Source organism: Tachyglossus aculeatus, chromosome 12 (genome assembly GCF_015852505.1).
Source record: "Tachyglossus aculeatus isolate mTacAcu1 chromosome 12, mTacAcu1.pri, whole genome shotgun sequence".
NCBI classification, from domain to species: Eukaryota; Metazoa; Chordata; class Mammalia; order Monotremata; family Tachyglossidae; genus Tachyglossus; species Tachyglossus aculeatus.
Window position 1 is genome coordinate 41,066,029 of NC_052077.1, and position 72,089 is coordinate 41,138,117.

Here is a 72,089-nt window from a genome sequence, read left to right on the forward strand (position 1 = left end):
TAGAGACAGTCCCTACCCAACAGTGGGCTCACAGTCTAGACGGGGGTGACAGAGAACAAAACAAAACGTATTAACAAAATAAGATAAGTAGAATATGTACAAATAAATAATAAATAAATAGAGTATATTTTATAGAAGGAAGTTGAAATGATTTACCCAAGGTCAAGCAGCAGACGAGTGGGAGAGCCGGGATTAGAACCACTGGTGTCTCTGACACTGAGGAACCCTGCCTTCGGCCTCGGGATAGCCCTAATTTTCCCTTTAATCAACCCTAGGTTTGCTCTATGTTTTGGAGAGCACTCACCCTTGAACCTGCCAAGATTTCCTGAAGTAATAAATGTATTGTATGATGATTCATTCATTCAATTCAGTTGCATTTATTGAATGCTTACTGTGTTCAAAACACTGTACTTAGTGCTTGGGAGAGTACAATATAGCATCAGACACATTCCCAGCCCACAGTGAGTTCACAGTCAAGACAAGCTCACAGTATAAAGATGATGTAAATTATTGGAGCCTGACACTTTGAACAAATCCAAAGTTGTCTTAAATAGTCTGCCACCAGTTCTTTCCCCTAGAAGTTGTAGTAGGGGTAATGGTATTTACTGAGCACATATTTTGATGTTAAATTCTTGCTCTGTGGGAAGCACTGTTTTATTTTCTGGACTGGATAGAAATTAATCAGGTTGGAGGCAGTCCCTGCCCCACATGAGACTCAAGTCTCAGTGGGATGGAGAGCAGGTATTTAATCCCTGTTTTACAGATGAGATATGATGTCCAAAGGATTTAACTGATTTACCCAAAGTTAACCAGCAAGCAATTAGCTGAGATTAGAATACAAGTCCTGTGACTCCCAAGCCCAAGCTGTTTTCACTAGGCCATGCATCTGGGGAAAGTCCAACAAGGACACATTCCCTGCCCACAAAACACTTGCGCTCTAATCTCTATGAAGAGGATTCCCAAATCTGCATCTCCAGCCCTGACTTCTCTCCTTCCCTGCAATCTTGCATTTCCTTCTGCCTTCAAGACACATCTCCTCGGATATCCCCCCGACACCTCTAATTAAACATGTCCAAAACTGAACTCCTTACCTTCCCACCCAAATCCTGTCCTCCCTCCCTTTTTTCCATCACTGTAAACACCACCACTACCCTCCATACCCCACAAGCCCATAACCTTGGCATTGTCCTTGACTCATGTCTCACATTCCACCTGCATATTCAATCTGACACCAAATCCTGTCACAGCATTGCTAAAATCTGTCCTTTCCTCTCCATCTAAACTGCAACCATGCTGATCCAAGCACTTATCCTGTCCTGCCGTGACTGCTCCCTCTGGGCCTCCTGTCTCTTCCCCCCTCCAATCCATACTTCACTCAACTGCAGGGATCATTAATTGACAAAAAATGTTCAGTCCATCTCTCCCTACTCCTCAAGAACCTCCAATGGCTGCCTATCCACCTCCACCTCAAACAGAAACTCCTTACCTTTGGCTTCAAAGCTCTCCATCCCCTCGCCCCCTCCTATCTCACCTGGCTACTCTCCTATTCCAGCCCAGCCCACCCACTCGTGCTCCTTTAGCACATGTGCCCCCACCACATCTATGTCACCACCTTCCCCTTTCCCACATCCTCCCCTAGGCTCGAACTCTCTTCCCTTCCATATATGCCAGACCTCCATTCTCTCCACCTTCAAAGCACTTTTAAGGTCACATCTCCTCCAAGAGGCCTTTCCCATTTAAGTCTTCTTTTTCCCTGGCTCACTGTCCCGTTTGCATTGTCTATGAACCTCAATCTGTAACCCCTGGACACTTGACTTCCTCCCACCGCCCCTCAATCCCACAGCACTTCTTCAAATTATATATTGTCAATTATTTATTCATATAAATAGCTGTTTCCCCCTCTAGACTGTAAACTCATTCTGGGCAAGGAACGTGTCTGCTAATTCTGTTGTAAACTTCCAAGTTCTTAGTAAGTGCTCAGCACATAAGTGCTCAATAACTATTATCGATTGGCTGATAATTGAGGAGATCCGGCCTTGGTTCATTCTTGACTGCCCTGTTTTTTGGATATCTGTTCTGATTTCCTGATCACAGTGGACATTTTCTTCCCAGTAATGCCCAGGCTTAAATAAACCGTAAGCACTATTCTTGTGAGAAATGTATCCTTGGTCCGTGGAGTTTTTCATTCACTCAATCGGATTTATTGAGCACTTACTCCTTGCAGAGCACTGTACTAAGCGCTTGGTAAGTACAAGTTGGCAACATATAGAGACGGTCCCTACCCAACAGCGGGCTCACAGTCTAGAAGGGGGAGACAGACAACAAACTAAAGCATATTAACAAAATAAAGTAAATAGAATAAATATGTACAAATAAAATAAATAGAGTAATAAATATGTACAAACATATATACATATATACAGGTGCTATGGGGAGGGGAAGGATGTAAGGTGGGGGAATGGGGAGGGGGAGGAGGGGGCTCAGTCTGGGAAGGCCTCCTGGAGGAGGTGAGCTCTCAGTAGGGCTTTGAAGGGAGGAAGAGAGCTAGCTTGGAAGAGAGCTAGCTAGTTTTCTTCATGACTCAGAGTTAGCAAAGGCGCTCTCAGCCCATTAAATACGGCACCAATTATTTTAGTCTCGCTTTGTCACTAAATCTTCCTTTTTAGCATTTCTTTGCTCAGTTTTATTTGCATGGCTGGTTCCCCGGGCATGGGGCCCAGGCTGGTTTAATTTGTGTTTATGACTCTGTGCAGAGAACAAAGTGCTGGTCCTTAGGTGGATGTTTTATGAATTATTATCTTGGGGAATCTGGTAACAGATGTGAAATGTTTCTACACGGGCCTCAAGTCTGGTTTGGTCACTGCAAGTCAGTCTCTGGCTACTAGATGTGCTTAGTACAGTTCTCCTAACATGTAATAAGCATACAGTAAGCATCACCAAAAAGAAGGTCATGGGTTCTAATCCCAACATCCCTTATCTGATGTGGGACCTTGAGCAAGTCACTTCACTTCTCTGAGCCTCAGTTATCTCATCTGTACAATGGGGATTGAGATTATGAGCCTCACATGGGACAGGGACTGCGTCCAACCCGATTGCATGTATCCACCCCAGCTCTTAGTACAGTGTCTGGCATATAGTAAGCTCTTAGCAAATACCACAATTATCTCTATTATTATTATGATTCCTGATTGATAGATACATTGAGTTTTTCACCATTCAATGGCAATGCTTTTCCACTGTGTTTTGGCTAGTGAACTGGGGAATGCTCATTGAATAACGTGACCCTGTTGATGGCTACAGAAAGCTGTGGCATCAGAAAGTAAAAGTGATGTTGGACACAGTGAGTATCTCACTGCAAGCAATCCCCGACCAGGGCACAGTGGGTACACCAACCTCATGTTTGTGGAAAACTGGGTGTGCATGCTCTTAACTGGAGAAATCAAATCTAATAATAATAATAATAATGATAATAATAATAATTGTGGTATTTGTTGAAGGCTTACTATGTGCCAAGCATTGTTCTAAGCGCTGGGGTAGATGCAAGGTAGGCAGGTTGGACACAGTCCATGTACTTCATGGGCCTCACAATCTTGATCCTCATTTTACTGAAGCACCGGGAAGATAAGTGACTTGCCCAAGGTCACACAGCAGACATGTGACAGAGCTGGGATTAGAACCCATGACCTCTGATTCCCAGGCCCATACTCTTTCCACTAGGCCCTGTTGCTGCAACCTCTTCCAGAAAATCGCTTTATAAACTATCTCTTTATTCCACCTCACGTCTCTTTTTAAATACTGCCTGATTGTAAGCTCCTGCTATGGCAGGAATTCCTTCTGCCAAATCTAGGTATTGTACTCTCCTGCTTAATTAGTATAGTGCTCTGTACCCATTAAGTGCTCAATAAAAACCATCAATGGACTGATTGATTGGAACTGTTGTTAAATAAAGCAGGACAAATGTAGGCAAGAGGGATGGAGGTAAACCTGACTATCAGGAGGATAAAATGTTGAAATTATCTTCCAAAGAAGATTGTGATATCTGCCTGCCTAGTGAGCTTCAGAATAGAATTAACCTCCCTGTAGACTGTAAGATTGTTGTGGAAGGAAAAGTCACTTTATTGTATTGTACTCTCCCAAGTACTTAGTACAGTGCTCTGCAAACAGTAAGTGCACCTTAAATGTGATTGAATGAACGAATGAATGATTGATTGTACTAAAGAACAAATAGTTGCAGGGAACAATAGTAAATCTAAATTCCTTCCTCTTAACCATAAGTCATTTTACTATCTGTTCCCCCTACTAGTTTGTAAAGTCCTTGAAATCAGGGATCATATCTACTAGTGTCCCGCACTTAGAACTGTGCTTGGCACATAGTAAGCACTTAACAAATACCATCATTATTATTATTACTATTTTGTACTTTCGCAAGCAATTAATACAGCACTGTCCACAATGTAGGAGCTCAATACCTGCTATCGATTGATTTATTGAATTATATTTCCCCTCATCTATTTTCAGCACCATAGTATCTAAGTTCTAATTCTAGAAGCAGCATGAAGATAATGATGTAAGAGGTTGAAATATTTCTTTGTTTACATGATTTCAGGCAGTATTTACCATTCTGGCACAGAAACAAATCCAACTTCGAACTTACAAATGAAGTCAATTATACATTAAAACCATTAGGAGAAAAATATCAATTTCATAGTCATTCTTCATGTAACGTTGCATTTAAAATGTTTTAGCAGATGTGAAGCATATTTCATATTCAGCATACTTCTGCATTCAAATGCTTTTTAATCCCCTCAAATTTTCAAACTATCTTTAACAAAGCACATCTTTCTTTACTGCAAATGATACAAATATTTCCAGGGACTCGCGCTCCCTAGTTGAATGTGCAGCTGGCATAAAAATAGGATGACCGGACAGAAAAAATCTTGATTTAAAATTTCAGTTCGAAGGAGGGGATACGTAATCCTGCAATCATTGGCACGATGTTTTGGTACTTGTAGATGTGAGATCTGAACAACATTATTAGCTAGGGGTATATTGAGAATCTATAAATGCAAGATGCCACCTACTTTCAAGGAGTCCGACAAGAAAGTCATGGGAAATCAAAATCAATCAATTGATGGTATTTATGGAGCTTCTATTGCCCGCAGTACAATGCATTTGGGGGAGAAAATAAAGTAAGTAGATGTGGTGAAATCCACACACAAATTTCCCTCATTCTAGCCAACGGTTCTTTAAATATCACCGTACATCTACATTAAGAAGTCTCAATACTGACTGCTTTCCAGGTCTCTCTCTGGCTTATTGCCTGGCGTTGTCTTCATCAATAATTGAAATAGTCAGAAGGTTAGCAGTGAGAGATTAAAGGCAAACTACAGACCTGAATGAACCATGATCTCTAAATCTTTGCTGTCCCAGCTCTGTTAATTAATCACATCTGGTTGACTTCCCAATCAAATCAAGTTAGAAAAGCACCTTCATATTTCATCATAGCATGCCTTCCAGTGATCACAACTAATGCCGTAGCATCTCAAAATTACTGGGTAAAGGGAAGAGGGATATGTGAGAATTATATGAACCAAATTGGTGTTCGCATCTACAGCAGCCAGGATCCCGTATCGGAGTCAGGCAGAGAGGCAAATAGATCCACTACAGAAGGAGTACCCATTAAATCATCAAACTGACAAGTGATTTTTTATTTTAATCAAAGTAACACTTGGGTTCTTTCAAACCATTTTTTTGAAAAACAAAGATTAAATTACCATTGTTCAAAATAATATTCTGATTTCGACTTGGGAAACATTACACTGGTGAATCTTCATAGATTCTTGATGAATACCCCATTAAGAGACCATCTCAGTCAGCTGCAGAATTGTTTATAATCTTAATGCTTTTTAGGCTGCAGTGAAAGAGTTATAATTTCATTCCATTTAAACTAGAGAAGTACAGAAATAACTGAAGGACATTCAAGGAAAAGACAATTCCATTTCTCTCTTGTGTGTGGTGTATTTTATCTCCAAGAGTGGTTTTTGTTAGCTTATTTCTCAAAATGATGTGTTTCATGACATCTCACCATAATGTTAAAGATCCCCCCCCCCAAAAAAAAACCCAAAAACAATTCCTTTACTTAATATATCTGTGTTGATTTATGAGACAGGTAGCCCCTGTGTGCAGAATAATGTATTAAGCAAATTGGGGAGTACAATGGACTTCCCAAAGCCTGCCACTGAAGAGCTTGCAATCTAACAGGGAGACAAATGCAAAGTGATCACAAATAGAAGGATAGAGGCCTTTGGAAAGATGAATGTGTGAGATGGGTAAGTACTTTGTTTTTGATGATGATGATGATGGTGTTTGTTAAGCACTTACTATGTGCCAAGCATTGTTCTAAGAGCTAGGATACATACAAGATTAACAGGTTGTCTCACATGGAGCTCACAGCCTTAATCCCCATTTTATAGATGAGGTAACCGAGGCACAGAAAAGTTAAGTGACTTGCCCAATGTCACACAGTTGACAAGTAGAGGAACCAGAATTATAATCCACAACCTCTAACTCCCAAGCCCATGCTTTTTCCACTAAACAGTGCTGCTCCTCATGTTAAACTTTATGTGTGTGGCACTGTACTAAGCACTGGAATAGATACAAAACCGTGAGCTGGTTCTGTACTAAGCACTGGGGTAGATACAAGACTGTTTTTTCGTTGTGGGCAGGGATCGTCACACCTTATTGCTGTATTTTACTCTCCCAAGTGCTTTGTACAGTGCTCTGCACACAGAAAGCACTTAATAAATATGATTGAATGGATGAATGACTGCGTGCAAATTGGGTTGGACACCGTTCATGTCCCACGTGGGGCTCGCAGTCTTAAGTTAAGTGACTCGCCCAAGATCACAAGTGTCAGAGGCAGGATTAGAACTCCTGTCCTTTGGATTCCCAGGACCGTGTTGGATGCACTAGGTCACACTGCTTCCTCATGTGCTTAAATAGTAGAGTGGGTAATTTTCTCTGTAGTTTCAGATGTACTGCAGTGGTAATGGGGAGGAAGAGCTGGATTTAGCACTGAAAATGATCTCCAATGGGAAAATGGGAAGTCAGCAGCCACTAACAATCGATGGCATTTACTGAGTACTTACTGTGTACAAAGAACTGTACTCAGCACTTGGGAGAGTACAACAGAATTGGTATTCACATTCCCTGCTCTCAAGGAGCTTACAGTCTAGAATATAATAATAATGGTATTTGTTAAGCGCTTACTATGTGCAAAGCACTGTTTTAAGGGTTGGGGGTTACAAGGTAATCAAGTTGTCCCACGTGGGGCTCACAGTCTTAATCCCCATTTTGCAGATGAGGGAACTGAGGCACAGAGAAGTTAAGTGACCTACCCAAAGTCACACAGCTGTCAATTGGCGGAGCCGGGATTTGAACCATGGCGTCTGACTCCAAAGCCCGGGCTCTTTCCACTGAGCCATACTGTAGACTCTAAGTTCCTTTATTTCAATGATACTTGTTAAGCACTTACTATGAACCAGACACCATACTTAGGTATATATAAACTAACCAGGTTGCACACAGTCCATGTCCCACATGGGGTTCATGGTGTGAAAGAGGGAAGATGAATTAATCCCCATTTTACAGGTGAGATAACTGAGGCACAAAGAAGTGAAACGACTTCCTCGAGATCATACCGCAGAGGACTGGCAGATTTCAGATGAGAACGCCAGGTCCTCTCATTCTCATTTCATTTTTTATACATCCATTTCAATCGAACAGTCGTTTGTATTTATTGGGTGCTTATGGTGTGCTGAGAGCTGTTCTGAGCCGTTGGGAGAGTACAATATAATTTCATCCCGGTTCATTTGTACTACTTTCTGCTCTATCCTCCTCCTAATTTCCCTATTTGCAAATACTTATTGTCTGTATTCCCCATTAAATTATAATCTCCTTAAAGGCAGGTATTCTCCCAAGCATTTAATTTCCAGCCTCTTTCTACTAAACTGTGCTGTTTCCCTTTTGGGAAGTTCCCTGTAGGCAGAGATTGTGTCTACCAAATCTGCTGTTTTGAATTTTCCCAAGCACTTAGTAAGTGCTCAATGAATACCCTTTATTAATCAGTGGATTGATTTTAAATATGTGATCTATACTTTCATGTGGCTTGAAATATGGTGGTAGAGATGGACACTAAAATAAATTAGAGACAGGAAGAGGGTAGGATAGGATGTAAATATATGCCACCTGTACTTCTCAAGCGCTTAGTACAGTGCTCTGCACACAGTTAGCGCTCAATAAATACGATTGAATGAATGAATGTCTATAAGGGGAATGGGAGTTGGGTTCTGTGTGTTTGATCTGATTGCCTTGATGATCTGACTTGATTAGCTTGCATTTACCCCAGTGGTTAGTATATGGTGTTTAGCACATAGTAAAGACTTAAGAAATTTATTATTATTATTATTATAAATTCCCCTGTATTCCTAAATGACCTTCTCCCATTACATGATCACTCCACGTTCATCTATGTGTGTATGGTTTGTAAGTATGCTTCATTCATTCATTCATTCAATCGTATTTATTGAGCGCTTACTGTTCATTCATTCATTCAAACTCATTTAGTGAGCGCTTATTGCGTGCAGAGCACTGTACTAAGCACTTGAGAAGTACAAGTTGGCAACATATAGAGACGGTCCCTACCCAACAACGGGCTCACATGTGCAGAGCAATATACTAAGTGCTTGGGAAGTACAAGTCGGCAACATATAGACGGTCCCTACCCAACAACGGGCTCACAATCTAGAAGGGATAGACAGACAACAAAATAAAACAAGTAAGCAGGCATCAATACCATCAGAATAAATAGAATTATAGAAGTATACATATTTTGATTTGTTTATACATTTAATTTTTATACGTCAATTTCATCCTGGTTCATTCATACTTGCTTCCAGCTATATCCTTCTTCCTACTTTCCTTATATGTAAATAGTTCGTGTCTGTGTTTCCCATTAGATGGTAAGTGCCTTGAAGGCAGATATTTCCCCATGCATTTAGTTCAGAGACTCGCTGTCAGGGATACATGATGGATGGGTTTCTTGCTAAGGTGCAAACCAGAAGAGGAAATGATAGAATTTGCCTAACAGCAGGATCATGGCCCAGAAAACCCCATTTACTCCATAAGTTCACTCTCAATAGCTGCTCACTTGAAATCACAGACTGTGTTTTTATCCTTTTTTTATGGTACTTATTAAGGGCTTACTGTGTGTCAGGCACTGTTCTTTTAGACTGTGAGCCCACTGCTGGGTAGGGACCGTCTCTATATGTTGTCAACTTGTACTTCCCAAGCGCTTAGTACAGTGCTCTGCACACAGTAAGCGCTCAATAAATACGATTGATTGATTGATTCTAAGCACTGTGGTGGGTACAAGCTCATCAGGTTGGACACGGACCGTCTCCCATCTGGGGCTCACAGTCTTAATCCCTATTTTACAGATGAAGTAACTGAGGCACAGAGGAGTCAAGTGACTTGCCCAAAAGTCACAGGGCAGACACGTGGTGCTCATACAAGCTTAGAAGAGCAGAGAAGTCTAGATTAGAACCCAGGTCCTTGCAACTCCCAGGCTTGTGCGTTAACCACTAGAGTATGCTGCTTTTCTGATGTGGTGTTCTTTACTGATTCCTCTGAATGTCAGTGGATGTACAGATATTTCAGTTAGCAATAATAATTATAATTATGGTATTTGTTAAGGGCTTACTATGTGCCAGGCACTGTTCTAAGAACTGGGGTACTACAAAGTGTTCAGGTTGTTAATACTACTACTACTACTACTACTACTACTACTACTACTACTACTACTACTACTACTACTCCTAATAATAATAATAATAATAATAATAATAATAATAATAATAATAATAATGGCATTTGTTAAGCGCTTACTATGTGCCAAGCACTGTTCTCAGGACTAGGATAATACAAAGTGATCAGGTTGTTAATACTACTACTACTACTACTACTACTACTACTACTACTACCACTACTACTACTTCTACTACTACTACTACTACTACTACTAATAATAATAATAATAATGGTATTTGTTTAGTGCTTACTATGTGCCAAGCACTGTTCTAAGCACTGGAGTAATACAAAGTGATCAGGTTGTTAATACTAAAACTAATAATAATGGTATTTGTTAACCGCTTACTATGTGCCAAGCACTGTTCTAAGCACTGGAGTAATACAAAGTGATCAGGTTGTTAATACTAAAACTAATAATAATGGTATTTGTTAACCGCTTACTATGTGCCAAGCACTCTTCTAAGCACTGGGTTGGATACAAGGAAATCAGGTTGTTCCATGTGGGGCTCACAGTCTTAATCCCCATTTCACAGATGAGGTCACTGAGGCACAGATAATTTAAGTGACTTGTCCAAGGTCACACAGCTGGACAAGCGGCGGAGCTGGGATTAGAACCCACATCCTCCGACTCCGAAAGCCAGTCTCCTGCCACTAGGCCATGATCTAAGTAGATCATTTCCCCAGAATATATTTTTGGTGTAGGAGGATTAGGGTGGCATTATCAGAAAACAGAACTACGTCTCTCCCTCAAATATGTTCCAATCTCCAGCCTCTGCTCGAAGCATTCATGTGTTCTGCTTAGGTGCTATCACTATTTATAATGTGTGAATCAGCTCTGCTTTTGCAGTATCATTTAATGTAGGTACAATCTGCTTCTCAACATTTCTCCAAAGAAATCCCAGGCAGAGCTGGGAATGAACCAATACCGTACTCCATTTCACTTGGTCTTTTTTCCCTACCTAGCGAGTCTGCCTAATAGTAATTGCAATTATTCCATCTAAGCAGCATAACAAAAAAGGAAATTTTGTCCTACTTGTAAAGTTACAGTTTAGAAAATGTGATAGTTTTTTTGTTTGGTTGGTTGCTCTTCTAGGGTGGATTTTATGGTTTAATTTCAGTCGCATATTATATTAGACGAATAAAATGCAATAATGGGTTTTCTGTGCGTGTATGAAGCAGGAGACAATGTAGAAGTGAGTGAAGAAAAACAATTAAGGAATAGATGCATAATTTTGTTACTTTAAAATTAGGGGAGTTATGAAATAGCATAATGGCCCCAAACTTTAGTTAAATTCAGAAATAATTGAATATTAGCAACTAGAATATTGGCTTTAAAAAAATTCAGGGTGAAAAAGAAAAGGGAAAATTATATGAATTATTTGTAAAAACCGTTAATTAGTTTGACTGAATTTTAACTGCAAAGAAAATTGGTCCTCTTAATGCATTTTACCCAGTCAGATATATGATTTATTGTCCAGCTTTCCATAGCTGTTGAATAGAGACATTTCTGTGACTTTTTAGCTGTGGCAATGGCATTTCGCTTTCTCACCAGGTGTTTTTGTAAAAGATTTCCGACTAACACAATGGCTCTCCATTCTGTTTTAGCTGACACTCTGTGCTCCATGCAGACCTTTGTTCAGATGTGCATTAGGAGAGTGAAGACATTTATTCAGACTTTCTCAGCAGAACAGCCACTATTTCTAGTCTAATTTGGAAACTCGGTTTTCCCATCAAAATTGAGAGTCACTGGTCATATAAATGTTCAAAAGGATGTTGCCGAATTGTACTTTCCAAGAGCTTAGTAAAGTGCTCTGCACACAGTAAGCGCTCAATAAATATGATTGAATAAATGAGTCACGAGCCCTTTATACAAAAAAGATAAAGTATGTGATCTGGTCAGCATGGATAATAATAATAATAATAACACAATGTAATAAATATAATATAATGATGCAATATGTAATATGAAATATAATATAAATATAATATAATATAATTAATATAATATTATTATGGCATTTGTTAAATACTTACTATGTGTGAAGCACTGTTTAAGCACTGAGGGGGAGACAGGGTGATCAGATTGTCCCACGTGGGGCTCACAGTCTTAATCCCCATTTTACAGATGAGATAATTGAGGCTCAGAGAAGTTAAGTGACTTGCCCAAGGTCACACTGCAGACATCAATCAATCAATCAATCACTAGTGTTGGTTGTCATGCTGCTGAGAAGCAGTGGGTCCTAGCAGAGAGCCACGAGACTTGGGTTCTCATCCTGCCTTTATCCCTTGCCTGGAGTGTGACCTTGGGCAAGTCATTTAACTTCTCTGTGCCTCTGTTTCTGCATCTGTAAAATGGGGATGAAATCCTGTTTTCTGGCGTGTGAGTCTCAAGCGGCGTGGAGGGGCTCCTTCCCCTCCCCACAGCACCTGTACATATGTATATATATTTGTAAACATTTATTACTCTATTTATTTTCCTTGTACATATTTATTCTATTTATTTTATTTTGTTAATATATTTTGTTTTGTTGTCTGTCTCCCCCTTCTAGACTGTGAGCCCGCTGTTGGGGAGGGACCGTCTCTATATGTTGCCAACTTGTACTTCCCAAGGGCTTAGTCCAGTGCTCTGGTAAGTGCTCAATAAATACGATTGAATGAATGAATAGTGGCTAGAGAACGGGCCTGGGAGACAGAAGGTCATGGGTTCTAATCCAGCTCTGCCACTTGTCTGCTGTGTGGCCTTGGGCAAGTCATTTCACTTCTCTGGACCTCAGTTACCACATACGTTAAATGGGGATTAAGACTGTGAGCCCCATGTGGGACAACTTGATTATCTTGTATCCCCCCCAGCGCTTAGAACAGTGCTTGGCACATAGTAAGTGCTTAACAAATACCATCATTATTATCATTATTACTAGTATTATTATGACTTATTGAGTGTTTACCCTATACAGAGCACTGTACTGAGTGCTTTGGAGAGAGAGATAACATTGGTAGACAGGTTTTCAGTCCTCAAGAAGAATTATTGGGGGACCGTTACCTCTAAGAGAGCCAGATAGTTAGCCATCCAGACATTTTTTTCATCGTTATGAAGATACTGACTTTGAGAGAGAGCTGACAAACGAAGCAAACTTCAGTAGACTGTGGATTGGCTGAGCACTTAACACTAAACTTTGGAGTTTTATTAAGCACCAGGCAAAGGCTGAATGGAAAAACTGAATGAGCCACTTAAGAGAGTAGGCACACATTGAGATTACAGAGCTCGGTAGAGTACATGATTTCTTCTCGACACTAAATGGGGTCTTGAATCCACACAGACTCCAAAGATGCTTTTCTACTGGGTGAATTGGGCTGGCTATGACAATTCATCTCAGTTAAAATGTTAGTTTTAGCAGTTTCAATGTAGCATCGAGTGTCCTTCCCACTCAGACCCGCACAAGTATCATTTTCATCCGCTGCTCTCTTTTCCAGCAGATGAATTCAAAGTGCTCTTAGATGATGTCATTGAGGGTCTTTCTCTCTATGAACTGTGATCGTGGGGAAATTGCACACCTGACCAGAGAGCAGACAATTTCAGCATGTTGTTCTTGCCTTAAATGCTCAAATCCTTTGAATCGCATCAAAAGAGCTTGTTTAAGGCATTTTTGGAGAATGATTGGCAACTTCGTGTTCTTCTCCTCATTTCTTATCAGTTGAATTCTGTTCAAACATTCTTTAGTGAATGTAAAGCAGAACAAATAACCCCCCCAAAAATCTCAGTTCAGGAAAGGTATTCTTCATTATTAATTATGATGATGATGATGATGATGATGATATTAATAATAATAATAATAATAATGAATTGTGGTATTTGTTAAGTGCTTACTATGTGGCAGGTACTGTACTAAGCATTCATTCATTCATTCAATCATGTTTATTGAGCTCTTACTGTAAGCAGAGCTGTATACTAAGAGCTTGGGAAGTACAAGTTGGCAACATATAGAGATGGTCCCTACCCAACAATGGGCTCACATTATAGAAATCACGTTGGACGTAGTCTCTGTCCCACGTGGCACTCATAATGTTAATCCCCATTTTGCTGATGAGGTAATTTAGGCACAGAGATATGAAATGACTTGTCCAAGGTCACCCAGCAAAAGAATGGTGGAGTAGGGATTAGAAGCCGGGTCCTTTCCCAGGTCCGGGCTATATAACTACACCACACTTCTTCCCATGTGCTGCTATCACCACTTAGAATTATTAGGTTCAGTGAATAATCTTATATTTTTTCCTCAGTGATCGAGGTGGGGAAATTATGCAGTGGAGGGTATTCTGTGAATGAGGGATGTTCTTGGTACTGCTGAAGAGGAATCATATCGGCTACTAGAATATGTAAAATAATGTAGCAAACAGTAACCTCAAAAACCGAATAGGGTTTCCAAAGATGATTGAGCCTCGTGATAGAATCTAGCCAAGAAGATCCCCAAGGATCTCTGTAAATGAACTGAAAATGGCATAGCCCCAGGTGAGTAGTCTGAAATTTAAGGGGAAACATGCACAAACAGAATGCAGTAATCTAGCATCAGAAGAAAAATATCTGCTCTACTCGAAGCAAGGACCATGTGCTCTCCAGTTTTTCCCTTGCTTTTATGATTTCAGTTATTATTTTCATTTCTCTTTAGAATTCACACTTGGATTCTTGTGCCTTGGTTTTGGGGGGACATGCAATTTGTTTTCCCTAATTAAGCCCTCTTTTCCCTGATTCCCTCTCCTTTCTGCATCATCTATGCACTTGGATCTATATCCTTTAAGAACTTGATATTTACCCCAGCTCCACAGCACTTATTCAGTCAATCATATTTATTGAGCGCTTAATGTGTGCAGAGCACTGTACTAAGCACTTGGGAAGTACAAGTCGGCAACATATAGGGATGGTTCCTACTCAACAATGGGCTTACGGTCTAGAAGGGAGAGACAGAGAATAAAATAAAACATGTAGACCGTTGTCCACAGCTTACTCTATTTATATTCCTGTGTGTCTACCCTCCAGATTACAGACTCACTGTGGACAGGGAACGTGTCTACCAACTCTATTCTATTATACCCTTCCAAGGGCTTGGCACAGAGATCAGCACACAGTAAATTCAAAGTAAATACCATTGTTTGATGAATTGATGTGCCCTTTGAGATAATTGCTTGATGTTCCCTGCCATTTAGCAACCCTGCTCTTTAGATTTTTTTTTATTGTATTTGGGTTATTAGAAAGTTTGCTTGGAGGTAATAGCCTGCCCCATAATTGTTTTAGTTACCTGGTATCCAATTTTGACTTTGCTATGTCACTTCCAAGCCCTTGAGGCCTGTTAACATTTTATATTGAGGAGAGTCTGGAAATACCAAGCATGGGAGGGGACACTGGTTGAAGTCTATGTCGATCAAAAAGGGTGTCGGTGGAGTAATCCTGTAGCACAAGAGAATCCAAAGAAGGTGGAGACTGTGGAAGTTCTAAAACAAAGAATGTTGTATGGATTCATCTCTAAACGTCCCCCTTTATAGCCCCCAACTACTGCTCCAGTGGAATACCTAATAATATTAATAGTAAGAAAAAGAATGATTGTGGCATTTGTTAAACACTAAACTGTAAGCCCATTGTTCAGTATGGATTGTCTCTGTTGCCACATTGTACTTCCCAAGCGCTTAGCACAGTGCTCTGCACACAGTAAGCACTCAATAATATGATTGAATAATAATAATAATGATGGCATTTATTAAGTGCTTACTATGTGCCAAGCACTGTTCTGAATACTGGGGTAGTTACAAGGTAATCAGGTTGTCCCACATGGAGCTCACAGTCTTCATCCCCATTTTACAGATGAGGTAACTGAGGCACAGGGAAGTAAAGTGACTTGTGCAAAGTGACACAGCTGACAAGTGGCAGAGGCAGGATTAGAACCCATGGCTTCTGACTCCCAGTCTGCGCTCTTTCCACTCACTGAGCCATGCTTCACTGTACTAATCTCTGGGGTAGATACAAGGTGATCAGGTTCCAGATGGGGCTCACAGTCTAAGTAGAGGGGAGAACAGAATTTTTACCTAAGCAATCAATCTTATTTACTGAGGGCTTACTGTGTGCAGAGCACTGTACTAAGCATTTGTGAGAGTAGCAGAGAAGCAGCAGCATGGCTCAGTGGAAAGAGCACTGGCTTTGGAGTCATAGGTCATGGGTTCAAATCCCGGCTCCACCACTTGTCAGCTGTGTGACTTTGGGTGAGTCACTTAACTTCTCTGGGCCTCAGTTACCTCAACTGTAAAATGGGGATTAAGACTGTGAGCCCCACGTGGGACAACCTGATCACCTTGTAGCCTCCCCATCATCAATCGTCAATCGTATTTATTGAGCGCTTACTATTTGCAGAGCACTGTACTAAGCGCTTAATAATGATGACATTTGTTAAGTGCTTACTATGTGCAAAGCACTGTTCTAAGCGCTGGGGGGATACAGTGTGATCAAGTTGTCCCACGTGGGGCTCACGGTCTTAATCCCCATTTTTACAGATGAGGTAACTGAGGCTCAGAGAAGTTAAGTGACTTGCCCAAGGTCACACAGCAGACGTGTGGTGGAGCTGGGATTCGCTTCGCCCCAGCGTTTAGAACAGTGCTTTGCACGTAGTAAGTGCTTAATAAATGTCATTATTATTATTAAAGTATAACAGAGTTGGTAGACATATTCCCAGCCCGCAATGAGCTAATCACTTAAAGAGACACAATCCCAAACCCCAAAACACGTAGTCGCCTGTCTTATTTAATGATGATGATGATGATGATGGCATTTGTTAAGCGCTTACTATTAATCTATTACTTCCTCTTATCTGCAATTTATTTAATCGTTCATCACTCCTGCTAGCCTGTTAGCTCCTTGAAATCTGGGACTATGTCCATTTACCCTATTGTGCGCTCCTAAATGCTCAGTTCAATGCTCTGTGCTCTGTACTAAGCGCTTAGTACAGTGCTCTGCACACAGTAAGCACTCAATTAATACGATTGAATGATGTGGGTGTTCAATAAATGTGATTGATCGACTGGATTATTTTTCGACTGATTAAAATACTTTTTCATGCAGTGAGTAGAGAGCATATGGAACCTGGAAATTTGTGGCTGAAAATATCAGTAGGTTCAAGAACGGTTTGGTGGAATTGTTTTATGAGCGATCCAGAGGATTACCATCAGAGGGTAATCCTAAATTAATCAATCCTTTAATCAATGGTATTTATTGAGCGCTTACAGTGTAGATCCTCTCTCAGGGTCACACCTGGAGAGTTTCCAGTTCTCTACCAGTCTCAACTATAGGAGGGAGAGTCAAGCGGAGGTATTTCCCCTTCTCCATCCCCCACATCTTACCTCCTTCCCTTCCCCACAGCACCTGTATATATGTATATATGTTTGTACATATTTTTTACTCATTTATTTATTTATTTGTTTTATTTGTACATATCTATTCTACTTATTTTATTTTGTTAGTATGTTTGGTTTTGTTCTCTGTCTCCCCCTTTTAGACTGTGAGCCCACTGTTGGGTAAGGACTGTCTCTATATGTTGCCAATTTGTACTTCCCAAGCGCTTAGTACAGTGCTCTGCACATAGTAAGCGCTCAATAAATACGATTGATGATGATGATGATTTCCATTCTTAGCTTGGGCAGTGGCTAGTGAGTGGTGGGCCATCTGCTACAAGTCAAAACTCCCCTGTGCTGGGCAGTGATGGAATGGGAGAGAGTCGAGGGTGGAGACTCAAGTTTACTGCGTGGAAGGAGGCAATGGTAAATCACTTCTGGGTTTTTCCCAAGAAAACTCTAAGGATAAACTACCAGAACGATTGCAGATGGAGGTGGGGCATTTTGGGAGAGATGCGTCCCTGTCATCGCAATGGGTTGGAGACAACTAAATGACATGTCAGACAGATACAGTGTACAACACTGTACCAAGCATTCAGTACAGCCTTTCATTGATTCATTCATCCATTCAGTAATATTCATTGAGCACTTACCGTGTGCAGAGCACTGTACTAAGAGCTTGGAAAGTATCATTCAGCAATTAAGAGGGAAAATCCCTGCCCACACTGGGCTTACAGTCTAGAAGTGGGGAGACAGACATCAAAACAAGTAAACAGGCAACAATATAAATAGAATTATAGCTATGTACATATGTAGACTGTGAGCCCGTTGTTGGGTAGGGACCCTCTGTATATGTTGCCAACTTGTACTTCCCAAGTGCTTAGTCCAGTGCTCTGCACACAGTAAGCGCTCAATAAATACGACTGAATGAATGAAGTGCTTTGGGGCAGTGAGGTGGGTAGAGAAGAGGGAGGAATTGGGGACAATGGGAAGGAGAGGGGGAGCTGAGGAAAAGGGGGGCTTAGTCTGGGAAGACCTCTTGGAAGAGGTGAGCTTTCGATAGGGCTTTGAAGGGTGGGGAAGTGTGATTGTCTGGAGAATTTGAGGAGGGAGGGCATTCCGAGCCAGAGGTAGGATGTGGGCTAGGGGTCAGCGGCAAGACAGGTGAGATCAGGGCACAATGAGAAGGTTAGGGGCACCAGAGGAGTGGAGTGTGTGGGCTGGGCTGGAGAAGGAGAGAAGGGAGGTGAGGTAAGAAGGGGTAAGGTAATGGAGAGCTTTGAAGCCAATAGTGAGGAATGGTGAGCACTTGAGCGAGTACAATATATTTGAGTTGGTAATAATAATGATGGCATTTGTTAAGTGCTTACTATGTGCAAAGTACTGTTCTAAGTGCTGGGTCCCCACAAGGTGTTCAGGGTGTCCCACGTGGGGCTCACAGTCTTACTCCCCATTTTACAGATGAGGGAACTGAGGCACAGAGAAGTGAAGTGACTTGCCCAAAGTCACACAGCTGACAAGTGGCAGAGTCAGGATTAGAACCCATGACCTCTGGCTCCCAAGCCCTGGCTCTTTTCACTGAGCCATGCTGCTTCTCCATTACCTGACCCCAGGGAGATTACATTTGGACCCAGATCACTGGGTGATGGAGGGGGGGCATAATTTTTCTGATAATTATTGTAAACCTTCTCCAGAATAAGACTGTGCTTTCATTTATGATGATGATGATAGGTGTTAAGCACTTACTATGTGCCAGGGCTCTGTTCTAAGCACTGGGGTAGATAATGAATGAATTGGGTTGGACACAGTCCATTTCCCATGTGGGGCTCACAGCATTAATCCCCATTTTAAAGATGAGGTAATTGAGGCACAGAAAATTTAAATGATTTGCCCAAAGCCACGCAGCCTAAAAGTAGCAGAGTAGGGGTTAGAACTCATGGCCTTATGATAATAATTATGGTATTTGTTAAGCACATTCTGTGTGCCAGGAACTATTCTAAGCTTTGGGGTAAATATAAGGTAATCAGGTTGTCACAAGTGGGGCTTCCATTCTTAATCCCCGTTTTACAGATGAGCTAACTGAGGCCCAGAGAAGTTAAGAGACTTGCCCAAAGTCACACAGCTGACAAGTGGCAGAGCCAGGATTTGAACCCATGATCTCTGACTCCAAAACCCTTGCTCTTTCGAATAAGCCATGCTGTTTACTCATTGCTCTCCAAAATATGCGTGGCACATTACCTCCTTTCTGAAATTTAGGTCTCATTTTTCATAAGAGAATTAAAATATTTTCAGGAGTTTCTGTTTTAGCGCCGTATGTTCCTCTCTGAGTGCCGGGATGTGCTTCTTTCCTTGACCTTCCTGCTCAAGATGCATGGTCATAGCATGATGATGATGATGATAATGATGGTAGTTGTTAAGGACTTACTATTTGTCAAGCTCTGTTCTGATCAGTGGGGGAGATACAAAGTAATCAGGTTGGATACAGCCACTGTCCCACATGGGGCTCACAGTCTTAATCCCCATTTTGCAGATGAGGTAAATGAGGCACAGAGAAGTTAAGGGACTTGCCCAAGGTCACACAGCAAAATGGCAGAGCTGGGATTAGAACCCAGGTCCTTCTGATTCCCAGGCCCAGGGTCTATCCACTAGATCATGCTGTTTCTTTTGAGTGTCAGTAGGGAGGCCATGCGGTCAGGCGGAAAGAGCATCTGAAGACCTAGAGCCAGCCCTGCCACGTACCTGCTGAGCAATCTTGGAGAAGCCACTTGGCCTCTCTGTGCCTCCATTTCCTTATCTATAAAGTGGGAATAGCAAGAGCTGTTCACAGGGCTGTTGTAGTGATAAGCATTTTAAGTGATGTGAAAGAGCCTTGGATAATGAAAATCTCTTTACCAAAAGGAGTTTTAATTTTAATACGTTTTAGTTTGACCATAAAACTTCATGCTTCCCTCAGGTTTTCACCACTCGGTGAATTTTTGTGACTTTCTACTCAGGCGACAAACTGCCGTGAAACGGTAATCCACATCTGGCAAAACCCATGTCTTCTGTCACTAGTTCCTTTTAACTGTCTCTCCCAGGCCCCATTACTGACATTCGATCTGTGTTACCGACCTACTTATTTCTCTTCCTATCTTAGGCAATCCACCCATCATTCTCAATCTTGGCTCTCTTGCACATTTTCTTCCATGATTTTCATTTGGGATTTATCGAACGGCAGTTCAGTAGAATCATTCCTCTTGATTTAGTCTATTCCATATTCCCTTTGCTTTTCTCACACAGCTCCGAGACCATCCATATCGGTGGCTCTCATTTTCGGGATATTTCTTTCTCAATCATGTGCTTCTTCCAGTCTATTCTAGCGCCCGTCCATTCATTCATTCATTCAGTCGTATTTTTTAAGCGCTTACTGTGTCCATCTTCCCCTTTCTCATTACCCAGAATACCGTACAGAAATTATTCCCTGTCAGGGACTCAGCGTATTATCTGTTTCATTTGAACATATGCCCGATTCTACCCTCATTCCTAGAGGACCTTGTTACTCCTATGTCATGGAGGTTGCCTTCAGAGAAGCTAGAAGGGGAGGAATTCCTCAATCAATCAGTCAATCAACCAGTGGAACTTATTCACTGCTTAGTTCATGCAGAGCACTGCACTAAGTGCTCAGAATATAACGGAGTTGGGAGACTGCCCATGACAAGCTTACAGCCTGGAAGGGAAGACAGACGTTAATATGCATAAATAATGTATAGATGTAGATGGGTGTTAATATAAATGCATGATGTATGGATATATAAACCACTTATGGTGTGGCCTACACCTTTTCCAACGTCATTAAGTGGCATCTAGCATCATACTGACCCTCAGTCGTACATGACAACGTTGGTAGAATGGAGGTGTTTGAGAGGGAAGGGTCCTCATTCTTTGTGTCTGGTAGTGGTGGCTTTAGTTGTTCAACCAATGGTATTTTCTGAGGTATTTCTTCTAGATTGTGAGCCCACCGTTGGGTAGAGATCGTCTCTATATGTTGCCAACGTGTACTTCCCAAGTGCTTAATACAGTGCTCTGCAAACAGTAAGCGCTCAATAAATATGTTTGAATGACTGAGAGAACAGTATTAATTATACACATGATTCCTGCTCTCAAGGAGTGAGTAATCTAGTGGGAGAAGCAGGCATGAAAATAAATCACAAAGAGGAGGAAGCAAGAAATGATATATTTACGTAAGGGCTATAGGGTGTTGTGAATATTTAAGTGCCTAGATTGTAAGCTCCTTGGCTAGATGGCTAACTCCTTGAAGGAAGCTGGTATGTCACTATTTCTTTTACATTTTCCCAAGCCGCTAGTGCAGTACTCCACAAAGAGTAGGCGCTCAGTGCATGATAATGATGATAGGTGGTCCAGAGTGAGGGTCTAGGGAGATAGTGTGTGGAATTTAGAAATGAATCTGGGAAAGAATGTGATTTCAGGAGGCCACTGTAGATGGGAAGAGTTGTGGTTGATCAGATAGGATGAGGGAGGAAGTTTCAGGCATTGGGAAGGGGATGAACAAGATGTCTTTGGTGGGAAGGGTTGAAAAAGAGGCAGAGTTAATAGGTTAGCTTGAGAAGATCGAGGAGTAGGAACTGGGATGTATTGGGAGAAAAGAGTAGATAAGAAAGAGAGGTAGAGTGCTGCATTTAATTTCCCATGTGTCTTCTCTTCCAACATTTAGTACAGTGCTCTGCACACAATAAGCCCTTAATGAATATTATTTTTACTTCTACTGGGAGACAGCTGATTGCGTGCTGTAAAACCAGTGATCAGAAAATTCTGCTGGATGTGGAGATAATTTAAGGGTTTTTTTTTAGAAGAGGAGCAACGTGCAGAATGATCAAAGTGACCCCGACAACAGAGTGAGGACTGGAGAGAGAAGAGACTGGAAGCCAAGGGGTCAGAAAAGAGGCAGATACAGTCACTAAACTGTGTGCATGACAAGTTCATGGTGGTTGTTGGATTGGAGAAGAAGAAACAGATCCCAAAAATGCTGTGGATAAAGGATTGACTTGATTTTGTGACAGACCCTGAAAGGAGGAGGAGTGGGAGAAGGCGAGCATCCTACCAATTCATTTATTCATTCAATCGTATTTATTGAGCACTTACCATGTGCAGAGCACTGTACTAAGTGCTTGGAAAGTACAATTCAGCAACAGATAGAGACAATCCCTACCCAACAATGGGCTCACAGTCTAGAAAGGGGGAGACAGACAAAAAAACAAAAGTAGACAGGCATCAATAGGATCAATATAAATAAATAGAAGTACAGCTATGCACACATCATTAATAAAATAAATAGAATAATGAATATGTACATACATACACAAGTGTCGTGGGGCAGGGAGGGAGTAGAGGTGATGGGGAGGAGAGGAAGGGCAGAGGAAAAGGGGGGCTCAGTCTGGGCTCCTGGAGGATGTGAGCTTTCAGTAGGGGTTTGAAGGCAGGGGGTGTGAGCTAGTTTGGCAGATGTGAGGCGGGAAGGCATTCCAGGCCAGATGTAGGACGTGGGCCAGGGGTCGACAGCAGGACAGGTGAGAACAAGGCCCACTGAGGAGGTTAGCGGCAGAGGAGTGGAGTGTGTGGGCTGGGCTGGAGAAGGAGAGAAGGGAGGTGAGGTAGGATGGGGCAAGGGGATGGAGAGCTTTGAAGCCAATAGTGAGGAATTTTTGCTTTATAGTTTCTCTGTCTGTCTGTCTGTCTGTCTGTCTGTCTCTCTGTCTGTCTGTCTCTCTCTCTCTCTTTTCCATCCCTTCAACAGTAAGGGTCAAGTAGCTGTGGACAATATCTGGTCTGCTTATGTGTATCCTCCCCAGCACTTACCAGAGTGTTTGGCACATACTAAGTCCTTTTCAAATACCATCACCAACTAACCGATATATTGAGATCTCACTGAACAGGCAGAAACAAGTCATAGAGCGGAAGGGGAGTGGGGCGGAAAATGAAATACAGCCAAATGGCAGAGAGACTTCATTTTCTTTTACTTTGCCTCCTCACTTGGAAGTTATAGTTTTTCCCAAACTGCTTTTTCCGTTTGTTCCATTTGCGGAGGCAGTTCATTTTATACAAAATAAGAATGGCCATTTTATTTCCTGTCACTGGTAGTTGTTTTCCTGAACAAACAAAGAATATGATCACCTTATGTCTCCTTTTTCCAGCAAGGATTTATTATTTATATAAAACTCATCTCTTTCATCTTCTAATATTTTTGCATGATTTCCTTTGGAGGGTAGCAGGGTGATAAATACATAACTATGCCAACTGGATAGAAAAAAGCATAAATGCTAAAATAAAAAAAAGTTTAAAGTCATTTCTAAGAATAGCTATTGCAGGCTTTCTTCCCACCACTCATATCTGAAAGCACATTACTATCCAGTTATTAGTACATTTATGAGTTTAAATGTGAAGATCATTTCAGGGTATGTTGCTTGATTCCAACTGCTTTGATCCTCAAAATTAAATAGTGGGAGTAAACTTATCACACAAGGGCGCCCACATTTCTGCTAAATGAAATGTCAGCCCAGTCAAAAAGGATCTCCAAATGCTTCTAGTTGAGCCCATTAAAAAGACTGGAAAGGGGGAGGCTTTTTTTTAATGGCATTTGTTAAGTGCTTACTATGTGCCAAGCACTGTTCTAAGTGCTGGGGTAGACATGAGGTAATCAGGCTGTCCCTCGTGGGGCTCACATTCTTAATCCCCATTTTACAGATAACTGAGGCACAGAAATGTTAAGTGACTTGCCTGATGTCACAGCTGATAAGTGGCAGTCAGGATTAGAACCCATGACCTCTGACTCCCAAGCCCGTGCTCTTTCCACTAAGCCATGCTGCTTCCTAATAAAACATTTCTGTTTAAGAGTGACAAAGCCCCCATGAAACACGTAGGGCTGTATTTCCTCTTTGCTTTTTATGGCTTGTATTTCACCTAATCTGATTCTGAAAGAGTGATTTTTAGGAGGCAGTGGAATGAATCAGGTGCGCGTAGGCGAACAAAACCTGAATATATTTCTTTTTGTATGCACAAATATATATAGCATCCAATCATCAGCATTTTGTGAAGGGTTTCCAGACAAAGAGCCCCGTCTTAAACATTTGGGAGAGTCCAAAAGGGTTGTTTTCCAAGATCCCTGCTTCTGAGCCAATCTTAGATTCTGGCAGACATTCTGGGTTATTCAGCATAATAAGCAAGTAGATCCTGGACCGGCCTTGAGACTCTTTCAGGAATCTGGCCAAAAGAGGAGACAACATATAGGTTCAGGATACAGATGAGGACTGGTAATCAACAAATCGAAATGGAATCCAGACGTGAAGCCCACCTGGCTACCCTTTTCAAATTACAGCATCTCCTATAGAGCTTATTCTCGACCTGAACATTTGAGTTTAGCAAATTTCCTCCAACAACTTCGGAAATCGTTACAGCGTCTCCTATAGAACCTATTCTCAACCTGAGCGTTTGAGTTCAGCACATTTTCTCCAACAACTTTGGAAATCGTGTTCATGACTTGCTACATAACAAAGATCTCGGGGAGGATGATAATCCGTGGAAGTCGAAGGGGCGAATCAGTGAACAGACGAGAAATGGTCCAGGGTTGTAAATGAGCTGCTAGGCAGAAAGAAATGTGCAGAGATCAATGGTTCGGAACGAGTGAATTACTAGAGTGAGGAACAAAGAGACAGAGAAAGAAGGCTCCAGGCATCAGCAGCGACAGCAACAGTTAGGGATTTGTGGACAAAGGGATGGGTGCTGAATCACAGCTGATTGACACTTCGAGGGATTGCTGGAGAAAGAGTTACTAAAGTAAAGGCAAAAATTGTTGGAACAAAAAATAAGATTGTTTTACCCCTTCTTCTCGAGGCAGGGAGAAGGTGCACGGCACATTGTTGGGGCAGAAAGTAAAGTTGGAAATATCTGGTCCTGAATGAGATGTGTATGTGAATTGCGCTATACATTGATCAGTCTAGACATTTTATTGAGCAGTGACTGGGCAGAGCACTGTACAAAGCCTTTGGGACTGTATAGTAGACATGGCCCCTGTCCTCAAGGAGCTTACAGCCTGATTCAGAGTAAAATATAGATAAGAGGTAGAAGGAAAGTGGATATTTAGATGAGTGCTTAAAGTAATATGGGAATAATTCATTCATTTATTCAATCATGTTTATTCATTCATTCAATTGTATTTATTGAGCGCTTACTGTGTGTAGAGCACTGTACTAAGTGCTGAGCGCTTACTGTGTGCAGAGCACTGTACTAAGTGCTTGGAAAGTACAATTCAGCAACAGCTAGAGCCAATCCCTACCCAACAACAGGCTCACTGTCTAGAAGGGGATAATAATGTTGATGGTATTTGTTAAGCACTTACTATGTGCCAAGCACTGTTCTAAATGCTGGGGTAGGTACAAAATAGTCAGATTGCCCCACACGGGGCTCACAATTTTAATTTCCATTTAACAGATGTGGTAACTGAGGCTCAGAGAAGTGAAGGTCACACAGCAGACAAGTCGTAGAACCGTAATTAGAACCCAGGTCCTCTGACTCCCAAGGCCGGGCTATTTCCACTAAGCTAAGCTGCTTCCCCATGAATGAGAAGGTTACTTGAATTTATATTGGTGTCCATCTTCTTAGATAGTGACTTGACTTCCGATGGAATTTCTTCTACCACTCAAGGTCTCCCAACAACTCAGCTTCAACCAACCATGACCAACATCTGGTGGGAACGGGAGGGATTGGCAGGGAATTATCCACCACAGGGAGTGAATGGCCCTCAATTTACCAGGGAGGGTCTCTAGCTATCTCTTTGGGGGCACATACAAAGCCGCTGTGGCTCTGCATTTTACCCCAAGGGTTTCTCCTGGCCTGGAATGACTTGCAGACAGAGGAAGATGGCACGGTAACCCTCAAACAACTTTCTTTCACAAGGAAGCAGCAATGCCTAGCAGAAAGAACACGGATTTGGGAGTCAAAGGAGCCGGGTACTAATCAGAGCTCCACTACTTGCCTGTTGGTTGATCTTGGGCAAGTCACTTAACTTCTCTGGGCCTCAGTTTCCTCATCTAGAAATACCTCTTCAACCTCTTATGTAAATGGGAGTTCCATGTGCGACAGGGACTGCGTCCGACCTGATACTTTTGAATATACTCCAGTAGGTAGTACAGTGTTCGACATGTAGTAAGCTCTTAAGAGTTAGCACAACACAGCTCGAATCCCAGCAGATTTGACTTAAAGCCTTGAGGAAATCCAAAGAAGCAGGTAGATCTCTGTGACCTTTGTGCTTTGTGGGGGAGAAGCACATCATGCTCTCTAGCATGTAAATCACACTTCTCCTCAACCCCAATTTGACCCTTTACCTCCAGACTTGAGGTGATCTTCAAATCCTAGTTTTAGTCAGGCGTACTGATCCTGCCCGAATGAATTCCCTTTCACAATCACGGTCGACTCTAGGGGGATGGAGACAGAGAAGAAATCATGTTTGATTTTTTTTTCACAGAAGCTAATGATACCAACTTGCATTCATCATACTCATTTGAAGTACATGCTCACCATAAATATTAATCAAACAAAGGATTATTATTTTAATTGGACTACCGCTAATAAAGAAACATAGACACCCGGCTCTAATTAGGGATGAAATCACATACCCTGTGATCTTACGTTCAAACTCCCTGCTACACCGTGGTAGGTTTGTAGCTTGACTCTCATAGAGTCCATTACGACTACCTCATTAAAACAAACCTCCTTATAGCACTCATAATCTCGGACTCCTACGGTTAATATTATAATGAGGATACGATGCATTTTGATGGAGTCACCACAAGGGAAAAATTTAATTTAATTAAACTGGTCTTCATTAAAGTATTACATTCAAGTAAAGTAATTATATGGCACGTACAGTATGGGAGAAATCCTGCTGTTTAAGAGAGCATACGCTCACATTACGGCAGTTGTGATTTTGAGCGTCTTTCCCCCCAATAATTAACTTGTGGCTTTAGGATGACAAAATTGCAGTGAGATTAACACTCTCTCTTGTTCATGATTTCGAAATGAACTAATCCCTTCCTTCTTGTATCTATTCTTCTTTGAGAGGTGAATATCAGACCTGTGGGATGTTGTGTTCCACACATATTCTTTGCATTCTGTTTTGCTAAATTAATTACTATAGAACGTCTGTATTGGGCATAATGAGTTCATGAACTTGAACTCCCCTAACACACTCAGAAGAAATGTGGAGAAAGCAGTTTCTTTGTTAAATAACAGGGAAATTTCAGTAAAGACTTGAAGATCCTTGCACCGATTGCAAGCACTTTTTTTTAAATAATCCCAAACGTTCTACATGCAGTGAATGATAAAAGTCCCTTATGTGAAGTGGTTGCTGACTAGTGTAATAGAAAATAGGGAACATAGTGATTACCTATTATTCAAAAGAAATCGTTCAACTGGGTAAAAATTAAGAAATCCATCTGAAGAGCCCCTCAACACAACTTTTTTTTTCACTGAGTTGGAAACCCTTCATTCATATTATGCTATTGATGCCTGCCTACTTATTTTGTTTTGTTGTCTGTCTCCCCTTCCTATACTGTGAGCCCGCTTTTGCATAGGGATTGTCTCTATCCATTGCCGAATTGTACTTTCCAAGCCCTGAATGCAGTGCTCTGCACACAGAAAGCGCTCAATAAGTACAGTTGAATGAATGAATAAATTAGAAGTCAGCATTATAGAAAATGAAATGTTCCCATAAGTGTCCACACCAAATACACACTCCTATTGTGCTGCATGTTTGAGATTTGGACCCGAGTACAGTTTTGACAAAAATACCAACAATAACAATAATTGTAATAATATTTTAAACACTTATATGCCAAGCATTCTACTAATTCTACTTAAAGAACTTAAGCTGTAATTGGGGAAACCAGTGCCAAATAATTTGCAGAGAAGAGGCAGAAGAGAAGAGATGGGAAGACGGGACTGTGAATGGAAGAGTACTTAAATAACGGAACAGATTAGTCAGTGTTTCCAAAGTGCCTCTGATGCCCATGATTGCACAAATTTTGAAGTTTGAGTTGGAAGGACAGGACGTGGGAAAAAGAAATTGTAGGGGAATGTCACTGGGATTTCAGAAGGACTTTGAAGTTGGAAGAGTTGTCGTCTGGAGGATTTGCAGGGGGACTGAGTTCCAGGCAAGAAGAAGAGCATGAGGAAAGTTGTTGGAGATGAGAGAGACAAGAAAGAACTGAGAGAGGATTGAGATCTAGGGGCATTGAAACCTTTTTCTTTTTTCTTTTCCTTTTTTTATGGCATTTGTTAACCACTTATTATGTGCCAGACACTGCACTAAGCACTGGGGTAGATACAAGGTAAAAACAGGTTGGACACGTTTCCTGTCCCACATGGGGCTCACAGTCTTTATCCCCATTTTATAGATGAGTAACTGAGGTACAGAGGAAGTTAAGTGACTTACCCAAGGTCACACAGCAGATATGTTGTTTTGCTCATATTAGAACTCAAGTTCTTCTGTCTACAGTTGAATCCTTCAGCACAGGAACAGAGAATAGGTTGGGCAGAACCAATTTGATGACTTCCTCCTCTTTACTGCTTTAGATCTGGGCAGTGTGTCAGACAAATCACTCTTGACTCTATCACAAGCAGATGTTCTCTTGTCCAATTGAATTACCACTCTGTTTCTATAACAGTGTTAGCAAAAGTCAGAGGAGAGTAGTTGTTGCTTTGATTCTAGAAGGAAATTGTTGGAATTTGCATAGAATTTGCACAGTAACAAGAAGAAATGGGATTAGCGTTTATGTATGTGGCCAAATGGTGAGCAGGGGATTATAAATAATGTGTATGGGTGATTTATTTTCTTCAGGATTTGGGGGAATGTGTCACAGTCAATCTCTCAGGAAGTGTAGATGCAGTTTCTAAAAAAGAAAAAAAGCTGGCAACGGAAAGCTCTGGGAGGCAGAGATGCATTCTTCAATTATTTAAAATATACTGAAACATAATTGCTCAGCCTATAACCTTGAACCTATTCATTCATTCAATCATATTTATTGAGTGCTTACTGTGTGCAGAGCACTGTACTAAGCGCTTGGGAAGTACATGTTGGGAACATATAGAGACGGTCCCTACCCAACAGTGGGCTCACAGTCTAGAAGGGGGAGACAGAGAAAAAAACATATTAACAAAATAAAATAAATAGAATGAATATGTACAAATAAAATAAATAAATAGAGTAATAAATACGTACAAACATATATACATATATACAGGTGCTGTGGGGAGGGGAAGGAGGTAAGGCATAGGGGGATGGGGAGGGGGAGGAGGGATTATCCCTTGTCCTTATCATGCCTTATTTCCTCAACTCAGAGTTTCTAACAGAAATCAATTGATCGGTGATATGTATCAAGCGCTTACTGTGTGTACAGAAAATGCATTCCGGTTTTGGGAGGGTACTTATTATTATCATTTTATCAAATACCTTCATAATTATTATCAAACATTACCCACATGAGTTTTCAGTCTAAAGGAAAAGCTAAATGTCGTCCATAATTCATTCATTCAATTGTATTTACTGAGCACTTACTGTGAGCAGAGCACTGTACTAAGCACTTGGGAAGTACAATTCAGCAACAAAGAATAATAATAATGGCATTTGTTAAGCACTTACTATATGCAAAGCACTGTTCTAAGCGCTGGAGGGGATACAAGGTAATCAGGTTGTCCCACATGGGGCTGACAGTCTTTATCCCCATTTTACAGATGAGGTAACTGAGGCCCAGAGAAGTGAAGTGACTTGCCCAAAGTCACACAGCTGACAACTGGTGGAGCCGGGATTTGAACCCATGACCTCTGACTCCAAAGCTCGTGTTCTTTCTGCTTAGCCACACTGCCTCTAAAACCAGCCCACTCTCCATACTTCACTCTGCACTATCTTGCCACCGTCCCCTTGGCCACATCCCTCCTCTGGCCTGGAATTCCCTCCACCATCACAGCCAACAAACTACCACATCCCTAACCTTCAATGCCCTCATCATTACGTCATCCAATCATCATCATCAATTGTATTTATTGAGCACTTACTATGTGCAGAGCACTGTACTAAGCGCTTGGGAAGTACAAATTGGCAACATATAGAGACAGTCCCTACCCAACAGTGGGCTCACAGTCTAAAAGGGGGAGACAGAGAACAAAACCAAACATACTAACAAAATAAAATAAATGGAATAGATATGTACAAATAAAATAAATAAAAAAATAAATAGAGTAATAAATCCAATCGCATTTACTAAGCACATACTGTATGCAGAGCACTGTACTAAGCCCTCGGGAGAGTATACAAACTCACATTACCTCCAGAAGGCCTTCGCTGACCTAGTCCCAATTTTCCCTACTTACTCTACCTTCTATTTCAACTATTTATTGGAGTCTGTACCCCTTAAGCACCTGATATTTACCCCCCAGCCCTTTTGCATACATTTGTATGCTCTGCCTTTCCCCTGCCTGTAATTTATTTTAATATCTATCTCAACCACTAGCCTATTAGCTCTTTATGATCAGGGATCAGGTCTACCAATTCTATTGTATTTTACTCACCCAAGCACTTAGTACAGTGTTGTACACTCAGTAACTGCTCAAGTATTACCACTGATTAATTGAAAAAAAAAGAAAGAAAAATAAAAAGAAGAATTTACATGCGTGTATATAGAGAAGTAGTGTGGCTCAGTGGAAAGAGCCTGGGCTTTGGAGTCAGAGTCATGGGTTCAAATCCTGGCTCCACCAATTGTCAGCTGTGTGACTTGCGGCAAGTCTTCAAGACTGTGAGCCCGCTGTTGGGTAGGGACCGTCTCTATATGTTGCCAACTTGTGCTTCCCAAGCGCTTAGTACAGTTCTCTGCACACAGTAAGCACTCAATAAATATGATTGAATGAATGAATGAAAAGTCACTTAACTTCTCTGTGCCTCAGTTCCCTCATCTGTAAAATGGGCATGAAGACTGTGAGCCCCCCATGGGGCAACCTGATCACCTTGTAACCTCCCCAGCGCTTAGTACAGTGCTTTGCACATAGTAAGCACTTAATAAATGTCATTATTATTATTATCATAATTATTATTAGAAGCTCTTCATGATCGGGGATCAGGTGTACCAACTCTATTGTATTTTACTCTCCCAAACTCTTAGTATAGTGTTGTACACTCAGTAACTGCTCAAGTATTACCACTGATTAATTGAAAAAAAAAAAGAAAGTAAAAGAAAAAGTTGAATTTACAACTTTACAAAGTTGAATTTACATGTGTGTGTATATACACAATCAGATCACCTCGCAAAATTAACATGAATTGCAGAAATCAATCAGTGAATTAATATTCACTCTAGGCAGAGTACTGTACTAAGCATTTGGGAGACTACATCATAATAAGCACAATCACTGTCCTCCAGTTGTTTGGAATCCAGGAGTAGAAGCAGACATTCAGATAAATTACAGGTAGCGGGAGGAACTTACATAGGTGTTATGGGAAGAAGGGGTCTTGTCTTGTCTAATGTCGTTGAGTCGTCTTCAACCCATAGCGACGCCATGGAAACATCTCTCCCAGGACGCCCCACCTCCATCTGCCATCGTTCTGGTAGTGGATCCAGAGAGTTTTCTTGGTAAAAATCCAGAAGTGACTTACCATTGCCTTCTTCTATGCAGTAAACTTGAGTCTTCGCCCTCGATTCTCTCTCTCCTGTGCTGCTGCTGCACAGCATGGGCGAGTTTTGACGTGTAGCAGATTACCTTCCACTCGCTAGTCACTTGCCAAGCTAGGAATGGAATGGCAGGCCTCTGTTCCACTCTCCCTCCTGTAGTCGAGAGTGCTAGAGGAGTGGAAACTCTCATTCATTCATTCAGTCATATTTATTGAGCGCTTACTGTGTGCAAAGAACTGTACTAAGTGCTTGGGAAGTACAAGTTGGCAACATATAGAGATGGTCCCTACCCAACAGTGGGCTCACAGCCTAGAAGGGGGAGACACAGAACAAAACAAAACATATTAACAAAATAAAATGAATAGAATAAAATATGTACAAATAAAATAGAGTAATACATACATACAAACATATATACATATATACAGGTATATATGTCGCATCTCCAGATGCGACACTGAGAGGGGGAAGAAGGGGTGGGATTTATTTATTCAATCATATTTATTGAGCACTTAGTGTGCGCAGAGCACTGTACTAAGTGCTTGTAAAGTACAATTCAGCAACACAGACAGTCCCTGATGACTATAATGATAATGATAGCACCAGTAATGATAACGATATTAATTGTCCAGTAGTAACTATGTGCCAAACACTGCGCTAAGCACCGAGGGTGATAAAAAATAATCAGGTTCCACATGGGGCACCCAGTTGATGTGGGAAGTGCTAGAAGTGCTCCCCCTCATCCCCCTCTCCATCCCCCCCGTCTTACCTCCTTCCCTTCCCCACAGCATATGTATATATGTATATATGTTTGTACGGATTTATTACTCTATTTATTTATTTATTTATTTATTTTGCTTGTACCTTCCCTTCCCCACAGCATATGTATATATGAATATATGTTTGTACGGATTTATTACTCCATTTATTTATTTATTTATTTATTTATTTATTTATTTATTTTACTTGTACATATCTATTCTATTTATTTTATTTTGTTAATATGTTTGGTTTTGTTCTCTGTCTCCCCCTTCTAGACTGTGAGCCCACTCTTGGGTAGGGACTGTCTCTATATGTTGCCAACTTGTACTTCCCAAGCACTTAGTACAGTGTTCTGCACACAGGAAGCGCTCAATAAATATGATTGATTGATTGATTGGTAGAAGTATCATTAATCATCATCATCCTTGATGGTATTGATTTAAGTATTTATTTATTGAGTGCTTATTGTATGTGTTCAGCAGCTGGCAGTGTACAATAATAACAAGATAACAGACATATTTCCTGCTCACAATGTGCTTACAATCTAGAGGTGGAGATGAATATTAATGTACAAAAATGATCATCTATAATTTGTAGATATGTACATAAGTGCTGCAGAGCTGAGAGTGGGGTGAAATGCAAATGATCAGAGTTCACAGATCCTAGTACAACTAAGCGGTTAGTAGGGGAGGGCTCAAGTGTATTAGTTATACGGTGGCAGTTGGGGAATGAGAAATTCGTTGGGGAAGACTTCCAGAAGGAAGTGTGATATTGGGACAATTAGTGGTCTGTTAGATAATAATAATAATAATAATAATAATAATAATAATAATAATAATAATAATAATAATAATATTTTTAAGCTCATAACTATGTGCCAGGCACTGTACTAAGTGCTGGGGTTGATACAAACAAATTAGGTTGGACACAGCCCCTCTCCCATGTGGGGCTCACAGTCTCAATCCCCATTTTACAGATGCGGTAACTGAGGCCCAGAGAAGTGAAGTGATTTGCCCAAGGTCACACAACATGTGGAGATGTGAAGGAGAAGGGTTTTGTGAACAGGATGAAGGGAGCGGGCCAGAGGATACTGATGTTCTGATTGGACTTCGTCTAAGAACGATGAGGGACTCATACCTTGGGAGTCAGAAGGAGCTGAGGTCTAATCCTGGTTCTGCTACTTCTCTGTCACATGACCTTGGGCAAGTCACTGAATTTATCTGTGCCTCAGTGTCCTCATCTGTAAAATGGAGATGACTGCTGTGAGCCTCTTGTGGAACATGTACTTTGTCCAATCTGCTTCGCTTGTGTCTACTCCAGCGCGAGGGAATGGGAATGGGTATTTTATCCCCATTTTAAAGATGAAGACACTGAGGCACAGAGAAGTAAAATCTCCATTACAGATGTGGTAACTCAGGCCCAGAGAAGTGAAGTGACTTGTCCAAGGTCACACACCATGTGAAGATGTGAAGGGGAAGGGTGTTATGAACAGGAAGGAGAGAGCGGGCCAGAGGACAATGGCGAAGGAGACAAGATTGAGATAGGTCAATTTCCAGAGCCAATGCCAACTCCAATTTTCCAGTGCTAAAGTCAGAGTCCTACAGGGGCTTTCACGCCAAGGAGGAAGACCTTCTGTTGCCACTGGGGCTCAACTAGGTTCACTCTTTCCCCTGTTGAAGCAGCATGCTGTAGTGGATAGAGCATGTGTCCGGGTATCAGAAGATCATGGGTTCTAATCCCGCCTCTGCCACTTGTCTCCTGGGTGACCTTGGTCAAGTCACTTCACTTCTTTAGGCCTCAGTTCCCTCATCTGTAAAATGGGAATTAACAATGTGAAGGACTGTGTCCAACACGATTTGCTTGTATCCGCCCCAGCGCTAGTACAGTGCCTGGCACATTGTAAGCACTTTACAAATGCCTTAATAATAATAATGATAGTATAATGAGTCCTTCTTCGTGTCTGTATGTACATTTGTGTTCCTGTCCTTCTAGGCTGTAAACTTGTTGAGGGCAGGGAACATGTCCTCTAACTCTGGCATATTGTGCTCTCCCAAGAACTTGGTACAATTCTCTGCACACAGTAAGCACATAATAATAATGATGATGGCATTTGTTAAGTGCTTACTATGTGCCAGACACTGTTCTAAGCACTGGGGTAGATAAAAAATAATCAGTTTGTCCCACGTGGAGCTCACAACTGTGCCCATTTTACAGAAGAGGTAACTGAGGCACAGAGAAGTTAAGTGGCTTGCCTAAGGTCACATAGCAGAGAAGTGGTGGATTCAGGATTAGAACTCACATCTTCCGACTCCCAAGCCTGTGCTCTTTCCACTAAGCCACGCTGCTTCTCCATAATATATACCACTGATTGATTTATTGGTGTTTCAGTCCCTATACAATGTAACAATGATGATGATGATAATGATGATGATAATAATAATAATAATAAGAAGAAGAAGAAGAAGAAGAAGAAGAAGAAGAATAATAACAATACTCCAGGGACTGTTCTAAACATTGACATTCTGATTGGACCCAGTCTAAGGACAAAAAGGGACGGACAGCTTGGGAGACAGAAGAAGCTGAGGTCTAATCCTGGTTCTGCTACTTCTCTGTCACTTGACCTTGGGCAAGTCTTTTAATTTCTCTGTGCCTCAGTGTCTTCATCTGTAAAATGGGGATTACTACTATGAGCCTCTTGTGGAACATGTACTATGTCCAATCTGCTTCGCTTACATCTACTCCAGCACAAGGGAGTGAGAACGGGTATTTTATCCCCATTTTACAGATGAAGACACTGAGGTATAGAGAAGTGAAAAGACTTGCCCAAGGCCACACAACGGGGTGTCTCCTGACTCCAACTCCCTTTCCCTTTCTCTCGGCCAGGGTGTAGTGCCCAGCACCGACACACAAACACGAGGACACCACTAAGTGTATTTTTAATGATGACATCAAAATGGGTTGTTTTCCCGTGCAAATTAAGTCTGGATGGGTCTGTTGACATCAAGTGGGGAAAAACGACCAACTACTATGCATTAAATGGAAAAATCCTGATTTAATTCTTATCCTTCCCATCGGATTGAAAAATGTGCCCTTGCTTCTAAGTACTAACGTCCATCCTCATAGATCACGGTTTTCTGTCGACTCAGCCTTTTTTGGTTTCCTCCACGGTGTATTTGTGCCATTAAAATAATATCCCTAGTGAGTTTTCCCCATATAGTTGAGCAGGGTGAAGATCTTTTCAGAGTAAATAAATGCATGAAGGGAATAAAGAAAGAAAAGAAAACTATGTTTTATCATCTACTGTCTGACAGTATGCCCCAACAGAGTAAAGCTGTGTCTGACCTCCAGTATTTATCGGTGTGAAAAGTATATTTTCTTAAGCTGGCAGTTCGCCTGGAAAACTTCTCCCAACTTTTTGCACAAGAGCAGGTAGTGTATTAGAAATGACAGACGGGGAAAATTCCGTAGAGTCCGAGAATCTCTTCCTCCAAGCTCCAGGGAATGGAGAAGGAGGAGAATGGATTGTTCTACATAGCCCATCCTCAGTGGGATTTTCTTCAGCATATCCTCTGTTTCTCCCAAGCACTTAGTATGGTTCTCTGTAGCAGGAGCTCAGTAAATATTCCTGGTTGGCCTCCCCCTAGCATACCTGGTGCTTCGATGGTAGACTAAAGGATCAGTGGGTGGAACTTGTGCTTCCCAAGCACTTAGTACAGTGCTCTGCACACAGTAAGTGCTCAATAAATATGATTGAATGAATGAGGTCCTGGGAAGTTCATGTCCATTAAAAATGGGTTTACTCCAGCTATTCCAGAATCATTTTGAAGATTGGTGAAGGCATATCGGAGGAATTAGCAATTGGTCGACCGATGGGTTTTATCAAGCATCTCCTTAGTGGATTTAGCAAGGTAGAAGAGGAACAAGATACATGTTCCCTGCCCTGAAGGAGCTTACTATCTACTGGCAAGTTTTGTGGAATTATTAATAATAATAATAATAATAATAATAATAACAATAACAATATTTGTTAGGCACTTACTATGTGCCAAGCACTGTTCTAAGTGCTGGGGTAGATAGAAGGTAATCAGGTTGTCTCACCTGGGGTGCTCAGTCTTAATCTCCATTTTACAGGTGAGGGAACTGAGGCACAGAGAAGTTAAGTGACTTGCCCAAAGTCACACAGCTGACAAGTGGCAGAGCCGGGATTAGAAACCCCGATCTCTGACTCCCAAGCCCGGGCTCTTTCCATTAAGTCACGCTGCTTCTATAACCACACTCCTTCTATTATGAATTATTAATGAAGAGAAGGAACCCAATCTATCAATCAGTTGTATTTATTAAGGTCTTACTCTGTGCCAAGCACTGTGTTAAGCACTTGGGAGATGGCTCACCCGTATCCTGACTCTGGCCTGGAATACCCTCCTTCTTCATACCCAACAGACGATCATTCTCCCCACCTTCAAAGTCTTATTGAAGGTACATCCCCTCCAAGGTGTCTTCCCTGACTAAGCCCTCATTTCCTCTTTTCCCACTCGTTTTTACATTGCCCTTTTTTGTTTCCTTTATTCACCGCTCCCTCAGCCCCAGAGTACTCATGTACATATCCAAAATGTATTTATCTAAATGTCTTTCTCCCCCTGTAGACTATAAAGCTCATTGTGGAGAGGGAAATGAGTGTTATATTGTTATATCGTACTCTCCTAAGCAGTTAGTACAGTGCTCTGCACCCAGGAAGCGCTCAGTAAATACCATTGACTGATTGATTGGGGTTACTGTACAGTATCCCCAACAGAGACCCAGAGTTAATTTAGTTTTTAAGTGCAGACTAAGTCCTTATTTCCTCTTCTCCCACGCCTTTCTGTGTTGCCCTGATTTCCTCCCTTTATTCACACTTCCCTCAGCCCCACAACACTTGTGTTTATATTTGTAATTGATTAATTTATATTATTTCCTGTCTTCCCCTCTAGACTGTAAGCTCCTTATGGGCAGTGAACATTCTTACCAACTTTATTGCTCTGCACTCTCCCATATGGCTAGTACGGTGCTTGGTGCACAGTAAGCACTCAATAAATACCACAGATTGAGGGCAAGACAGGATGAATTTGGATGGATTGACAGAAAAAGCCTCTTTAGATGGCATCGGGTGAGTTTAGAACATATGTACATTTACCATTCTTTCAAGAGGAACTAGAACTACCTTCTAGATGTTCCCACAGGAAAGAGGAAGCTCTAAAAAGGGTATTTGACTCTCTTTATCTGTCAAAGCTTCATATTGATTCAGCTGAATTGATGACGTTCATGTACCCAGAACAATTTACTTTTGGGATATATTCAGCCAAGTGCTAAACTTAGAGAATTCATCTTTAAGCTGTACTGTCGTGAAGCAAAACACAGATCCCTTACTTGCCAAAAATGTACTAAATTTGTTACACTTTTTCCCAACATAAATGCAGCTGCCTGGTAGGTTCCCACTGTAAGGAGAGATGTGTGTGTGTGTGTGTGTGTGTGTGTGTGTGTGTGTGTGAAGGTGTGCTTCAGAGGGCCAGCTTCATCCAGCTTCAAAAAACCAATCAATCTATCATTGGTATTGATTGAGAGCACTGAAATAAGTGCTTGGAGAGTACAATAGAATAGAGTTGGTAGATACAATCCCTGCTCTCGAGGAAGTTAAAGTCGAGACAAAGGAGGTGACAGTCCTGTCTCAAATTTAGTTTATTCCCTATCTCCCCGCAAATGTATCCTAATTAGACACTGGCTTTGGTGTCTCCTCTAACCCGTGAAGCAATCTCAGTATATTTTGCCCTCTCATGATAACAGTCTGATCAACCAAAAGAGAAGCAGCATGGTTCAATGGAAAGAGCACGGGCTTTGGAGTCAGAGGTCATGGGTTCAAATCCCACTCCGCCAATTGTGAGCTGTGGGATTTTGGGCAAGTCACTTAACTTCTCTGGGCCTCAGTTACCTCATCTGTAAAATGGGGATGAAGACTGCGAGCCCCCCGTGGGACAACATGATCACCTTGTAACCTCTCCAGCACTTAGAACAGTGCTTTGCACATAGTAAGTGCTTGATAAATGCCATTATCATTATTATTATTATTAACCAATCAATCAATCAATGGTATAATTGAGCAATTAATGAGTGCAGACCCCTGTATTAAGCACTTGGGAGAGAGCAATACAACTGAGTTGGTAGACACATTCCCTGCCCAAAACCAAGAAATGGCATTGCCTAATGGATAGAGAACAGGCTTGGAAGTCTTAAGGAGCTGGGGTCTAATACTGGCTCCATCATTTGTCTGTGTGTGACCTTGGGCAAGTCACTTCACTTCTCTGTGCCTCAGTTATCTCATCTGTAAAATACGGATTAGGTCTGTGAGCCCCATGTGGGACAGGGACTGTGTCCTACCTGATTACCTCTAGCCACAGGGTCTAGTACGGTGCTTAGAACTTAGTAGGTACATAATAAATAACATTAAAAATAAAACCTTAAAGTCTATAGTCAGATCAAAGTTAAAGTGCCCTCAGTCCTCACCCCTACAGGACCAGGGCGGGGCTTGTGAGGAGTAAAATTCCCAACTTCCAAATGGGAAGCCAGATACACTGAGGAGAGTCCAGCAGTCAGGGCAAGAGGAGAGATTTTTCTTAACCAATCAACTGAACGTATTTATTGAGGGCTCACTGTGTACAGACTACTGTACTAAGCACTTGGGAGGTTAAAACAATATAACAGAGTTGGTAAACATGTTCCCTGCCCATAGTTAGCTCACAGTCTTGAGAGAGAGACAGACAATGTAAATACACAAATTACAGATGCGGACATAAGGGCTGTGGGGCTGAAGGAAGGGTGAATAAAGGGAGCAAATCAGGGTGATGCAGAAGGGAATGAGAAAAGAGGAAATGAAGGTTTAGAAGGTTCAGTGGCCTTCAGCAGGGTGGCTCAGTGGAAAGATCACGGGCTTGGGCGTCAGAGGTCATGGGTTTTACTCCCGGCTCTGCCGCTTGTCAGCTGTGTGACTTTGGACAAGTCACTTAACATCTCTGTGCCTCAGTTACCTCATCTGTAAAATGGGGATTAAGACTGTGAGCCCTACATGGGACAACCTGATCACTATGTATACACCCCAGCACTTAGAACAGTGCTTCATACATAGTAAGCACTTAACAAATGCCATCATCATTATTATTATTATTATTATTCAGTAAGGTTTTGAAGTAGGGGAGAACAATTGTCCGTTGGCCATGATGAGGGAGGGCATTCTAGGTCAAAGGCAGGATGTGAGCGAGAAGTGAGTAGCGAGATAGACGTTTGGGATTTGGCAGAGAACGACTCTCTCAGTCGGTTTCCCTTGTAACCAACTGCAGTGTTGGCAGGACCCCACTCCACAGGAGGATTCAGATAACGGTCAGTCAAGATAGCCATGTACTGGAGCCAGGAGGAGATGATCCAATCCAAACGGAGCGATCTGCACTGTAAGAGGTACCCGACTGCACACCTCCTAAATCCTAAGGATAATGCCTTTTTTTTATCACTTAAATTATGGAATTGCTTATCTTAACATTTCCCCTGTGGAGGAACTGAGCATGTTAGGAGTTTTGAAAATGCACATTACAAGGTTTTCTTGCTACTCTTCTAGGAATAGTCACCACATTGTCTCTTTGGCAATCATTTTAACACGAGATCCCCTCAAATACATTTCCTATTGAAAATGTGAATCGAGTTTCATGGGTATGGATGAATATATGTGTGTTTGTGTATGTAGATGCATGTTTCTATGTATGTAGGTATATTCATTCATTCATTCAATCGTATTTATTGAGCACTAACTGTGTACAGAGCACTGTACTAAGCGCTTGGGTAGTACAAATTGGCAACATATAGAGACGATCCCTACCCAACAACGGGCTCACAGTCTAGAATGCATGTGTTTGTGTATATTTGTATCATGTGTGTATGTGTGTGTACATAGAGAGAGAGAGAGAGAGAGAGAGAGAGAGAGAGATTTCTCAGCTCAAATCATTTCTTGAAACTGAAATCCACCTCAAGAACGATGTACCCATCATCACAGACACCCAAATTAGTCTGTTTTGGGTTTGGTATTTTTGGAAACAGGGACTAGCCAAGTCTTTTGACGGCAGAGCTTTAAGCACGTGAACGAAAGAGCAAAAACAAAATTATAAAAAGGGATCTGAAAATTGAGAAAGGAAATAGCCTTTTCCAGCCCACAGAGGTTGCTGTCTAAAATATCAGGAAAGGGACAATAATTTGAGGCCAGAGGCTGAAGATTTGTCTTTCATTCATTCATTCAATCATATTTATTGAGTGCTTACTGTGTGCAGAGCACTGTACTAAGCGCTTGGGAAGTACAAGTTGGCAACATATAGAGATGGTCCCTACCCAACAACGGGCTCACAGTCTAGAAGGGGGAGACAGACAACAGAATATGCTGTTCAGCATGGCCTAGTGGATAGAGCCCAGGCCTGAGAGGCTGAAGGAACTGGGTTCTAATTGCAGCTCCACGACTAATCCGTTGTGTGATCTTGGGTAAGTCACTTAACTTCTCTGTGTCTCAGTTACCTCATCTGTAAAATGGGGATTTAGATTGTGAGCCCTGTGTGGGACAGGGACTGTGTCCAACTTTACTACCTTGTAACTACCCCAGGGCTTAAGACAGCTTCTGGGACTTAGTAAGCACTTAACAAATACTATTTGTAATAGTACTATTATTATCATTATTGTTGTGGTCATTATCATCATTAACATTATTGTTATCATTCCCATTATTATTATGGACTGCCACTTAGTAAGCACTTAACAAATGCTATTATTATAATTATTATGATTACTATTATTATAATTATTATTATTATTGCTATTATTATTATTATTATTGTCATTATTATCATCATTAACATTATTATTTTATAATTATTTCATAATTATTATGGACTAGTTGGTAGGGATAATTTGTAAATTATTTCTGAAAATGGATATTTTCTACCCCAGTGCTAAGAACAGTGATCGACTCATAGTAAATGCTTAACAAATACTATTAAAAAAAATGGAAAATCTTGCCACCAATTAAGATTGTGCAGGCTTTTCCTGTTAGCTACAAAACTAAACTCAACAAGTCCCCATTTTGAGACTTAGCTTTGTATAGGAAGGAGAGATTCTCTATTCTGCCAAGCCACGGCTTGTGTTTCCAGAGAGCAAATATTTAAAATGGGTTTGTCACAAAGCTCTAGATCTGGGAAAAAAAACAATGAATTACTTTCCGGATTAATCTATTGTGATTTTACAATGGTTTGGAAGATGACACATTTTGTGCCAAAAAGCCAAAAAAACACAGATGTTTTTACCACTGGTCTGCTGTGTGACCTTGGGCAGGTCACCTCACTTCTCCAGGCCTCAGTTCCCTCATGTGTAAAACGGGGATTAAGACTGTGAGCCCCATGTGGGACAGGGACTGCATCCAGAATGATTTACTTTATTATTATTATTAGTATTATTAATAATAATAATAATAACATTTATTAAGTGCTTACTATGTGCAAAGCACTGTTCTAAGCACTGGGGATGTTACAAGGTGATCATGTTTTCCCACAAGGGGCTCACAGTCTTAATCCTCATTTTACAGATGAGGTAACTGAGGCCCAGAGAAGTGAAGTGACTTGCCCAAAGTCACACAGCTGACAATTGGCAGAGCCTGGATTTGAACCCATGACCTCTGACTCCAAAGCCCATGCTCTTTCCACTGAGCCATGCTGCTTCCACCCAGTACTTATTATAGTGTCTGGCACATATAAGCGCTTAACAAAATCATTATTATTATTACGAGACACATTACCTGCTCACAACGAGATGTTCTTCGACACCCCCCGCCCTGCTTCTGCCATAGTTCAGAATAGATTTAGTTCTCCCCTGCTCTCCGCATCCCACCCCCATCCCTCCGTAGATACACTTTTCATCCCTGATTCCCCAGCCAACATGGCTGGAAACTTCTGGCTTCAATGAGGTTTGCTCCGACCCCCTGGCATTTCCCATCTCACCTCCCGCCTCTGACTCCCAACCTCTCCCCGCTTCTTTTATTTCCTCATCTGGCTCTTCTGGTTCTCAGTCGCAGCTGCCTGGATGATCGTCTGGAGCCGCTCCCGATTTCCCGCTGATTTTATCACAAACTCCCCACAGATCTTTTGTGAAGCTCTGATTTCATTTTCTCTCTAGGTCAGTCCTCAGGGCGCTGGCACTCATCTGCATAGCCCAGATTCAGTGGGACACCTTGCCAGAATTTTCCATCAATCCACGATGTAATCATTTCCACTTAGATTCAGCTCACGGAGTTGACTGTGTCATGACTCCAGAAGCGACCGGACTCAGGTTTGACAAACCTGTTTCAGAAAGAGTACCATCTCATGTTACTAGGATCATTAATATTCCAACCTGGCAATATTTCCTTGGGGACTCCTCAAATAATGACCCTCCCTTGGGCTTCCCTGGCACCTCCACAGATAGTTTAGCCCCTTGCCACTGCCACTGCCACAGAGCCCCTTCCCACTGATTTTGATTCTCCATCTTCTTTTTTTTAACTGGTATTTGTTAAGTCCTTCTATCTGTCAAACACAATACTAAGCACTGGGGTAGATAAAAGTGAATTAGGTTGCCCCCAGTCCCTGTCCCGCCTGATTCTTTCAGTCTAAGCAGAAAGGAGAACAGAATAACAGAGGTGTGGAGAAGTTAAGTGACTTTCCCAAGGTCACACAGCCAACATTTGCCTCAGCCAGGATCACAACCCAGTTCCACCGACTCTCAGGCCTGTGCTTTTTCCACTAGGCCGTGCTACTTCTCATCTTGGTATCATAAACTTCCTAAAGCCTCTGACCTAAGACAGAGATTCTGAGCTCCCTCAGGACAGGGATCACATGTACCTACTCTGTACACGTGCTTAGTGCTTAGTACTTAGTGTAGTGAAGTGCTCTGTACACAGTAAGATGTCCATAAATACCACTGATTGACAACCTCCCGATCTCTAACTGCTACAAGCCGGGCTGATCTGTCTCTTGTTTCCTGTCTCCCAACTGACTGCAGTAAAAAATCTCACACTTTCCCAAGTGCTTAATAATAATGATAATGATGGTGGTATCTATTAAGTGCTTACTATGTGCCAATAACTGTTCTAAGCACTGGAGTAGAGACAAGGTAATCAGGTTGTCCCACACGGAGCTCACAGTCTTAATCCCCATTTTACAGATGAGGTAACCGAGGCCCAGAGAAGTGAAGTGGCTTGCCAAACGTCACACAGAGACAAGTGGCGGAGCCGGGATTCGAATCCATGTCCTCTGACTCCCAAACCCGTGCCCTTTCCACTGAGCCACGTTGCTTTCTCAGTGTTTTGCACATAGTAAGGACTTAATGCGTATCACCAATTGATTGATCAATTGATGATGATGATGGTATTTGTTAAGCGCTTACTATGTGCCAAGCACTGTCCGAAGCACTGTGGTAGATAATAACAATAACAATAAATAATAATAACAACAATAAATAATAATAATAATAATAATAATAATAATAATAACATTTATTAAGCACTTACTACGTGCAAAGCACTGTTCATACAAGTTTATCAGGTTAACCCACGTGGGGCTCACAATTCAAGACCTCATTGTTGCTGATCTTGTCATGTTCATTGCTGTCGATGTTGAGCAGGGTGCCCAGGAGGGCTAGGTAAATGTGTTTGGGGAAGAGTGCGGCCTACTTGATAGAGCATGCGCCAGATGAGTCAGAAGGTCCAGTTCCTCCACTTAATAATAATAATGACAGTGGCATTTGTTAAGTGCTCACTATGTGCAAAACACTGTTCTAAGCGCTGGAAAAGGTAATCAGGTTGTCCCACATGGGGGTCACAGTCTTAATCCCCATTATACAGATGAGGTAACTGAGAATAATTATGGTATTTGTTAAGCGCTTACTATGTGCCCTTGCACTGTTCTAAGCACGGGGTAGATTCAAGGTAATCAGGTTGTCTCTCGTGGGGCTCACAGTCTTAATCTCCATTTTACAGATGAGGGAACTGAGGCACAGAGAAGCCAAGTGACTTCCCTAAGGTCACACAGCTGCTAAGTGGTGGAGCTGGGATTTGAACCCATGACCTCTGACTCCCAAGCTCTCCTTTTGCCACCAAGCCACGCTGTACTGTGACCCTGGGCCAGACATTTACCTTCCCCGGGTCTCAGTTTCCTCATCTGTAAAATGGGGATTAAAATTGTGAGCCCCATGTGGGACATGAACTCTGTCCAAATTAACTAGCTTCTACCTACCCCAGTGCCTAAATAATAACAGTAATAATGATGGCATTTGTTAAGCTCTTATGATGTGCCAAGCACTGTTCTAAGTGCTGGGGTAGGTACAAAATAATGAGGTTGTCCAACGTGGGACTCACAGTCTTAATCCCCATTTTACAGATGTGGTAACTGAGGCACAGAGAAGTTGAGTGACTTGCCCAAAATCACACAGCTGATAGATGACAGAGCCAGGATTAGATCCCACGACCTCTGACTCCCAACCCATGCTGTTTCCACTAAGCCACGTTGCTTCTCAATGCTTCTCCATGTCTGGCACATAGTAAGTGCTTAACAAATACCATTAAAAAAAAATAATGTACATCTAACTGCTGAGACTGGTTCAGCTCTAGACTTGGTCGGTTACAGGTAAATCATTTTCTTTTTATATCAATGTCTAGCTCCCCTCAAGACTGGAAGCTCGTTGTGGGCAAGGAATGTGCCTATTAACTCTGTTCTACTCTTCCAAGCGATTAGTACAGTGCTCCGCACACAGTGAGTACTCAGTAAATGAAAATGGTTGAGTTCCAGGAGTTTGCCAAGGAAGTACATTAAATATATCCAGTGTTGGCCAGTTCTATCTTCAGACGGGACTCTCGGCATATGCATTATTAAACAGAGGTTGGCGTTCAATTAATTCTAAATTGGTGTCTTTCACTGAGCTGCTGAGGAGTCTTTTAGAGCCGTAGAACGTCTTACAGGAAGAAAACCACACTGTCACTGGCAGCTGCTACAAAGGAGAATTGACATTAGTGATCGGAGAGACATAATTAGGTCGTGTTAGGTTAATGTTGGGCCACTCCCTGCAGATCTTCATTTAGCTGGGAGAGTGCGGCGGATCTATCCACAGCAACAAGATGTCTACTTTAAATGTCTTATTGAAGTATTTTTATAATACTTGTCATTGTGTCTGTTTGATATTAATCATATGATCACTACTTCTATTCCCAACAACACTATCAGTTGTATTTATTATGTGCTTAATGTGTTCAGAGCATGGTACTAAGCACTTGGGAGAGTGCAATATGATCAAACCATCATTCGTATTTATTGAGGACTTACTGTATACAGAGCAGTGGAGTAAGCACTTGGAAGAGTAAAATCAATCAATCGTATTAGTTCAGTGCTCTGTATGCAGTAAGCACTCAGTAAATACAACTGAATGAACGAATGAATTGAGTGATTTCTGTGTGCAGAGCACTGTATTAATAATAATAATAATAGTAATGATGGCATTTATTAAGCACTTACTATGTGCACAGCACTGTTCTAAGTGCTGGGAAGGCTACAAGGTGATCAGATTGTCCCACAGGAGCTCACAGTCTTAATCCCCATTTTACAGATGAGGGAACTCAGGCCCAGAGAAGTTACGTGACTTGCCCAAAGTCACACAGCTGACAATTGGCAAGTGGCGGAGCCGGGATTTGAACCCATGACCTCTGACTCCAAAGCCCGGGCTCTTTCCACTGAGCCAGCTGTTTCTCTATATTAAGCACTTGGGAGAGTACTGAAATCAGTTGCAATTGGTTGATTGATCAATTGTACTTTATTAAGTGTTTACCATGTGAAGGGCACTGAACTACACACTTGGGAGGGTATGCTAGAATAGTCAATCAGTCATATTTATTGAGGACTTACTGTGTGCTGGACGTTGTACTAAGCCCTAGGGAGAGTACACTACAATCCATCTGTAGAATTTATGGAGTGATGAAGCACTGTACTAAGCTTGGGAGAGTACAGTACAACAGAGTTCCCTGCCCACTAAAAGCTTACAGTCTAGAGGATGAGATTTCAGTAAACCTCCATCTTCAACGCTACTGAAATTACATCTTCCTTGACTAATCTATCATCTCCCCATTCTATATTCCCTCTCCATCCTTCTCCCCCTGCACTTTTTTCTGATGGTATTTAAGTTCTTACTATATGGTCGAGGCACTGTACTAAGTGCTGGAGTTGATACAATCTGTTCAGTTTGAAACCAGTCCCTGTCCCACATGGGACTCACAGTCTTGATCCCCACTTCACAGATGAGGTAACTGAGGCACGTAGGTGATAAGTGACTTGGCCAAGGTCACAGAGTAAACACATGAAGGAGCGGAATTAGAACCTTCTGACTCGCAGGCTCATTCTCTATCCACTAGACCACACTGCACTTGAATTTCCCTGCCCATTAGTAGTGCTGATGTCTTTCCCTCGAGGATGGGGACGGCATATACTTCAATTACTGTATTCTCCCAAGCTCTTCCCATGTCCAAAACAGAACTCCTTATCCTCCCACCACCAGCCTGCCCTCCCTGTGACTTTCCCATCACTGTAGGCAGAACCACCATCCTTCCAAGGATAACGTTGGCATTATCCCCAACTCATCTGTGTAATTCAACTGACATATTCCATCTGCCACTAAATCCCATTGATTCAACCTTTACAACGTCGCTAATATCCACGCTTTCCTCTCCATCCAAACCGCTATCACATTAATGCAAGCACTTATCCTTCCTCGATAGCCTTCCTAGATATCGGCATCAGCCTCCTTACTGACCTCCCTGCCTCCTGTCTTTTCCCACTCCAGTCCATACTGCTGCCCGGATCATTTTTCTACAGAAATGTTGAGTCCATGTTTCCCCACTCTTCGAGAACCTCTAGAGGTTGCCCATCTACCTCCACTTCAAACAGAGACTCCTTATCATCAGCTTTCAAGCCCTCAATCATCTTGCCCCCTCCTACCATACTTGCTCTTTTTCTACAACCCAACCTACTCACTCCCCTCCCCTAATTCATTCAATCGTATTTATTGAGCGCTTGCTGTGTGCCAGAGCACTGTACTAAATGCCAACCTGTGCAGTGAACCTCAATCTCTGTCTCACCACCGACCTCTCTCCCACAACCTGCCTCTGGCCTTGAATTTCCTCCCTCTTTGGATCCTACAGACCGTCACTCTCCCCACCTTCAGGCTCCTTACCGAAGGCGCACTTCCTCCAGGAAGCCTTCCCTGACTAAACCCTCAATTTCTCTTCTCCCACTCCCTTCTGCATCGCCCTCCCACTTAGATTTGCTCCACCCCTCCTTCAGCCCCACAGCACTTGTGCAGATACCCATAATTTATTTATTTAAAGTAATGTCTGCCTCCCTCTCTAGACTTTAAGCTGCTTGTGGGCAAGAAACATATCTACCGACTCCATTGTATTGTACTCTCCCAAATGCTTGGTACAGTGCTCTGCACACAATAAGCACTCAATGAATACCATTAATTGATTCCCATAAAGTGTTCCTCACATTATCGGCGCTAGCTAAATGCTATTAATTGAGATGATTATCCCTCTTGTCATTTTCACCCCATCAGGTGCCATTACTCACTCCCAACTAAGTGACAATGCCTCACCAGTAGATTTACTGTAATACAGTATCCAAATTAGCCCACATTCCAAAATGCAGTGTCCAAATTAATGACACTACTTGAGTGAATAACCATTGACTTTTTTCATAATAAGAAGAATGAAGCCACACTAGAGTATGGATGTAAATTGAATTTTATTTTAAAAACCCGAACAATAGGAATAATTAACTGTTTACACTAATGCATTTTTGCTTGAAGATAAAATTAATTCAATTTCCAGAAGAGAGCAGAAACTGAATGTTGGGCTTGTCTTCCTAGTAAAAATTTCTTTCCTAATGATATTCATCAGAAAGCAACATTTAATAGTGGCTCAAAGATTTCTATTCAGTTGTACCCAGAAGCAGCGTGGCTCAGTGGAAAGAGCCTGGGTTTTGGAGTCAGAGGTCATGGGTTCAAATTCTGACACTGCCAATTGCCAGCTGTGTGACTTTGGGCAAGTCACTTAACTTCTCTGTGTCTCAGTTCCCTCATCTTTAAAGTGGGGATGAAGACTTTGAGCCCCCCGTAGGACAACCTGATCACCTTGGAACCTCCCCAGGGCTTAAAACAGTGCTTTGCACATAGTAAGTGCTTAATAAATGCTATTATTATTATTATAATTATTATTATTATGTGAGCAATTATTTGAGTATGGCAGATTTCAAGAGTTCTTTGCTCCTATTTGTTTTTTTCCCTCCTGTTTATGTAAAGTCCATTGCCACCTCCAATAAAACATTCAGTCCATGTCTTCCCACTCCTTGAGAACCTCCAATTAAAAATAGAAATGATAATTATGGTATTTGTTAAGCACTTACTATGTGCCAACCACTGTTCTAAGCAATGGGGTAGATACAAGGTAATCAGGTTGTCCCACGTGGGACTCACAGTCTTAATCTCCACTTTACAGATAAGGTAACTGAGGCCCAGAGAAGTGAAGCGGCTTGCCCAAAGTCACACAGCTGACAAGTGGCGGAGCTGGGATAAGAACCCATGACCTCTGACTCCCAAACCCATGCTCTTTCCAGAATTGCTGCCTATTCATTCATTCATTCATTCATTCAATCGTATTCATTGAGCGCTTACTGTGTGCAGAGCACTATACTAAGTGCTTGGGAAGTCCAAGTTGGCAACATATAGAGACGGTCCCTACCCAACAGTGGGCTCACAGTCTAGAAGGGGGAGACAGAGAACAAAACAAAACATATTAACAAAATAAAATAAATAGAATAAATCTGTACAAATAAAATAAATATATAGAGTAATAAATACCTACAAATATATATATATATATATATATATATATATATATATATATATATATATATATATATATATATATATATATATATATATATACAGGTGCTATACCTCCACTTCAAACAGGAATGCCTTACCATCCATTTTAAAGCCCTCAATCATTTTGCACAATCCTACTGACCTCAATAATCTCCTATTCCAGCCCAGCTGCCATTCTCTGCTTCTCTATGGTCAGTTTCCTCACTGTGTCCCAAACTCACCTATGTCACTGCCTTCTCCTTTCCCACCTCCTCTCCCTAGTCTGGAAATCCCTCCCTCTCTGTAGACACCAGACTGCCAGTCTCTCCACGTTCAAAATATTATTATTAAGCCCTCTTTTCCCTGGCTCACTCTCCCTCCCGCGTCATCTATGCATTCGGATCTGAGGCCTTTGGACATATGATATTTGTCTCACCTGCTAATCTACAGCACATAAGGAGGTATCTTTAAATCGTATAAATTATTTATTCATAGTAATGCCCATCAGAGAAGCAGTGTGGCTTAGTGGCAAGTGCCCCGGCTTGGGAATCAGAGGTCGTGGGTTCTAATTCGGCTCCACCACTTGTCTGTTTTGTGACCTTGGACAAGTCACTTAACTTCTCTATGCCTCAGATAACTCATCTGTAGAATGAGGATTAAGACTGTGAGCCCCACGGGGGACAACCTGATTACCTTGTATCTCCCCCAGCACTTAGAACAGTGCTTGGCACATAGTAAGTGCTTAACAAATACCATAATCATCATCATCATCATTATCATCATCAGGGCTGAATGTTATGATAATTGTTTCTCCTTTATTTTAGTGACCAATCAATCAATGATATTTATTGGACACTTACTGTGTGTAGAGCACTGTACTAAATACTTTGGAAAGTGTAATACAGCGATGTTTGTAGATATGATCCCTGCCTATTTGGAGATTGCAGTATACACAGTAAGCACTTAATAAATACCATCATTATTATTATTTTTAATACCTCATCGCTTAGAACAGTGCTTGGCACATAGTAAGTGCTTAACAAATACCTTCATTATTATTATTATTATTAGACTGTATGCTCATTACGGTCAGGGAATATGTCTGCTAATTCTGTTGCACTGTCCTCACTCAAGTGTATAATACTATGCCCTGCACATAGTAAGTGCTCAGTAAATACCACTGATCGATTGATTAACTGCCAAGCTCCTCAGGATCAATAATTAATTCGATCATTTATTGAGTGCTTACTGTGTGCAGAGCACTGTACTAAGCGATTGGAAAGTACAGTTCGGCAACAGATAGAGACAATCCCTACCCAACAACGGGCTGTCTTTTACATTTTAGTGTGCTACCTAAGCATCTACTTCATAGCTCCGTTATACAGCAGGTGGTCAGTAACGAGTGTTGCTACTGATTTATTATTTTGGAAGGATGAGTCACGAGAAAAAGATCACCCATTTAGAAACCCCATACGAAGAGGCAGAAAATATTTTGAGTGTGTGGTATTTTGGTTTCCTAATCCAAAGCACACAGGTGTAAAGTAAATCCCCTTAATGCCTTCCCGAATGTAACTAGTTCGTGGTCTACGCAGCCCCTTTTGTGACTTTGCTGCCAAAGTTGCTAAATCGTTTGGCATTTTTTTTTTCTACGTGCCTGAGTGAGGATGTCGTCCAACTCCCGGTCTCTCATGCCGAGCTCATTAACTGGAGCTACTTTATTTACAGATGTGAAAAGCCGGTGAACTTTCCTCCTATCCCAAGGTGCCTCCCGGAAGCTTCGCTTCCACACTGAGAAACAAGGCAGGGCTGGAGACAGTGAGTGACGGAACTCCAGCTTAGACGGGGAAAGCTACACGCAGCAGCGGCGATCCCGCTAAACGATAACTGCTGCCTCAGTCATCTTTGTGACAGGCTCCTTCTGTTCGTTTCGTGACATATTACGCTATAAAAGCCACCGCCGACAGAGCATCCAGGAAAAAATTACCCACTGTTTCCGAAAGGCGCGGGATATCAAAATGGTAAACACGAGCCGGTCCTTATTACCGCCCTATCAAATATTTTCCTGGACGCGGTGAACTCTCAAGGGGAGAGTGGTATGAGAAATAGTAATCCGACGAACTGAGCTCCAGAGCCTTAAAACTCTTATCTGTCAATATAATATACTGGCAATGTGTTTAAAGAACATAATGACGCCGTATTGTTAGCGATGCGGTATCCGTCCTTTTCAGGTTTGCATTAGGGACTTGTTAGGGTGCAGAATGTCAGCCCCGCTAAATGTCTTTGTGAGGTTAGATTGTCAACTCAGCCGTAAACAGAGGGCACGGTTCCTTGAAAACTAGCAATCAGCTTTGGAAATAGGACCGGTGAGATTGCTTCTTAAATCTCAGCTGGGGAGGAAAATTACTTAAGGCCCCGTAGCAAAGACGTGGATGCCACATTAGAGGTGATGGAAATCTGTGGGGGTCTTTGCTTAGCGTGAACGTGATCCCAGCTATTTTTAAGGAGACTGATGTGAAGGGCTATGGGATGGGATGGTTGTAAGGAAGGACAGGGACCACCTAGATGGAGTGAGGTGGACGTGGCCAGAGGGTCTTTGGGGCATAAGGCCCGGCTACTATTTCTGACATGCTCTGCATATAGTAAGTGCTCAATAAATACAACAAATTGATCGATTAACTGCTAAGCTCCTCAGGATCAATAATTCTGTCTTTTAGGTTTCAGTGTGCTACCTAAGCATCTACTTCAAGCATCTAGAGCAGGGGCCTGGGGGTCAGAAGGTCATGGGTTCGAATTCCGGCTCTTCCAGTTGTTTGCTGTGTGACCATGGTCAAGTTACATCAGTTCTCAAGGCCCGAGTTCCTTCATCTGGAAAATGGGGATTGAGAGTGTGAGCCCCAAGTGGAACAGGCACTGTGTCCAACCCGATTTGCCTGTAACCAGCCAGAGTTTAGTACAGTGCCTGGAAAGTAGTAAGTGCTTAACAAATACCATCGTTATTATTATTAAGCTTCTTGTGGGTAAGGATCATGGCCTAGTGGATAGAGCCTGGGCCTGGAATCACAAGGTCATGAGTTCTAATCCTGACTCTGCCACTTGTCTGCTGGGTGATCTTGGGCGGGTCACTTCAGTTCTCTGTACCTTGGTTCTCTCATCTGTAAAATGGGGAGCAAGACTGTGAGCCCCACATAGGACAGGAACTGCATCCAACCCAATTTGCTTGTATCCACCCCAGCGCTTAGTAATAATAATAATAATAATAATAATGTTGGTATTTGTTAAGCGCTTACTATGTGCAAAGCACTGTTCTAAGCGCTGGGGTAGATACAAGGTAATCAGGTTGTCCCAAGTGGGGCTCACAGTCTTCATCCCCATTTTACAGATGGGGGAACTGGGGCACAGAGAAGTGAAGTGACTTGCCCAAAGTCACACAGCTGACAAGTGGCGGAGCCGGAATTTGAACCCACGACCTCTGACTCCAAAGCCCGGGCTCTTTTCCACTGAGCCACGCTGCTTCTCTACAGTACCTGGCGTATAGTGAGTGCTTAACAAATACCATTCTTCTTCTTCTTCTTCCTCTTCCTCTTCCTCTTCTTCTTCCTCTTCCTCTTCCTCTTCCTCTTCCTCTTCCTCTTCTTCTTCTTCTTCTTCTTCTTCTTCTTCTTCTTCTTCTTCTTCTTCTTCTTCTTCTTCCTCCTTCCTCCTTTTCCTTCCTTCTTCTTCTTCCTTCCTACAGAGCTCATCCTCTAGAATGTAAGTTCATTGTGGGCAGGGAATGTGTCTACCAATCTGTTATAGTGTACTCTTCCAAGTACTTAGTACAGCGTTCTGCACACAGTAAGTGCTTGATGAATACAACCGACTGAACTCTGTTGTAATTTACTCTCCTAAGTGCTTAGTACAGTGCTCTGCACACAGTAAGTGATGGAGAAATACCACTGATTGATTGAATGATTTCAACGGAAGTCATAATTAGATCTTGGTTATAATCACAGATGCTAATTCCCAAGCAAATATTAAAAGCAATTTTTCTTGAAATTCACACTTGCTCTATTTTATCTGCTTTACTGCCCACCGAAATATTGATTTATCTTTATACTCTACTTCTCTAAGGATCATGTCTACCAGCTCTGTTGTAATATACTTTCCCAAGTGTTTAGTACAGTGCTCTGCACCTAGTAAGCATTCAATAAATAAATAAATGATTGATCAGGACCAGGTCTGGTTTGGAAAAGGCAATTACCACCAGTGATTTTCAGTCTTTCCTGGTCTTTTCTTCGGGTAAGGTGGGCTCTTTTTTGACTTCAGTTTACAATTCTTCCCTGAATTTGGTGTCTTCAGGTTTGGGAAAGGGCCACCTGGAAAGATGATGGGTTTGGGAGTCAGGAGAACCTGGTTCAAGTCTCTCAGTTCTGCCACCTACCTGCTACGAGATCATGGGGAAGTCATTTAGCCTCTTTGGGCCTCAGTTTCCTGCTTCCATAAAATGGGGCTAATAATGAAAATAATAACGCTTGTATTATGTGTTAAGCACTTCCTCTGTGATGAGCACTGCACTAAGCACTGGGGTGGATTCAAGATAATCAGGTCCCAAATGGGGCTCACAGTCCATCATCAAACCATCATTAAGTAGGAGGGAGAACAGTTATTTAATCCCCATTTTTCAGATGAAGGAACTGAGGCACAGAGATGTTAAATGACTTCTCAGAAGATCACACAGCAGGTAACTGATGGAGCTGGGATTAGAATAATATGTATCTTTTCTTGCCACGTAAAGTCGTTATCAAGACAAAGCGAGACTGATATGAAGCTACATGGGCAGTGTGGCTCAGTGGAAAAAGCCCGGGCTTTGGAGTCAGAGGTCATGGGTTCAAATCCTGGCTCCACCACATGTCAGCTATGTGACTTTGGGCAAGTCACTTCACTTCTCTGGGCCTCAGTTCCCTCATCTGTAAAACGGGGATGAAGACTGTGAGCCCCCCGTGGGACAACCTGATCCCCTTGTAACCTCCCCAGCATTTAGAACAGTGCTTTGCACATAGTAAGTGCTTAATAAATGCTAAAATTATATTATTATAGAAGCATTATGCAAATTTAAATTATTGTTTTCTTTGAAACCTGTTTTTCACTCGCATTGGCAACCAGGAGTCCTGGGTTCAAGTCCTGCTTCTGCTTGTGACTGGGAAGTGTGGGTGAGGAGTGCATTTTCACTTTTCAGTGGGATACATCCATCCTGCCTACTTTTTCATTATCCTCAGAAGCAGTGTGACCTAGTAAATGGTGTAGCAGCATGGCACAGTGGATAGAATGTGGGCTTGGGAGTAGGAATGTCACAGGTTCTAATCCCAGTTCCGCCACATGTCTGCTGTGTGACCTTGGGTAAATCACTTCACTTCTCAGTACTTCAGTTACCTTATCTGTGAAATGAGGATTGAGACTGTGAACCCCACGTGGGACAGGGACTGTGTCCAACACAATTTGCTGGTATTCACCCCAGTGCTTAGTACAGTATTTGGAACAAATACCAACATTTTCATTATTAAGGAGCCTGGGCCTGTTAATCAGAGATCCTGGGTTCTAATTTGGGCTATGCCTCTTGTCTGCTGTGTGACCTTGGGCAAACCACTTGGGTTTTCTGTGTCTCAGTTTCCTATCTCTACAATGAGGATTCAACACCCATTTTCCCTGCTCCTAAGACTCTCAGCCCTTGAGGAACGGGGACTGTCTAGCATCTGATCTTTTAGACTGTGAGCCCACCTTTTTAGACTGTGAGCCCACTGTTGGGTAGGGACTGTCTCTATATGTTGCCAACTTGTACTTCCCAAGCTCTTAGTACAGAGCTCTGCACACAGTAAGCGCTCAATAAATATGATTGATGATGATGATGATCTGATTAGCTCACATCTACCCCAGTGATTAGTTCAATGCTTGCCACATTGTGAGTGCTTAATGATTACCAACACTATTATGCTTAAAGAGGAAAGTCTGAAAAGGATAGTAAAATCCATATGAGCAGGAGGGGTGGTAATTCACCACAGACAAGAAACTCTGCCCTCCTTCTTCCCCCTGCCAACATTGTCCATTTGGATAACTCCTACCTGCTAGTGACAGCTCACTGCAGAACCGGAGGCTCAGAATCTGATGCCTCCCTGCTAGGAGGAGCTCGACATTTCTCATTTAGACCACTGCTTTATCACCTCTGTTCAGATCCATCGCAACTGGAAACTTCATTTTCTGTTCCTTCAGAGCACCTGGGAAGGTGTGATATCTGGACACAAATCCGACTCCCTGGGAATGGTTGAAATCTACAGAAACTCTCCTTCATAGGGTCAGGTCCCTGCAGCGCTATAACTTTGTGATCTATCGGGGCCTCTGTGGAGAGATCTGATTCTTTGATGTGCATTCAAGTCCAGCTTAGGGGCGGTCTGATCAATCTATCATATTTATTAAGCACTTACTGTGTGAAGAGCACTGTATTGAGTGTTTGGGAGAGGATGATACAAGGAGTGGGTAGACCCGTTCACTGCCCATAATGAGTTTACGAGGTTATAGGGGGAGACAGACATTAATGCAAAGTAAACAATATTTAATACAAAATCAGTAAACAAATAAATAAATTACGGATTTGGACATAAGTGCCGAGGGGCTGAGGGAGGGGTGAATAAGGGGTGCAAATCCCAGTGCAAGGTTGATGCAGAAGGGAGTGGCAGAAGTGGAAATGAGGGCTTCATGAGGGAAAGCTTCTTGGAGGAGATGTACTTTCGATAAGGCTTTGAAGTTGGAGAGAATGATGGTCTGTCAGAAATGAGGAGTAAGGGTGTTCCAGGCCAGAGGCAGGACGTGGATGAGAAATAGGCAGCAAGATAGATGGGTTTGAGGTACGATGAGTAGGTTGGTATCAGGTGAGTGAAGCATGACTGCTGGGTTGTAGTGGGACAGCTGAAGGGATTCTTCCGGCAGAGGATGGATCATGTGAATGGTGCCAAGGAAAACATTGGCACACCCATCCATTCCTTCCTGTTGCTCAGTCCCCCAAACCAAGGCTTAGTACAGTGTTCTGCACACAGTAACTGCTCGGCAAATAGCATTAACAGTAACCCCCCTCCTCTAGACTGTAAGCTCCTCCTCTACCTCCGCTGTATGCTTCTCCCCTAGAATGTAAACTCCTAGTGGGCTGGGGTTATGTGGACCATCTCTGTTACACTGAACTCTCCTAAGCATATTTTTTATCCTCTTTTTTATGGCATTTGTTAAGCCCTTACTGTGTGTCAAATGCTGTTCTAAGCTCTGGGGTAGATACAAGTTGATTATGCTGGATGCAGTCCCTGTCCCAGGCGGGGCTCACAGTCTAAGTAGGAGGGAGAACGGGAGAATTGCGGCACAGAAATGTTAAGTGATTTGTCCAAGGTCACACATCAAGCATTTAGCAGAGCTGGGATTAGAACCCAGGTCCTCTGACTCCCAGCCCCATGTTCTTTCCACTAGGCCATACTGCTTCCTAAATGCTTGGGAGATTACAATACAATAGGGTTTGTAGCTACAATCCCTACCAACTAGGAGCTTTCAGTCTAGAGGAAGAGCACAGTCCTGGAAGTCAGACGGACCTGGGTTCTAATTCTGGTCCCTCCCCTTGTCTGCCATGTGACCTTGGACAGGTCGCTTCACCTCTCTGTGTCTCAGTTCCCTCATTTGTAAAATGGGGATTGAGATGGTGAGCTCTAAGTGGGACAGGGGCTGGAACCAACCTGATTCATTTTTATCTACCCCAGTGTTTAGTATAGTGCCTGTCACATATTAAGCAGAAGCAGCGTGGCTCAGTGGAAAGAGCACGGGTTTTGGAGTCAGAGGTCATGGGTTCAAATCCACACTCTGCCAATTGTCAGTTGTGTGACTTTGGGCAAGTCACTTAACTTCTCTATGCCTCAGTTACTTCATCTGTAAAATGGGGATTAAGACTGTGAGCCCCCCCGTGGTACAACCTGATCACCTTGTAACCTCCGCAGTGCTTAGAACAAACAGTGCTTTGCACATAGTACGTGCTTAATAAATGCTATTATTATTATTATTATTATTATTATTATTATTATGCACTTAACCAAATATCAAAATTATTATTATTTTACAGTCTAGCGTCCTCTTGGACTGTGGGGGTGTGCTTGAGACCCCCTGTAGCAGCATGTGGGTCTGTAAGTCATCCTCACCCTGCAATCATCTGGAGTCGCACAGCTCTCTTGCGGGGTGAGAAGAAAAATGAGCTGTACTCCACATCCATTTTTCTATATGGGGGAACTAAGCAGAAATGAACTGACATCACAGTAGATGGGTGGAGCCCAGATTTGAGCTGAGCATCCTGACAAAATGGGCCGGAATCTGGAACGGGAGGATGTAGTGAAGATGCCACCACAAAAATGACTTTAATCAGTCCATGGATGGGATTTATTAAGCAGTAGCTCTGTCTCCCACTGTAGACTGTAAGCTTGTGATGGGCAGGGAGTATGTCTGTTGTATTGTTGTGTTGTACTTTCCCAAACACTTCATACAGTCCTCTGCACACAGTAATCGCTCAATAAGTACTATTGATTGACTGATACAGAGCATTTTATTAAGTGCTCGGTATAAGAAAATGCAATAGAGTTGGTAGACATACTCCCTGCCTACAAGAAAAAGAAGCATAGTCTGGTGGAAGGATCATGGGCTTAGAAGTCAGAAGACCTGTGTTCTAATCCTGCCTCTGTCAATTGCTTGCTGCGAGACTGTGGGTAAATCACTTAACTTTTCTGTTCCTCTGTTACCTCAGCTGTAAAATGGAAATTAATTCCTCCTTCCTACTACACAGGTTGTGAGCTGCATGTGGGACAGAGACAGGGTCCAAACGTATAAACTTGCATCTACACCAGTGCTGAGAACAGTGCTTGACACATAGTAAGCGCCTAACAGATATCATAAAAAGGAGCTTATTTTCTAAAGTGAGTTAAAGTTAGATTAGGCAAAGATATAAATTTGTTTTTGCAATGTGTAGGAAGGTTAGCAGTCCCTTCTAATCCTTAGAGAAGAAATTAATAAATCTCCATAATAATTGTGGTACTTGAAAAGTGCATATTATGGTCCAAACAATGGACTTAGCCCTGGGGTAGCTAAAATATAAGTAGATTGGATAGAATCCATATACCCCCTCAGTGCTTAATGCAGAGCCTGGCACACAGTAAGCACTTAACAAATACCATAATTATTTTTATTATTATTATACCACCTGGGGATCACAGTCCAAGAGGGATGGAGAGCAGGTATTTCATCCCAATTTTACAGATAAAGTAACTGAGGTCCAGAGAAGTGTGGTGACTTGCTCAAGGTCACACAGCAGACAAGTGGTGGATCTCGGGTTAGAACCACATCCCCTGACTCCCAAGTCTTTCCAGTAAGCCATGGCACATCTCTAACAGAATCAGTAGTGAATTAATGAATCAGTATTTATTGAGACCCTCAGAAGTGCTGAGCATGATATTAAGTCAATTGAAGAGTATGGCAGAAACAAGATATAAATACCCTGCCATCAAGGAGTTTACATTCTAACGTGGGAGATGGCAGACAGAAATGATTCACAAATTATTATGGTATTATTGTATTTTCGAGTGCTTATTAGTTTTCAAACACTGTTCATTCAATCGTATTTATTGAGTGCTTACTGTGTGCAGAGCACTGTACTAAGCACTTGGGAAGTACAAGTTGGCAACATATAGAGATAGTCCCTGCCCAACAACGGGCTGTTCAAAGCAGCAGTGTGGACTAGTGGAAAGAGCATGGGTCTGGGATACAGATGGTCTGCCCAGCTTGGGCAAATCACTTCAGTTCTCTGGGCCTCAGTTACCTCATCTGTAATGTGGGCATTGCGACTGTGAGTCCCATGTGGGATATGGACTGCATCCAACCCGATTTGCTTGTATCCACTCCAGTGTTTAGTGCAGTGCCTGACACATAGTAAATCCATAATAAATACCATTACTCTCATTACTGTTGTTATTATTAATAAAAGCTGGGGTATCTACAAGTTTATATGGCTGAGAAATTAGGTGACTTGCCCAAAGTCACGCAGTGGGCAAGTCACAGAGCTGGGATTAGAACCCAGATCCTCTGACTCTAAGGCCTGTGGTTTATTTACTAGGATATGCTAATAATGTAGCAGGAGAAGGAAAAAAAATGAATGAAAAAAGGTTACAGCAGCAAGTAGTGCAAATATACCAAGATGGAAGAGCTAAATAAATAATTTAATGTACAAAGTCATATAAACAGGCACACAGTAAGGTCTAAATTTGTACGTAACTGCCGAGTATAGAAATAAAGTGCTAAGGGTAGATCTTGATGTGACACAGCTGGGATGCTATGAATTAATATGTGGTTCCAGCACCCGCAAAGAACCCTAGACCTGTTCTGTCTTTGTGTCATAAGGACACACTACCATCCGGCCTGATTCTGCTCTGCTAGACATCCCACATCAAGGAAAGAGGGTCTCTTTTCACACAATGGCTTCCAGAGGAACGAGAGACAAGCAGGCAAGAAAATCAAACAGTGCCCGTGCTGAGAACACCGGACATGACAACATAACAAGAGAAAACCTTTTTGTGTTCACCATTTGGCTTGGACTCTGGATCTCATGTTGGCTTTTTCCACCAAGCACAAGCTCATAGGTGAGTTTTCCCATCAGTTGAACCTTCAGTGCAGTGCTCCATTAGAGAAGCATAGGGTTCATAAGAGAAAAAGAAAAAAAAAAAAAAAAAGCAAGTCTGAAACTAATTCTGAATATTTTCCTTTGCTTCTATTTCTGTAGCACGTGCAACCATCCAGTATCTCCTAAAGAGTGTGAGCTCTGGCCCATTTTTTATTTTTAATGGTTTTATTAAGCACTAACTTTGTGCCAGACACTGTACTAAGCACTAGGGTAGATTCAAGCTAATCAGTTTGGACACAGTCCATGTCCCACATGGGGATCACAACGTCATTCCCATTTTACAGATGAGGTAACCGAGAGTTGGAGAAGTGACTTACCCAAGGTCACACAGCAGGCAAGTGGCAGAGCAGGAATTAGGACCCAGGTCCTTCTCACTCCCAGGCCTGTGCTGTATCCACTAAGCCACACTGCTGCTTCATCTTCTAATAGAGTCTCTTCCCCCTATTAATAATAATAATAATCATTTTGGTATTTGCTAGGTGCTCTATATATGCCAAGCACTGAATTACATACCAGGGTAATAATAATAATAATAATAATAATAATAATAATAATAATAATAATAATAATTGCTGTGTGCAGAGCACTGTACTAAGAGCTTGGGAAGTACAAGTTGGAAACATATAGAGACGGTCCCTACCCAAATAAAGATAGCATTTGTTAAGCGCTTACTATGTGCAAAGCACTATTCTAAGTGCTGGGGGGATACAAGGTGATCAGCTTGTCCCACATGGGGCTCACAGTCTTCATCTCCATTTTCCAGATGAGAGAACTGAGGCTCCAAGAAGGTAAGTGACTTGCCCAACGTCACACAGCAGATATGTGGCAGAGCCGGTATTCCAACCCATGACCTCTGACTCCAAAGCCCAGGCTCTTCCCACTGAACCACACTGCTCTAGATAGAAGATAAGAAGGTCAGCACAGTCTGTAGCCCACAAAGATCTCACAGTCCAAGAGGGAGAGCAGGTATTGAATTCCTAGAAACTGAGGCCCAGAGGATTTATGTGACTTGCTGTTGTGTTGTACTCTCCCAACTGCTTGATAGAGTGCTCTGCACATAGTAAGAGCTCAATAACTGCCATTGATTGACTTGCCTAAAGTCACACCTATGGCAAGTGACAGTGCCAGCATTAGAGAGGCAGTGTGGCCTAATGGATAGAACACTGGCCTAGGAGTGAGAAGGACTTCGGTTCTAATCCCAGCTCCGCTGCTTGTCAGCTGTGTGACTTTGGGCAAGTCACTTCACTTCTCTGGGCCTCAGTCACCTCATCTGTAAAATGGGGATTAAGAATGCGAGCCCCATGTGGCTAGAGAAGCAGCATGGCTCCGTGGAAAGAGCACGGGCTTGGGAGCCAGAGGTCATGGGTTCAAATCGCTGCTCCGCCACTTGTCAGCTGTGTGACCTTGGGCAAGCCACTTAACTTCTCTGGGCCTCAGTTCCCTCATTGGTACAATGGGGGTTAAAACTGTGAGCCCCATGTGGGGCAACCTGATCACCTTGTATCCCCCCAGTGCTTAGAACAGTGCTTCGCACATAGTAAATGCTTAACAAATACCATCATTATCATTATTATTATTATGTGGGACAGCAACTGAGTCCAACCCTATTTGCTTGTTTCCACCCCAGCGCTTAGTACATTCATTCATTCATTCATTCATTCATTCATTCATTCATTAAATTGTATTTATTGAGCACTTACTGTATGCAGAGCACTGTATTAAGCGCTTGGGAAGTACAAGTCGGCCACATAAAGAGACGATCCCTGCCCAACAACAGGCTCACAGTCTAGAAGGGAGAGACAGACAGCAAAACAGAACAGATAGACAGGGGTCAAAACTGTCAGAGTAAATAGAATTATAGCTATATGCACATCATTAATAGAGTAGCAAATATGTACAAATAAAATAAATAAAGTAATAAATATGTACAAATATATACAGGTGCTGTGGGGAGGGGAACACAGTAGGACATTGCTTTGCTGTAAGTGCTTAAGAAATACCATAGTTTGATCATTATTATTACTATTAAGAAGAAGAAGAATCAAGCCTTCTGGCTCCCTAGCCCTTGCTGTTTCCAATAAGCCACACTGCTTCTTCTTGCATTGTCCCAGCCTGACATTTCATTGCATACAAGGTCAATTCTAAAATGTCAACATGAGTGGATAAGTTTCTGGAGATCATACAGAGGGCTACTCTGAGACTGAAGCAGAAAAGCAGGAAAAGAAAACTGAATTTAGCTTGAGGTGTTTGGAGCTAACTCTTAAGGTGCCCCTCAAATTTTCCAATGAACATTTCTTATCCTTTAGGAATCAATCAATGGTATTTCCTCTCTGATCTAAGAATTATATCCTTGGCATGAACCGAATGTACTTTACTTTTAAATTCATGACTGTTGATCTTGATCCTGATAAAGATGCTATTATTTTTAAGACAGTCAGACAGCAAGAGGCTTCTCCATTTCTTACCTTATGCAGTGTAAAAAGATGAAAGTGATCTTTTTCCAGAAGATGAAAACATTATTTGAGTTAATATTGCTTTTATTGCCCCCTATATGGATCTAAATCAGAGTAACTCCAGAGATGTAGATTGATATCTGTACACTCAGCATAGAGATATTTAGAAATATAAATGTATAGATGAATACGTACTTATTTTAAGGGATGCTATTATTTAACATGGAATGGAGTCTGAAATAACAGAAGGGTCTGAAGTGTTTACGTCTAACTAGAGTAGCAGTCTTTCAAGGATCTCTGAACCTAAATTCTCATCTCAAGCTGCCTCCAGATTTTCCAAAAAATATTTCGTATCCTTTTCCAATCAGTGAATCAATGGCATTTCCTCTCTGAGCTAAGGATTATACCTTTGGCACAAACCAAATGCACTTTATTCTACTTCTAAACATATGATGCTTCATCTTCTTCCTAATAAAGATGTTATTATTTTAAGACAATCAGAAAGCGCCAAAAGTTTTCTCCATTCACGATCTTATTCATTGTTAAATGATAAAAGATGTTTTTTCCAGAAAATGAAAACATTATTAGAGTTAATATGGCTTTAATCACCTCCTATAAGGACCTAAATCAGAATTACTCCAGATACATAGATTGATATCTTGATATCATTGATATCATAGTAGCAGTCTTTCAAGGATCTCTGAACTTAAATTCTCATCTCAAGCTGCCTCCAGATTTTCCAAAAAATATTTCGTATCCTTTTCCAGTCAGTGAATCAATGGCATTTCCTCTCTGAGCTAAGGATTATACCTTTGGCACAAACCAAATGCACTTTATTCTACTTCTAAACACATGATGCTTCATCTTCTTCCTAATAAAGATGTTATTATTTTAAGACAATCAGAAAGCGCCAAAAGGTTTCTCCATTCATGATCTTATTCATTGTTAAATGATAAAAGATGTTTTTTCCAGAAAATGAAAACATTATTAGAGTTAATATGGCTTTAATTACCTCCTATATAGACCTAAATCAGAATTACTCCAGATACATAGTTTGATATCTGTACACTCAAGTCTACAGATTTATAGATATATAAATGTATGGATGTACTCCTATTTAAAGGATGCTATTGTTTAACGTGGAATGGAGTCTGAAGAAACAGACAGATCCATCAGATTTTAAGAAAAGTTAGAGAAAGTTTAAAACTGAAGCGGAGGCTGTCATATCATAAAACATCTCCCCTCAGAACTATTGAAATCTCAGAACAGTGGGTGATCTTCGTTTAATCCACGCTTCAGTAACCTGTCATGACAGGATGGATCAGAATGACCTCCATATTCATTTCTTTATTTTTCTGTTTGCTTATGTTTTTTTTTTTTCCATTTATAAATAAAACCCAACAGCCATTTCTTTTGGGGCTGGTTTATGAATTGTAATGGAATTTTTTATTTTCGTTGTGTGGTCAATTAACACATTAGGCATTCAAATTCAATCAATCAAGGTATTCAATCAATCAATCAGTAATATGTATCGAGTGCTTACTGTGTGCAGAGAACTTTAACAATAATAATAACTGTGATATTTGTTAAGTGCTTTCTATGTGTTGGGTACTGTACTAAGCACCTGAGCAGATACAAAATAATCCACAAATAGGGCTCACAACCTTAATCCCCATTTTACGGTGAGGTAACTGAGGCATATGGAACTGAAATGACTTTTCCAAGGTCACACAGCACACAGGTGACAGAGCCAGGATGATCCATAAGTGTGGGGGTACAGAGAAGCAGTGTGACTCAGTGGATAGAGTGTGGACTTGGGAGTCAGAGGTCATGCGTTTAATTTCCAGCTCCGCCAATTGTCAGCTGTGTGTTTTTGGGCAAGTCACTTAACTACTCTGTGCCTCAGTTACCTCATCTGTAAAATGGGGATTAAGACTGTCAGCCCCATGTGGGACAACCCGATCACCTTGCATCCTCCCCAGTGCTTAGACCAGTGCTTTGCACATAGTAAGTGCTGAACAAGTGCCATCATTGTCATTATTATTATTACCTCAAGTTTCGGTTCTGGGTACCCTTTTATTCTTCATCTGCACCCACTCTCTTGAAGAACTGAGTTGCTCCCCAGGCTTCAACAACCACCTCTATATGCATGATATTCAAATCTTCATCTCCAGCTCTGCTCTATTATGCTCTGTAGTCTTGCATTTCCTCCTGCCTTCAAAACATCTTTACTGGGGTGTCCTCCAATCCCCTCAAGCTTGTTCAAAGCAGAACTCCTCATCTTCCCCCAAACCCTGTCCTACCCCTGAATTTTCCATCGCTATAGATGTCCCCACCATCCTTCCTGTCTCACAAGCCTGTATCCTTGGCACCATCCTTGATTCCTCTCTCTTTCATTCAACCCACATGTTCAGTCTATCACTAAATCCTCTCCATCTCACCTTTACAACATCACTAAAATCTGCCCTTTCCTCTCCATCTAAACTGCTACCAAATAAAGTCACTCACCCTATCCCACCTGAATTACTGCATCAGCCTCCTTGCTGACCTCCCAGACTCCATCTCTCTGCACTCCAGTTTATACTTTACTCCGCTACTCAGATCATTTTTCAACAAAAATGCTCAGGACAAAAAAAGTCCTCAAAAAAACTCCAGTGGTTGACCATCCACTTCTGCATCAAACAAAAACTCTTCATCATTGGCTTTAAAGTCCTCCATCATCTTACCCCCTCTTGCCTCTCCTCGCTACTCACTTACCCCAACCTAGTCTTCACACATCACTTCTCTAATGCCAATCTTTTCTATTTCACAGCTGACCCCTGGCCCTCCTTCCTCAAATAAGTCCTGGTCCTTCTGAATCCCAGGTCCGTGCTCTATCCACTACTAAAAGTGCTTGGTAGAGTACAATACAGTTGGTTGATACCTTTCCTCAAATTGCTCAACAAAAGGTTTAGCTATGTCAAAAAGGTTTTCATAATTACAAGATCCAATGTTCTTTTGGTCTCTTTATACTTGTAGATTTTTTAGTCTTGGTTTTGTTGTTCAATTTTCCTCCACTTATTTCCCTTGAAAATGTGTTGTAGACTACAGGTATCTGTGATCTGGTGAGAGCAAGGTAAGGTGTGGTTTCATTGTGCCAATTATTGGTGTGGAAAATGTAACCATTTAGATGGTAGCTCATTTCTAGCTGGAAAAAGTGATAAGGTGCTCAGTGACTTTGCTACTTCCCTAATGAAATGTCAAAGAAAATCCATCACCCTCTGTAGAAAGTAGCAGTGTAGACTAATGTCTATGCAAACACTAACCTTATGATAAGTTAAATCCCATCCATTAAATAATGTTTCCCTGACAAAATGATCTAAATGATTTCTTCAAGTGGAAAATGACTTTCCGGTGGAATATTTTGTTTCCTTGATTAGAGCCAGCTGAGATCGTATTTTTGAACCCTGGAGCTACTTAGTCTTAAATCTGATCTGCACAGTAATAATAATAATAATGATGGTATTTGTTAAGTGCTTACTATGTGCAAAGCACTGTTCTAAGCACTGGGGGGATACAAGGTGATCAGGTTGTCCCACTTGGGGCTCACAGTCTTAATCCCCATTTTACAGATGAGGGAACTGAGGCACGGAGAAGTGAAGTGACTTGCCCAAAGTCACACAGCTGACAATTGGCGGAGCCGGGATTTGAACCCTTGACTTCCGACTCCAAAGCCCAGGCTCTTTCCACTGAACCACACTGCTTCTCAGTGCTTTACAACAAAGCACTGGTCAAAGTGATCTCCTAAGCTCCTTATGGGAAGGGCACATGACTACCAGCCTTGCCATACTGTCCTCTCCCAGGCGCTTAGTACAGTGCTGTGCACACAGTACATGTTTAATAAACATGACCGATTGGCTAATATAACTTGCGAAGAATCCCTCATGAACATCAGTAGCAAAGTGGGGCTATATCAAGAGCAGGATCAGGATACATTTAAGGATTAGATTCCATAGTTTCCTTGGTATTTTCTCCCTCCCACTGCGGAAGTGGGGAAAGTATTACTGGGGGAAGAGAGGAGATTTAATTGATGATTATTGTGCCATTAGTAATAATAACAATGATGGCATTTCTTAAGCACTTACTATGTGCCAAGCACTGTTCTAGGCACTGAGGTAGATACAAGGTAATCAGGTTGTCCCACGTGGGTGTCACAGTTTTAATCCCCATTTTACAGATGAGGTAACTGAGGCACAGAGAAGTTAAGTGACTTGCCCAAAGTCACACAGCTGATAAGTGGCAAAGCCGGGATTAGAACCCACGACCTCTAACTCCTAAGCCCGTGCTCTTTATATTCACTCCTCGACTCATGTGGATTTCTCAAATCTTCAATTACATTAAAATTAGCTCCAGCCAGACTGTTTTAATGAAATATTTCAGGAAATAAAGTGGAACCTGCAACTTGAAAGAATTCCATTTTAGTATTCATATGGTTGTAGAAAAAGATCTACAGAATGGTTTTTTGTACTGTGTACAAATATGAAGCCAGTCCCATATAATTACATCCAATGTACTGTATTTAATAGTTATTTTGAACACTGCCTTTGAGTAACAGTATAATGTGGTGGAGAGAAATGTGATTGTGCACAGTTAGACTGTTAAGTGGCTTTATAAATGATGTCTTTTTTGTTATTATGAATATTGCTGAGTGACATTATTTCAGTTCATAACCAGTGTAAATCATAAGGTTTTCTTTGCCACACTGGGTATTTAAATGGGAGGAAAAGCAGGGCTTTGAGAGAGGTAATGAAGGAGGCCGAAATCATATTGTGAAATTTGCTTAAAATATGCCTATAAAGCCCTTAAAACTTAATGAAGAAGCAGATAGCATCTGTCATTTGCAAGGAGCTAAAAACTCAAGGCATTACAACTCTCTTTTCTTTGCCAAACTACTCAGTCAAAAATGCGCGGGGTTAATTCTTCAACAGTCTATCGTTGCCTCTGACTCCAAGATGACACGGCTTAAGTTATGTCAGGCGTGATACTTTCCTCAGTGGATAAGCACAGAATTAACTTGGGGATGGTGCCTTTTGATAAAGATGAATATTAGCCAGCTTTAAAAGCGGATTGCCCATCAGGTCATTTCAGAGTCCTGTGGCAAACACGATGTGCTGATGGTTGTGACCGTGACAGAAAGTCTCATTTGTGCTTCTTATCATTTTTTCAGGATTCCCAGGTCAGTACGTGAATTGATTGTTTTCAGAAAGTGTGGTTTTCAGTGGCTTTGTTATGTTGTGGCTGTGACATTTTGCAAGGAAATAGGACACCCTGGTTGTTTAATGGGACTGTGATTCCTTTTTGGCTTCTGGTCAATGAAAAACCTGGCTGAAAAGGAAAGAGGAGGCTTTTTTTTTTTTTCCAAGTGTCCCTAAACTCTCCAGATGTGATGATAAGGAGGAGCAGGAAGATTGCTAAGCCTGTCTAGATGGGAAACAGAGTTTTATGGAGACATGGGGAAAGTGTAAAAAATTGAATGCACCCAGAACCTGGGAGAAATGTTACCGTCATGTCAAACTGTCAGAGGTGGCTAATGCACCAGGTTAACCTGAGCAGATGGAAAGGAAAATCCTTCTGCTGATTCTGGGCCACAAGTCTTTATTACACATATTTTGAGGACAGAACCACGGAGTCAAAAAAATGCCCTTTGGTGAAATGAAATTAGCCATCTGACTAGTTTGTAAGTTAAAAAAAGAACTTCCCATGTTATTCTGAGAAATCCAATATCGTCGAGTATGAACACTAATATTAATGACCGGCAGGTTGTGTCCTTTGCTCAAAGATAAAGACTTTGCCACAGTGATTAATGCCTTTGTCATGGCCCGGCTCTACCGGTGTGTTTAAGGAACTTTACCGGTAACTAGCAGTCAGGTCAGTAACGATTGTCCCTGATGGAGGTTGTGGCAGCCCTCTGAAAGGCAGGCTTACAAAAATCATTATTCCCCAGACTCCCGTGGTCAGAGAAGCACCGTGGCCTAATAATAATGATTGTAGTATTTGCCAAGCACTTACTCTGTGCTATGCACTGTACTAAGTGCTGGGGTAGATACAAGGTAATTGAGTTGGACGCAGTCTGTATTCCACGTTGGGCTCACAGTCTTAATCCCTATTTTTCAGATGAGGTAACTAAGGTCCAGAGAAGGGAAATGACCTACCCAAGGTCACACAGCAGACAAGAGGTGGAGCCGGGAATAGAACCCAGGTCCTTCTGATTCCCAGGCCCATACTCTATTTACTAGGCCATGCAGCTTCATTCCTGGGTTCTAATTCCACCTCCGTCATGTGTCCACTGTGTCACTTCAATTCTCTGAGCCTCACTTTCCTCATCTGTAGAATGGGGATTAAATTCCTCCCTTCTCCTTAGGCTGTGAGCCCCAGGTGGGACAGTGACTGTGTCAGATAATAATAATAATAATAATAATAATAATAATAATAATAATAATAATAATGATAATAATAGCATTTATTAAGTGCTTACTATGTGCAAAGCACTGTTCTAAGTTCTGGGGAGGTTAGAGGGTGATCAGGTTGTCCCACAGGGGGCTCACAGTCTTAATCCCCATTTTACAGATGGGGTAACTGAGGCACAGAGAAGTTAAGTGACTTGCCCAAAGTCACACAGCTGACAATTGGCAGAGCTGGGATTTGAACCCACAACCTCTGATTCCAAAGCCCTTGCTCTTTCCCCTGAGCTACGCTGCTTCTCTGCATATAGTTGATCTACCCCAGCACGGAGTGCTTAGCACATAGTAAGAGCAAAGAACAAAAATACCACCACTACTATTACTCTCATTTGAACTGGCCACGGACCTTCGTGGGTGTGCTTTTCTGTGTTGGTGATCATCTTCAAGATTCTGATGGTAGAAGACTAGGGCTGGGCTCCCATTTGGATTTCCTCTTGAGCCACATGGGACTTCCATTCAACTGGTTTGCCAGGAAGTTGGCCATAAATACAGTAATACAAGAACCTGAAAAAAGTACAAGAAAGAAATGATTGGGTCTTTCGGGCGCTAATGATATTATCACATTTCCTATCTTCACAGGAGCATGCATTGTGTTGTACTTCAGTTTTGTTCCTGCCCAAATCTTGATTGATATTTCCACTCTAAATGTGCCTTCAACACCATAGTTTATTTCTGTGTGATATAACTGAAGTAGTTTGAGTGTAAACTGAGAAGCAGTGTGGCTCCGTGGAAAGAGCACGGGTTTTGGAGTCAGAGGTCATGGGTTCAAATCTCAGCTCTGTCAATGTAATCCAGGCTCTGCCACATGTCTGCTGGGTGACCTTGGACAAGTGGCTTAAATTCTCTGTGTCTCAGTAACCTCATCTGTAAAATGGGGATTAAGACTGTGAGCCCCACGTGGGACAACCTGATTACCTTGTATCTACCCCAGTGCTTAGAATAGCCCTTGTCACATAGTAAGTAGTTAACAAATACCACAGTTATTATTGTTAGAGAAGAAGAATTTCAGGTTCCTCATGGTTCAGAGCCCGCAGTCACAAACATGGCCACAGTGAACACTTCCGCGGCATCCTCCGTGGCCTTCCCAAAATTTTGTGGAGGCGGCTCTAGTCTGCCTTGCTTTTCTCTGACCCCCAGGGTGTCTCGGTGATATGGAGGAGAGTCAAGGCAGGGTCTTGGGAGGCTGGATGGAGGTCAGATAGTGGCAGATGCTGAGGGAAGGGTCAAAAGAAACCCCCGTAAAGCCGGTCTCTGAAAGAAACCCCTGCCTTTTTATAGGCAGAAAAGCAGTGTGGTCTAGTGGATAGACCCCAGGCCTGGGAGTCAGAAGGACCTGAGTTCTAATACCTGCTCTGCCACTTGTCTGCTGCAGTAATAATAATAACAACAATGGTATTTATTAAGTGCTCACTATATGCCAGGTACTGTCTTAAGCTCTGGGGTGGATACAAACAAATCAGGTTGGATACAGTCCCCGTCCCACGCATGGACCACAGTTGCAATCTCTGTTTTACAGATGAGGTAACAGAGGCATAGAAAAGTTAAATGACTTGCCCAAGGTCACCCAGCGGACAAGTGGCAGAGCTGGAATTAGAACCCATGACTTAGCAGGACTCCTAAGCCCATGCTCTATTCACTACGCCATGCCACGTGACTTTGTGCAAATCACTTCTCTGTGCTTCAGTTCCCTCATCTGTGAAATGGAGATAAAGACAGTGATCCCCATGTGGGATAGGGACTGTGTCCAATCTAACTAACTTATATCTACCCCAGCATTTAGTACAGGGCCTGACACATAGCAAGCTAACTTGTATCTAGTCCAGCAATCAGTACAGTGCCTGGCACAGAGTAAGCAGTTTACAAATGTCATTTAAAGTGAGAGAGAGTGAGAGAGAGAGAGAGAGAGAGAAAGAGAGAGAGAAGAAGAGAGGGAGGGGGGCTGTAGAAGGAGCAAATAGTTTTGGGGTAGCATGCTACCTCTTCAGCACAGAATCCTGGATCTCCCCAAGCACGGGGAAGGAGAGTAGGTCTTGATCCCAAGATTGACATTTTGTGGAGTTGTATTGAATAAGGATTGAGAGGAGTCCCGCCAGCCGCATTTGAAACTCCAAGGGACGAGATGGTCTTGGGGAATAACCATAATTCAATTAGAATGTGGTTCAAATGATTGCAGGACCTCACATTTGTAATCATTTCCCCTGGTCCTATCAGCCTAATGATTTTCAAAATCATTTCCTACCCTTCCCGACACAATGCTTTATCATTTGAGAAGCCTTGGAGGATTTGCTGAGCTTGCTTAACGCTATATACGGTACATGAGGGGTGGATCAGGTGAGCCTGTCAATTTTCCATTGTGAAGAGATAATCTTTTTGAATCTGCTCAGTTGTTGGAGGCATTTAAATGTCCGGCCGGGTCAGTCACCACCTAGGAAGTGGGGCAATTAAAACTACAAATGAAGGGAGTGGATTTAATGACAGAAACCATTGGAAGAAAATAGCCATCGATAATTTATAGAGAATCCATAATTGTATTTGGATCCCAGGAATCCGTCTCTCCGGGGGCCGACGAGAATTCCACCTTGCTCATATCACAGCCATTTTCATCTCACTGGTAATGAAATTTCAAATACATTAAAACCCATCAGGGCGATTTTCATCCTAATGATATCATTTCCACTACATAGAGCTCTAGATTATTAAGCTGATTTTATCAGCTATCCATTAGTTT